Source organism: Aegilops tauschii, chromosome 3 (genome assembly GCF_002575655.3).
Source record: "Aegilops tauschii subsp. strangulata cultivar AL8/78 chromosome 3, Aet v6.0, whole genome shotgun sequence".
NCBI classification, from domain to species: domain Eukaryota; kingdom Viridiplantae; phylum Streptophyta; class Magnoliopsida; order Poales; family Poaceae; genus Aegilops; species Aegilops tauschii.
In genome coordinates, this window is record NC_053037.3 from 258759540 (window position 1) to 258831628 (window position 72089).

The 72089-nt window shown below is 45.9% G+C and overlaps 1 protein-coding gene and 1 pseudogene across 1 annotated transcript; one reads left to right on the forward strand and one right to left on the reverse strand.

The window, feature by feature from the left end:
- The first annotated feature begins 19467 nt into the window (after positions 1 to 19467).
- LOC109786899 (protein MICRORCHIDIA 6) lies at positions 19468 to 36200 on the forward strand. The gene is made up of 19 exons (XM_020345462.4): positions 19468 to 19898; positions 20006 to 20080; positions 20820 to 20854; positions 20959 to 21037; positions 21128 to 21217; positions 21309 to 21384; positions 21998 to 22076; positions 22190 to 22324; positions 22884 to 22982; positions 29683 to 29784; positions 29883 to 30029; positions 30785 to 30877; positions 31791 to 31842; positions 32429 to 32540; positions 34275 to 34435; positions 34509 to 34576; positions 34772 to 34848; positions 35245 to 35287; positions 35813 to 36200. Exons 1-19 carry the CDS (start codon positions 19568 to 19570, stop codon positions 35906 to 35908), a joined length of 1950 nt encoding a protein of 649 aa, XP_020201051.1. The 5' UTR covers positions 19468 to 19567; the 3' UTR covers positions 35909 to 36200.
- On the reverse strand, positions 26673 to 28477 carry LOC141042365 (uncharacterized; annotated as a pseudogene).
- Positions 36201 to 72089: the final 35889 nt, after the last annotated feature.

Consider the following 72089-nt stretch of genomic DNA (forward strand, 5'->3'; position numbering starts at 1 on the left):
CTTCCAACTAGCAAAATTAGTACCATCAAAGTAAGGACCTCTACGGTGGTAATTTCCCTGGCTAGACGCCATACTCTCCTAGGTTGTGAAACCAAGGCTATGATCACCAAAAGTTATGGATCAAGGCAAATGGAGACCAAAGCTCTGATACCACTTGTAGGATCAAAAGTATGTCTAGAGGGGGGGTGATTAGACTACTTGACCAAATAAAAATCTAGCCTTTTCCCAATTTTAAGTCTTGGAAGATTTTAGCAACTTAGCTCAAGTCAAGCAATCAACCTACACATGCAAGTCTAAGAGTATAGCAGCAGAATGTAAAACATTGCACATGAAGGTAAAGGGAGGAGTTTGGAGGGAGCAAACACAATGTAGACACGGAGATTTTTGGCGTGGTTCCAATAGGTGGTGCTATTGTACATCCACGTTGATGGAGACTTCAACCCACGAAGGGTAACGGTTGCGCGAGTCCACGGAGGGCTCCACCCATGAAGGGTCCACGAAGAAGCAACCTTGTCTATCCCACCATGGCCATCGCCAACGAAGGACTTGCCTCACTAGGGTAGATCTTCACAAAGTAGGCGATCTCCTTGCCCATACAAACTCCTTGGTTCAACTCCACAATCTTGACGGAGGCTCCCAAGTGACACCTAACCAATCTAGGAGACACCAGTCTCCAAAAGGTAATAGATGGTGTGTTGACGATGAACTCCTTGCTCTTGTGCTTCAAATGATAGTCTCCCCAACACTCAACTCTCTCTCACAGATTTGGATTTGGTGGAAAGATGATTTGAGTGGAAAGCAACTTGGAGAAGGCTAGAGATCAAGATTTATGTGGTGGAATGGAATATCTTGACCTCAACACATGAGTAGGTGGTTCTCTCTCAGAAAATGTATGATGGAAGTGTAGGCATGTTCCGATGGCTCTCCTCACGAATGAAGAGTGGGTGGAGGGGTATATATAGCCTCCACACAAAATCTAACCGTTACACACAATTCACCAAACTCGGTGGGACCGAATTAGAAAACTCGATCAGACCGATTCAGTTCAAAATGTGAACGTTAGGCTTTTCGGTGGGACCGACATGTCAACTCGGTGGGACCGATTTGATTAGGTTTAGGGCATAATGTAATCTCGGTGAGACTGATTACACAAACTCGGTGGGACCGATTTTGGTAATAAGCTAACCAGAGAGTTGGTCAGGCAAACTCGGTGGGACCGATTCGCTCATCTCGGTAAGACCGAAATGTTACGAAGGGTAAACAGAGAGTTTGCATTGCAAACTCGGTGGGACCGATCGCTCATCTCGGTTGGACCGAAACGTTACGAAGGGAAACAGAGAGTTTGCAATCCCATCTCGGTGAGACCGAGATCCCTATCGGTGAGACCGAAGTGACTAGGGTTTGTGGCAGTGGCTATGTCAAGTGAACTCGGTGGCACCGGAAAGAATGTTTCGGTGGGGCCGAGTTTGACTTTTGGTTTGGGACATATGTGGATATGAGAAAGTGGTTGACGGTTTTTGGAGCATATCACTAAGCATTTTGAGCAAGTAAGCCATTAAGCAACACCTCATCCCCTTTAAATAGTATTGGCTTTTCCTATGGACTCAATGTGATTTTGGATCACTAAAAGTAAAATGTAGAGTCTTGAGCTTGAGCCAATATGTGTCCTTAGCATTTTGAGGGGTCCACATTCCTAATCAATGCCATGCTATCGAGCTTTCCTGAAATATTTATCTTGAAATAGCATTAGCTCAATGAGCTATATGTTGTTAGGAATTACCAAAACCACCCAGGGATAGTTGCACTTTCACTTGACTTGGCGACATTGGTCGTAGAATTTACTCCTTGCCATTCATCTTGAAACTATAGTGATTACTTTGTCCATTGTGGATGATGTCGCACTTGAATTTCCAAGGTCTTGCTAAGAGGAGATGACACACAGACATAGGAACCACATCACACTCTAAGGTGTCTTCATATGCACTGATCTTGAAAACTTGAACGGTGTGCTCCACCTGAATGGTGTCGGAGTCGCTTATCCATTGGACCTTGCACGGGCGAGGGTGCTTCTTCTTGACCAGTTATAGCTTGGAGTATAATTCTCCGCTTGCCAAATTATGGCAACTTTCATCGTCGATGATGACCTTGACGGAACGTCCTTGTATGCCTGCTTTGGTGTGGAAGATGTGGTAACGTTGGTCTTCGTCTTGTTGTCATTGAAGTGTCAAGACCTTGGAGACAACGAGAGTGGGGCTCAGATCATTGTCACAAATACTTGAGTCTTCATTCACTTGGCGGTGCATGGCCACGTGTTCAAGCGCTTCCATTCCTTCTTTGCTCATAGAGTTGTAGGTGTCGTCATCATTGGCAATCATGGTGCGCCTTGTGGGACATTGGTACGTCTTGTGGCCATGTCTTGGCAAGTGAAACATTAAATCGAACTTGTCTTGGCAGTCGCGTCTATTAGAGTAGTTGACGATGAAGTTTTGGACTTGTAGGTGCTTGCCAGAAGACGACTCGAAGATGTCGTGGCTTGCTTGGAACTTGATTTGTCGCTGGTACTTGGTGAAGCTCGAGTCGTGGTAGAAGGTGTCGAAGTTGTGGAAGCTTGATTGTATGAGTCGTAGGTCTTAGAAGAGCACTTGGAGTACTTGAAGTCATCTTGTACTTGTTGCTCCGCCTTGGTTGCTTGGTGCACTAGCTCGAGGAGGTTGGAGTAGGGTTGGCATTGGAAATCCGCAATTTTCTTGATTGGACGATTTAGGCCATTCAAGAAGCGTGCCATAGTTTGCTCGTTATCCTCCTTGACCTTGGCTCGTATCATAGCAATCTCCATCTCTTGGTAATATTCGTTCACCGTCTTCGTGTCTTGCTTGAGAAGTTGCAACTTCTTGAAGAGATCACGACTATAGTGTGTAGGCATGAAGTGAGCTCCCATGGCATCCTTCATTTGTGTCCAAGTAGTGATGGGTGGCTCGCCTTTATCCCTTCGCCGTTCGATCACATGTTCCCACCAAATGAGGAGATAGTCTTGAAACTCGAGGGAGGCCATGGCGATTTTCTTCTCTCTCCATAATTGTGAAGATGGAATATCTTGTCGACCTTCAATGCCCATGAGAGATATTCTTCAGGATTGATGCTGCCGGAGAACTTGGGCATGGTGAACTTGAGATTGCCATAGCATTGTTCTTCATCATAGTGACGATTGTGACATCTCTCTTGTCATGGAGGAGGGTCCTCAATTTATCGCTCCGCTTGATGTGCTTGACGTTGAGGCTGAGGGATTCGTGCCTGGTTCCTCCTTTCATGTTGTTCCTCAAGGTGAGTGGGTTCGTCTTGTTGCTCTTAACGAAGCGCTTCTTCTTGTTCACGCACTCGGCAGTTGCGCTCTTCGACGACACGAGTGGCTTCTCGGAGTGCATGTTGTTCTTCAAGCGCTTGTTCCTCATGGTGTTATTGCTCTTGCCATAGTGTGTCGCCGTCTTGAGTTTCTTGACGTTGTGGTTGTCGAGGTTGCTCTTGGTCCATGGCATCTTGTTCTTGGCGATGATGTCGTTCGTGCTCTCGAAGTCGGTCCTTCAACCCATTGCCATGGAATGGATTGTGATGGTCGTTGCGACAAAGTGAACGAGATCAAGGAAGACTTGCGTCGGAAGAAGAGTTCGAAGAGTGTCGACTTGAGTGGCGCCGTCTTGATGATGAAGTGGACATCGTGCGGTTGAAAATCATGTGACGAAATTCTTCCATTTGAGTGGATAGCTTGGCGTCAAGATAGTCCCGGTTTCTTGCTTCTGATTTATGTAGGTCGGTGGCAAGTTGCTTGATGCGGTCGCCCAAAGCTTCACTTTCTTGATGTAGAGCTCGTTGAGTGCCGAAGATATGAGTTTTGGTGACGTAGTCGTGCGCTTCATCTTGATCCTTGAAGAGTGGGTTTGCCGAAGTGCTTCGCCTATCCATCATAGTCAAGTGGCGATGAGTAGGACAACGAGAGAACAATACCAAAGTTACCTTTTTCGAAGATTGAGGATCACTGCTGCGCGTCGGTCCTAAACAAACGTTTTTTTATCCCTTTCCGCGACAACATTTGGAACCGTCGCCAAGTGAGTGTGGGCGATAGGGGGGTCCTTCCCACACGACCCAGAAACCATTGGAGATATGCCCTCCTGGCACACATGCTCGGCAAAATGAGGTCGTGTGCGACCGGCGAGCACTAAAATACAGAAATACGTACAGTAGTGCTAAAAAATACAATTATATAGGCAAAATCATTTCCGGTCGTAAGTACATCCCACACAGTCAGTCACCACTAAACATTTCCGTTCGTATATAAATCCCACACAGTCACTACAAGGAAAATGTTTGCGCAAGGTGGCGTAACGCAAACAGTTTTGAAGAGAATGTCGTGTGTGATTGTTCATTGATCCAACACGGTTTATTCCTAGAAACTGTGTGCGTTGCCTTAGGCCATCGCCCACGGTGTTTTCTCATTAACCGTTTTGTAATAAGAAAACCCAATTAGCAAGCTAATTGTCCAATTAGCGGGCTAATTGGCCTATTATTAATAATCCATTTACTAATCTAATTGACATTCATATTAAGCACATAATATATTCCATTTCCATATTAAGGAAGCAGGATTTCATAATTAAAATACATCGGAGTACAACATGATATAGCTTCAGCACTCAGCTACCCCATTACACAACTGCACCAGCAACAAGTTTCACATGCAACATCTAGAACCTTTCGAAATTAGCATCATAGACGGTACATAGAGAGATGCATCTCATCTGGAAAACCGCTGAAGCGGAAGGCGAATATTGAGCCTTCATTCATGTTGAAGGTCGTTGCAACTTTAGGCCAGTGCCTGTGGATGATTGACCGTCCATCCTTTGACCTCTTCAGGAACACTTCAATATTGAACCGTGGGTGTTGTATGAAAACTTTCCTCGCCTCCTGACCACAGAGGTGGTTTGAGAGTACCATCTTGTAAACCTTAGTGCTTCCCATTGTTTCCTTGCAACACATATAAGGTAGTTAGTCATCAGGTTAAGTAAGGGTTCGCATGCTATCAGTAAAATATGTTGATGAAAAATAAGCACATTGCAGATTCATCAGATTAATTCAAGCCACATGGAAAACCCATTTATCCAAACCAAGCATGATTAAGAACTAGGAAATATAGCACTTGTATATGTTTCTCATGTATTAAGTGCAGCCAAATTTGATTTATTCCTCACATAGTATACAATAAGTGAATGCAACCACAAAAATTGAAAATCGCATTGCATAATTGAACCAAGCAGTTAACTAAACACCACAACAAATGAACCAAACGTTAACTGAGCACCACATTGCACAATATAACATACTCCTAATAGAAGATCAGACAGTTAACCAAACCAAGCATGCTTAACAACTTGGAAATATAGCAATTGTATTTGTTTCTCATGTATTTAGTACAGCCAAATTCGATTTATTCCTCACATGGTATACAATAAGAGAATGCAGCCACAGCAATTGAACATCGCATTGCATAATTGAACCAAGCAGTTAACTAAACACCACAACAAGCGAACCAAGCCACAACAAATGAACCAAGCAGTTAACTAAACACTAATTGAACAATATAACACACTCCTAATAGAAGATCAGACAGTTAACCAAACCAAGCATGCTTAACAACTTGAAATATAACAATTGTATTTGTTTCTCATGTATTTAGTACATCCAAATTCGATTTATTCCTCGCATGGTATACAATAACAGAATGCAGCCACAACAATTGAACATCGCATTGCAGAATTGAACCGAGCAGATAACTAAACACCACAACAAGTGAACCAAGCCACAACAAATGAACCAAGCAGTTAAGTAAACACCAATTGAACAATATAACATACTCCTAATAGAAGATCAAACAGTTAACCAAACCAAGCATGCTTAACAACTTGGAAATATTGCACCCCGAAGAATTGAACATCACATTTGCAGAATTGAACCAAGCAGTTAATTGAACACCACATCGCACGACATATAGAACATATACACTAAAGCAGAAGATTGCATGGTAAAAGTAGATAGCACAATTCACTAGAATTTGTTAAGGAAAGGCAGTAGCTAGCAAACTGAACATGGGTCCTTATAGTGAGCTAATAATACAAGCTACTCCTCATTGTCGGAGATATCGATGACGATTGGCTCCTTGGACATGGAAGAGGGCGAGGCCTCCGCATCATGGGTGCCCTCGTTGTAGTGGTGAGTTGCCTGAGCCGCTCCGGGAACCAACCTGCTGGCTCACGAGATGAGGTAAGCACGTGCACGCTGAGAAAACACCTCGTAGTCTTTGTCGAAGGCACCGACGGTGGCCTCGAGAAAACGCCATGAACTGTCGTTTAAAGCAGCCAACCGCGTCGCGACATCGGCGCGTGAGGCGTCAACGGTGGCCTCGATGGCGAGGTGCTCCTCCAAGATCTGGGGGTCGGCACGAATGGCAGCCATCGCGACCTCATCCACGCGTGCGGCCGCGATTTGCTTCTCCGTTGCCAAAAGCTCCTTGAGGTCCTGGCTATACTGCGTGGACCATGGCTTAGGTCGGCGCTTATTTGGTGGAGGGTCGGTGATTTGGGTGGAAGGTGTCGCGCTCGCGCCGGCGGTCGGGGCATGTGGGATGTGGAAGGAGGAGGAGGATGGGGGTCGGGTGTGGATTACCTGCCTAGATAGGCGAGGTCGAGCAGCGTGAAGGAGGGTCGCCGGCGAGGAGGCGGCGGTGCTGCAAGCAAGGAGTGACGGTTTCAACTTGAAAAGGAAGGCGAAAAGGGGGGAAATGTGGCTTTTGGTAAGGGGAGGGGGCGGGGAGGTAGATATTTTTGCGGAAGCTGAAAATTTGGAGTCGCTTCAACCAAAAAACTAGCGCGCAAAGTGTCATCAGACACGGTCCCTTATTCAGACACGGCCCGAAGATATTTTGTGCCGCATCTCACACGGTTGGTTATAATATACTGTGTGGGATCTACTTGATTTTTTGTCTTGATTTGAATTACATAATGGGGTCACAACGGCCATGGACGGTGTTTGAATTGCTAGACCTTTTATCTGCAGTGATCATAAAAGAATTGGAATTATTCAGGGTTCATTTGGACATTTTCATGCATTAAGTGAGTTTTCAATGCATTTATGTGCATAATTCAAATTTGAACTACATGCACATGCTCTAGTGCATATAAATTGGTTGAAAAATCAAATATTTGTCCTTGGGTGCATGCTTAGGTCCCATGCAAGAAATGGGAATGAATGTCAAGCACCCTGCCACCGTCACTCGGCCGCAAACATTGAGATACCTGGTTTTTAAATTCTAGTAAATCCAAAACTCGTCTGAAATTCATGAAACTTGGCATGCTATCATGGAGCGGCATCAACATGGCGTGGTAAAGTTTTTGTCCCATTTGGGGCAGGTTTGGGTATATGCTTCTCACAAACTAGAGCTTCTCACAACAAGCATGATGGTTTCGGTAGGGAACGCCCCAACTTTGGGGACCAAACGATATCCATTGCCTCTAACTGCTTTCAAATTTTTTCTCGTGTCAACATAGAACAACCGGGGTGTTGTGTTATTTTTTGTGATTTTTCTGGGTTCGTTTGACATTTTTACGCATTAAGTGAGTTTTCAATGCATTTATGTGCATAATTCAAATTTGAACTACATGCACATGCTCCCGTGCATATAAATTGGTTGAAAAATCAAATCTTTGTCCTTGGGTGCATGCTTAAGTCCCATGCAAGAAATGGGAATGAATGTCAAACACCCTGCCACCGTCACTCGACCGCAAACATTGAGATACCTGGTTCTTAAATTCTAGTAAATCCAAAACTCGTCTGAAATTCATGAAACTTGGCATGCTATCATGGAGCGGCATCAACATGGCGTGGTAAAGTTTTTGTCCCATTTGGGGCAGGTTTGGGTATATGCTTCTCACAAACCAGAGCTTCTCACAACAAGCATGATGGTTTCGGTAGGGAACGCCCCAACTTTGGGGACGAAATGACATCCATTGCCTCTAATTGCTTTCAAAAAATTTCTCGTGTCAACATAGAACAACAGGAGTGTTGTGTTATTTTTTGTGATTTTTCTGGGTTCGTTTGGACATTTTTATGCATTAAGTGAGTTTTCAATGCATTTATGTGCATAATTCAAATTTGAACTACATGCACATGCTCCCGTGCATATAAATTGGTTGAAAAATCAAATCTTTGTCCTTGGGTGCATGCTTAGGTCCCATGCAAGAAATGGGAATGAATGTCAAGCACCCTGCCACCATCACTCGGCCGCAAACATTGAGATACCTGGTTTTTAAATTCTAGTAAATCCAAAACTCGTCTGAAATTCATGAAACTTGGCATGCTATCATGGAGCGGCATCAACATGGCGTGGTAAAGTTTTTGTCCCATTTGGGGCAGGTTTGGGTATATGCTTCTCACAAACTAGAGCTTCTCACAACAAGCATGATGGTTTCGGTAGGGAACGCCCCAACTTTGGGGACCAAACGATATCCATTGCCTCTAACTGCTTTCAAATTTGTTCTCGTGTCAACATAGAACAACCGGGGTGTTGTGTTATTTTTTGTGATTTTTCTGGGTTCGTTTGACATTTTTACGCATTAAGTGAGTTTTCAATGCATTTATGTGCATAATTCAAATTTGAACTACATGCACATGCTCCCGTGCATATAAATTGGTTGAAAAATCAAATCTTTGTCCTTGGGTGCATGCTTAAGTCCCATGCAAGAAATGGGAATGAATGTCAAACACCCTGCCACCGTCACTCGACCGCAAACATTGAGATACCTGGTTCTTAAATTCTAGTAAATCCAAAACTCGTCTGAAATTCATGAAACTTGGCATGCTATCATGGAGCGGCATCAACATGGCGTGGTAAAGTTTTTGTCCCATTTGGGGCAGGTTTGGGTATATGCTTCTCACAAACCAGAGCTTCTCACAACAAGCATGATGGTTTCGGTAGGGAACGCCCCAACTTTGGGGACGAAATGACATCCATTGCCTCTAATTGCTTTCAAAAAATTTCTCGTGTCAACATAGAACAACAGGAGTGTTGTGTTATTTTTTGTGATTTTTCTGGGTTCGTTTGGACATTTTTATGCATTAAGTGAGTTTTCAATGCATTTATGTGCATAATTCAAATTTGAACTACATGCACATGCTCCCGTGCATATAAATTGGTTGAAAAATCAAATCTTTGTCCTTGGGTGCATGCTTAGGTCCCATGCAAGAAATGGGAATGAATGTCAAGCACCCTGCCACCATCACTCGGCCGCAAACATTGAGATACCTGGTTTTTAAATTCTAGTAAATCCAAAACTCGTCTGAAATTCATGAAACTTGGCATGCTATCATGGAGCGACATCAACATGGCGTGGTAAAGTTTTTGTCCCATTTGGGGCAGGTTTGGGTATATGCTTCTCACAAACTAGAGCTTCTCACAACAAGCATGATGGTTTCGGTAGGGAACGCCCCAACTTTGGGGACCAAACGATATCCATTGCCTCTAACTGCTTTCAAATTTTTTCTCATGTCAACATAGAACAATAGGAGTGTTGTGTTTTTTTGGTGATTTTTCGGGGTTCGTTTGGACATTTTTACGCATTAAGTGAGTTTTCAATGCATTTATGTGCATAATTCAAATTTGAACTACATGCACATGCTCCGGTGCATATAAATTGGTTGAAAAATCAAATCTTTGTCCTTGGGTGCATGCTTAGGTCCCATGCAAGAAATGAGAATGAATGTCAAGCACCCTGCCACCGTCACTCGGCCGCAAACATTGAGATACCTTGTTTTTAAATTCTAGTTAATCCAAAACTCGTCTGAAATTCATGAAACTTGGCATGCTATCATGGAGCGGCATCAACATGGCGTGGTAAAGTTTTTGTCCCATTTGGGGCAGGTTTGGGTATATGCTTCTCACAAACCAGAGCTTCTCACAACAAGCATGATGGTTTCGGTAGGGAACGCCCCAACTTTGGGGACGAAACGATATCCATTGCCTCTAATTGCTTTCAATTTTTTTTTCTCGTGTCAACATAGAACAACAGGAGTGTTGTGTTATTTTTTGTGATTTTTCTGGGTTCGTTTGGACATTTTTTATGCATTAAGTGAGTTTTCAATGCATTTATGTGCATAATTCAAATTTGAACTACATGCACATGCTCCCGTGCATATAAATTGGTTGAAAATCAAATCTTTATCCTTGGGTGCATGCTTAGGTCCCATGCAAGAAATGGGAATGAATGTCAAGCACCCTGCCACCGTCACTCGTCCGCAAACATTGAGATACCTGGTTTTTAAATTCTAGTTAATCCAAAACTCGTCTGAAATTAATGAAACTTGGCATGCTATCATGGAGCGGCATCAACATGGCGTGGTAAAGTTTTTGTTCCATTTGGGGCAGGTTTGGGTATATGCTTCTCACAAACCAGAGCTTCTCACAACAAGCATGATGGTTTCGGTAGGGAACGCCCCAACTTTGGGGACCAAACGATATCCATTGCCTCTAATTGCTTTCTAATTTTTTCTCATGTCAACATAGAACAATAGGAGTGTTGTGTTTTTTTGTGATTTTTCAGGGTTCGTTTGGACATTTGTATGCATTAAGTGAGTTTTCAATGTATTTATGTGCATAATTCAAATTTGAACTACATGCACATGCTCCGGTGCATATAAATTGGTTGAAAAATCAAATCTTTGTCCTTGGGTGCATGCTTAGGTCCCATGCAAGAAATGAGAATGAATGTCAAGCACCCTGCCACCGTCACTCGGCCGCAAACATTGAGATACCTGGTTTTTAAATTCTAGGTAATCCAAAACTCGTCTGAAATTCATGAAACTTGGCATGCTATCATGGAGCGGCATCAACATGGCGTGGTAAAGTTTTTGTCCCATTTGGGGCAGGTTTGGGTATATGCTTCTCATAAACCAGAGCTTCTCACAACAAGCATGATGGTTTCGGTAGGGAACGCCCCAACTTTGGGGACCAAACGATATCCATTGCCTTTAATTGCTTTCAAATTTTTTTCTCGTGTCAACATAGAACAATAGGAGTGTTGTGTTTTTTTTGTGATTTTTCGGGGTTTGTTTGGACATTTTTATGCATTAAGTGAGTTTTCAATGCATTTATGTGCATAATTCAAATTTGAACTACATGCACATGCTCCAGTGCATATAAATTGGTTGAAAAATCAAATCTTTGTCCTTGGGTGCATGCTTAGGTCCCATGCAAGAAATGGGAATGAATGTCAAGCACCCTGTCACCGTCACTCGGCCGCAAACATTGAGATACCTGGTTTTTAAATTCTAGTAAATCCAAAACTCATCTGAAGTTAATGAAACTTGGCATGCTATCATGGAGCGGCATCAACATGGCGTGGTAAAGTTTTTGTCCCATTTGGGGCAGGTTTGGGTATATGCTTCTCATAAACCAGAGCTTCTCACAACAAGCATGATGGTTTCGGTAGGGAACGCCCCAACTTTGGGGACCAAACGATATCCATTGCCTCTAATTGCTTTCAAATTTTTTTCTCGTGTCAACATAGAACAGGAGTGTTGTGTTATTTTTTGTGATTTTTCGGGGTTTGTTTGGACATTTTTATGCATTAAGTGAGTTTTCAATGCATTTATGTGCATAATTCAAATTTGAACTACATGCACATGCTCCGGTGCATATAAATTGGTTGAAAAATCAAATCTCTGGTCCTTGGGTGCATGCTTATGTACCGAAAGTGAGAGCAGGATTTGTGCATCTCTTGAACACAAACGGTTCTTTTGGATGACCCGTGTGAATCACTAGCGGGGCGGTGTAGTGCTATTCAATTTGACAGTGGGCGTCGCAGTTCCCGATACGGCTTTAATGCAGACGAGGGAGAGGGTAGCGGTTCCCGAAATGTTGAATGGGCAATGATGCATCCTCCTTCAATTAGCATCGTGTGAATGCATGAGGGAAGTAATGGGAGGACCGGGAAAAGAGGCAGCACGATGTGAATGCAACGCAGTTTGCACTCATATAAAGGCGCCCCTCTGTTCCAATGCATCTACCACATCGTACGTACCTAAGCATTTGCCTAAGCACCTACACTAATAAGCGCAAAAGTGCCCACTCCAGACCCATGGCGGCGATGCGCGCGAGCAGCCAGCGGCTGTGCCAGATGGTCCACGACGCCGGCCTGCGGCATGGCACCGTGGATCGTCTCCATACACTGTTGGCGACCGACTGGTGGATGACCGCCGTCGACGCCAGCTATGACTCTCAGTTGGACCAGATGATCGTTCGGAGCACCAACAGGTTCACCATCGTCAAGAAGCTCGCGGACGACATCGCCGTACTCCTCCAGCCCGCGCGCCCGGTCTCCTCATTGCCTGCCACCCTAATCAACCTCCATGGTCGGAACCTCTTTGAAGCACTGGTGGCCTTGCGACTGCCCACCGACGCCACGAAGAATGTCCACCTGGAGGTCGCGCTCGCCGCGAGGCACCTCGCCCTGCAAGAAAACGTCGACCTACACATCCATGTGTACGAACGAATCGTGTACATGGGTATCTACAAGGCCAGTGAGGACGCTACGACGTTGGCCTTCTTCAACCGGCTGGAAGCCTTGGATGCCTTAGTTGAGAAGCACCTTGACCTCGCCACACAAGCCGCCGCTCCTTAGCCGCCGGTCGGTGGCCCGGCCGACGCACTGAGTTGAGGAGGAGGAGGTCGTATGTTGATGGATGCATCTTTCTGCTTGCCTCCTGTAACCACCACTGCGATCGCATCATCGTGGCCTTAGTTCTTATTTTGCTATTGCATTCTTGTTCCAGTCAATACAGACATGTGCGACCCTTTGCTCAATACAGACATGTCCGTTCCAGTCTTATTTTGATTGGCTTGAATGAAGGTCTATCCCGCCGTTAGGCGCCGCAGCGCGCTGTGCTCGCCGTTAGGCGCCGCGGCGCGCTCTGCTCGCGTCCGTCAGCGCGCTCGGCTTGTGGACAGCTTTTCCTTGTGTGTTCAACTGCTATATGCATATATATATATGGTTGCTTGCCGTTGAGGCGACCGCGGAGCGCTCTACTCGCGTCCCTCCGCGCACGCTCTGCCAACGGTTGGGCGTGCGCACGATCACGTCGGGGCCCCCGTATGCATGTGGTTGCGCCGCGCGCGTTGCCACGCGATGCAGTTACGTGCGGCACGCTAGAGTTACGCGCTGCAAATTAGAACTGCCATCAGGGCCTGCCGATATTCCTGGCCGTCCGGCTTCCCCTTTAATTCCCGCGGCCATTATAACCTTAGTCTCTTCAACCTTTCGATCGCGCCCCACAACACAACAAGCACACCCACGACGACACATAGAGAGGGGATGTTCGGTGGCGCTCCAATGGAGTTCGGCGAGCATAGAGTGGAGACCCATGCGAGGGAGACGGATCTCTCGGTAGTGTACACCATCGACCCGGCCGTGGTGGACGACTACATCAATAACGTTGAGCAGTTGCTTGCTGGGGACAAGTACAAGGTGGTCGGCATCGACCTCCAGTACAGCGCCGGTCGTCCCGACATAGATCAGAAGGTTGCCGTCGCCCAGTTGTGCGTGCGCCATCATGTCCTCATCTACCACTACTGCATGGCCACAGAGCCTTGCGACCGTTTCAACAGGTTTGTCAACAGCACCGACTACAAGTTCGCCACGATGGATACCAAAGACGATGTAAAAGCGCTCAGTGTTACGGGCTTGGCTTGCAAGAACCTTGTCGAAGTCCGTGACCACTACAGGGTCTGGGACAGCACGAAGCAAGACTCCCTGGTCGAACTCGCCTCGGCCATCATCGACCCCTACTACAAAAAGATGAAGTAGGATGCCCAGAGAACAAGTCCCATATCCTGGCACGGGGCCTGGATGCGACAATTGGATGAACCTCACCTCAGGTTTGCGGCCAAGAGCGTGTACACATGCTACGAGATGCACATGCGGATCGTTGACATGAGGAAGTGCCTCGTTACCCAAATCGACGAGCCCGGATCGAGCCACAAGCAGAGCAAGTGTCACAAGAAGTAGATGATGATCAGATGATCGTTTGTGCTAGTTAATCATGCATGTAATATATAATTTACTTTATTGGTGTGTGTGGAAATGTCATGTGTGTAGTAGCCACCTATGTAATTATGCATGTAATAGTTTACTTTGGTGTGCAAATGCCATGGTTGTAGTAGCCACCTATGTAAGTGGATGTTTAATTTGGTTATGCAAGCATGTCCTTATAAGTGTGTGTGTGTGTGTGTGTGTGTGTATGTTGTTGTTCTGTATGCAATCCCATCGCACAACACACACGTCTTGTTAAGTTGAACCGTTTCTGTTCTCTTGTGTCAATGCAAACAGTTCGCCCGAGTGAACCGCATGCCGTATATCGCACACACCTTCATCTGGCTGACCGTTTCTTTTGTATTCCCTAATCACAAACAGTTCATCCGAGTGAACCGTATGCTGTACATCGCACACACCTTCATCTGGCTGCCCGTTTCTTTTGTTCCTCCTCATCGAAAACGGTTAATTTAACTGAACCGTATGCCCTGAATCACACACGCAACTAAAATCTGAACCATGTTTGATGCGTCCTCCATCGCAAACGTTTTGCACCTTTTTTGACGGTTTTTTACACCACCGTTTGCGATTATGGCATCGCACACAGTTTCGTCGAAGGGTCTCTAATCGTAGTGTCGCGTTAGCAGCATCCTGCAGTAGTGGATGTATCAAGTATCACTCAATGCAATGCTACGATAGTAGAAGTGGTAACGGGTTTGTTTCCCACACCTACAAAAGTAAAGGCTTATCGAGGAGCTCGGTTAAGATGAGTGCACAAAATTCAAGCAAGTGTTAGGCAAGATATTGATAATGTTGAAGAGATTCACAAATGCAAGTAAGACAAATAGATCAAAACCCTAGGATATCACTTGGAAACACACACACGAAAGATAAAATGGGATCCTCACAACCAAGGAATGAGCTCAAAGTGCAACCACGGAAAATGCTCTTGTTGCATGGATACTAGAAAGACAATAGCTCGATTGCTCAAATGTGCTAGATATGCTTGTGCACCAACCTATGAGAGTAATGTGTCGTCTTCCATCCCAAATGATGAACTATGCAAAATGGCTCAATGCTATTGCTTACAAGCTCTGTGTTTCTCTTCTTTTGCTTAAAAGCCTTTTCTTCCTCTTTTTTTGACTATGCCAAAATGCTTGATGCGTGAGCCAATATGTGAGACAAGTATATAAGATATGCACAGGAGAGACTTATGGCATAATGGTGATAACAATATGATTGCACGCTAAACATAACTATGCGGAGTAATCGTATCACTAAGGTGCACAAAGAGCGTGGCCCGACAATTCTCAACTCGCTAGTCTCGATAGGTAATTGACGCAAAATGGCTCGAGGCTATCAATGCAATGGCAAGGGATATATACAAGTTGTCGTCGAGGTTACCGTCCTTGCTCACGATTGGTATGAAGGTGAGGTGGTCGTTGTCGATGTCGAGTCCGTGGCGATGATGAATAGCGGTGATGTTGACGTCAAACCGTCCCTAATTAGCTGAAACACCTTAGGAAACGGAAACCGCAACTCAAAATCTCAAACCAAATGTGTGGTGGCAGAAGTGTATGTATGTGGGCAAAGTGTGGTAATGCGGAAGACAAATGGGGGTGCAAGTAGTGGAAAACTGGACCAAATGGGCGAGGAAAACCTCTCCAGTGAGGTCGTGCACATGGGGTAAGTGATGCTCGTGTGCACGGAGTATCGGGGTCCCGTGGGCACGGGGTATCGGGGTCCCGTGCGCATGGGGTGTTCTGCCTACACAAGAACACACCCAAATCCCTGGCTAAAACAAAGATTTCGGGAAAATTCATCAGTGGGGAAGGTTGGGGATAGTGGGGAGGGGTAGATCCATTTGTCAAATAAGAAATTCATGGATCAAATCAATAAAATCTCACAAGAACCAGCAATCTGAAAAAAAATGGGACGACTATTTTTGCGGGGATATTCGAATTGGGACAAAAAGCAACAAAATTAGGCTAGAATATGGGGGGTATAGGGACTCTAAGATGTGAATCAACCTTGCTCATGAATAATCTTTTCACACTTGGAGGGGGAAAAGGGAACAACAACAAGAGAATTCACTCAAACAAAAACCCAATTGCACATCCACTAGAATAACATAGTCGAGATCGACAAGCATACAAGATCAATCAAAGGAAAACAAGCACTAAGGTAGTTCTTACGAAATCCAAGAGGAGATGAGGTCTTGATGATCTAGAAAGATCCTTCCCTAGAAGGGGTCTTGATATCCACTAGGGATCTTCTCCTAGGAGTTCTTGATCTCCTATAGGAGTGGTAGATGAGCAAAGCTCCCTCTAGATAGTCTCATATACTTTGCTAGCCTAACAAATGTCCTAGACACAGAATATATAGATAGCTTGGGGCGAGGGACGAGTTGGATGGCAAAACAGGAAACTCCATGGCCGAATCCTGAGAGGGTCGTTCGCACGGGCTAAGTTGGCCCCGTGAGCACGGGGGTCCCGTGGGCACGTTACACGCCCGTGCGCAAGGGGTAGCTACATCGGCGAAGCCCATGGACATGGGGTCTGAAGGCCCTTGCACACAGGGTGTGCATCTTCACTTCTAGTAGCTCTCTGGGTATCCCATGGACACGGGGTCTAGGAGGCCCATGCGCACGGGGGCACCTAGGAGGTGTTGCCTTCTTCTTGATGGGCCCTCCTTCTTTCCTGTGGCCTTGGCGTCCTTCTCCTAGGCTTTGGGGATGTTCCTTAGCTACTTGATGGGTGTCATCCTCGTACCGAATGACACATAGCATTCTTTAGTGAGGTAGCATCCAAGTTTCATCCATATCCATATCAATCTCATAAAGGAGTGAGTTCACCTCGTTTCCGATGGCATGTGTGCGACCTCTTGTCATATGTTCTCGTGGTGCTTGATAGTCGGTGTAGTGTCCATGGGGATGATCGAAGGATGCTCCGCATCAGGTTACACATAGGTCGGTTACATCTAATGGTAAACATGTTGAGGATTGCCTCTAAGTCTTGGAGTATGCACCAAGTCTTCGGAAAATTCCATTTTGATTCTCCTAGGAGGCCGACGAATGTGGCCACTGACTAATTATTTGGTGGTCCTTGACTCGACCCATGTGCCCGGGATCCGACGTGGCTACCACTCCCTTATCCAGAACACCATCACGAGGTGGTCGACATCGTCGTCAAAAAGCATCTCCTCTATGTTAGAATCATCCGACTCTAACAATGACGAAGAACTCGATCATCCATCTAAAAAATTAATCAGTGATTTAATATAACATATCTCTCGTCACCTAAAACTAAAATGAGAGAAACCTCTAGAAAGATTACCTTTGGCAGGTAGCAAATCCGCGCAGCCGAGATCTCTTTCGCACCGTCGACCGGAAGCAAATTCGCCGTCCCTACTTCCCCACAGCCCCAAACCTACGGCAGGTGCGAAGACAATTCCGTGGCTCAGTCACTGCCGGAGCAGCCGGATCTGCCCACAACGAGGCCCCACGTAAAGCTCTGGGACATATCCATGGCGGCGGCCACGCTCCTGCGGTAAAGATCGGCAACCCCCAAGCTCCAAAATTGGTGGAGAAGATGCGGCGGAGGGCGGTGGAACTATTCGACGGTGTGGTGTGGCCCGGGGCAGCAAGAATCCGCGACAAGATGCGGTGGCTGTGAAATGCTGGGCGCGAGCTAGAACGTCCGTAAGATAGAGAAAACGGTAAAATGAAGAGAGAAAATGGACATATGCGGTGGGAGGGCCGAAATATACAGCTTCCCTCCTTTTCTTTCTCAGAACATGCCGTTTTACGGAATCAAGACGATTTTTCTCTGAAAAAAGATGCTGAATGACCCTCCGAATGAAGAGCAATTTGAGAGAATGCCACACCTTTTCTGGGACTTTGCTCCTATAACACATCTTTCCTTTTATTTGAGTAAATAGCACATCTTTGTTTGATAATTGGACAAAATACCACATAATGATTTTTTCCCTTCTTTTCCACGTCCAGACCCACAACACATTTTTGCTAGGATGGATTTACCCTCCGGTCGTTTCCATGATCAACACATGACAAATATAACAAACAAAAGCAAGAAACGATCAACGCAACACACCAGAACGAAGCACCGCGCCGTAGCCTCGCCGTGCTTCCTCCTGGCGCCGCCACCTCGCCGTGCCTCCTTCCCATACCATCACATCGTCGTTCCTTCCTTCCCGGCAGGCCGCCGCCTTGCTGTGATTCATCCCGCCGCCGCCTTGTCCTGTTTATTCTGCTCCTGTGACGCTCCGTACGTACGTTCTGTCACCGCACTCCTCTCTCTGATTTTGATTATATCCATATCAACTAAACTTTATACATCAAAACATGTTACATCCATTCAATCTGAAGTTTGATTTACATCCTCTTGTAACAGTTCCTACATCTAAACAATCAAACACGTGGCAAAATTGTTAGTCTGGAGTTGAGCCATATGCTATGCCAACATGTACATCGACGAACAGTCAGCCGGTACAGCGACTAACAGTCAGCATGTACAGCAACCAACAGCCAGCGAGCTTGTACAACTACACTTGGACAGGGGACGCGCTGCAGGGGTACTTCAAGAGCCGGCGCCTCTCTTCTCTGGCAAGACGGAGGGACTGGAGCGCGGCGGATGGCGCCGCTCCCAGAACGGCCGGCTCGCCGGCGAGGAGGCACGACGAGGCAGCGGTTCACCGAGAAGTCATGACGAGGCGCACTGCTTTGTCTATCTATCTCATGTGGACTCATCGTTTCATAATACCAGAAAAGGTTGGATCGAATAGAAAATGATTAACGACCGCAGGGCAAATCCGTCCTAAAAAAATGAAGTGTGAGTCTGGACGTGGAAAGGAAGGAGAAAACACAAATTGTGGTGTTTTATCAGTTATCAATGAAAAATGCGGTATTTAATCCAATAAAACAAAAGGTGTGCTATAGGAGCAAAGTGCCATGAAAAGTGTGGCATTTCCTCAAATTGCCCCCGAATGAAAATCCGGGACACACAGGCAACGAATTTGTCCGCTTGCGAACCAACCTGTGGTTGGATGGTTAGAAAGAGTGTGGTATCCTTAGCCCACGAGGGTTCAAATCCTGATGCTCGCATTTATTTCTGGATTTATTTTAGGATTTCCGGCGATGCGCATTCAGTGGGAGGAGACGTTCCCGTCGACGACGAGGTGCCTACGGTGACTTCGTAAATTTCAAAATGATATGCCGGCCCAGTCTTTCGGAGGTGCTCATAGGGGTATGGTGTGCGTGTGTGCGTTCATAGGGGTGAGTGTATGCGCGTCATATGAGCGCTTGTGTATGTTAAAAAAAAACGAGTTTGTCCGCTCAACGACCCGCCCAGAAGCTCAAAGGGGACCGACTGACCGAGAAGGTAGAGTAAAAAAGAAGCCCTAGCTCCGACGCCGGCGAGAGGATGAGGTCCGGAGGCGTCGCCGAGGTGATAGATCTCTCCAGCGACGACGACGAGGAGTCCCTCCCCTTTCCCAGCACCAGCTCCGTCACCGTCGCTCCCTCCTCCGCCCGCGATGTCAAGCCGTACGAGCTCGCCGATGTGAAGCCCCTGCTTTACCCGATCCAGCCCCCAGGCTGCTATGCGCTCGTGCCCGTCAAGGACGAGGACCCCGTGCCCTTGCCACTCGCCGCCGAAGCCCCCAGGGTCCTCCCCCCGCCGCGCCTCTGCCGCCAATTCTGGAAGTCCGGCGAGTATGTTGTAGCCCGCCGCAACCCTGACGCCGATGCCCCTGGTATGCTGACTGCAGAAATCTCGGCGACACGTCCCTTGTTTCTACTTTTTTTTTTACTATGACCCATTTCCTTTTGATTTCGGTGTTTGTGATTTGGTGGTGTGCAGGTGGGCGGAATCGGCTGAGGATCAATCCAAAGTTCCTGCACTCAAATGCTACTTCTCACAAGTGGGCATTTGGCGGTATGAGAATTAACTAATCTTAGAAAATAACTCCATCTTGAGAAATTGACTCATTTGGTTCACAAATTCTTTCATACACTTAATGGCCTCCCAGTCTTTGTTAAATGCAGTTTTTTTAGTAAGATAAGAGTTCATTCGCATAATGGCGTCCCAGTTTCTGTTGAATGCAGTTTTGTAGTAACAACTTGTCTTGTCAGTTGTCAGCTTATCATTTATGTATTTAACTATCATGGGTTAATTCTCTTCCTCACTGCCACTTTATTTCTGGTTGTAAACATGTAATGGGAAGTTTAAAAAATTGCATATTAGCAGTAAATATAGTAAAACAGTGGCTTCTAAATGGCTTACTCACTTAATTAAAACAAAAAGGACCTGAGACGTGTATTGAGAATTGTCATCTGAATTTTTGTCTGCCGCATACAAGGTGGCCTAGCCCATTTGTCCTTACAATCTGGGCATAAGTGTTCCTCTCGATCTCAGAATCTTGTATTATAACAATTGATCCACTGTTACATAACTTTTGTAAGTACAGGCTTGAATCATTGTGTAAATACTAGCACTTCGAAAACCAATCTAGGACATTATTGCGGTTTCTACTGTTTTTGGGGTTAAATTCAAGCATATCTAACCTGATCCTAACCCACTTTCTTGTGTGTATAATGGACACACTTTGCTTTGCATCATATGGTACTTTCTCTTCATTATTTGTATCCAGTGTTGACTTCGTTAATTTTTGCAGCCATTGCTGAGCTTCTTGATAACGCTATTGATGAGGTATTTTCCGTATTTGACGATGCTCAATTAAATCCATCCTAAAAGGAAAAATAGATCAACATGAATGCTATGTATGATTTATTTGGTTGCGTATTTTCTGTCAGGTGAATAATGGGGCAACATTTGTTCGTGTTAATAAATTCACAAACCCACGGGATGGTAGTCCCTCATTGTTGGTTCAAGGTTTGCAGCTTCAATATGACAAATAAATGTGTAACTATTCAGTTGGTAGAAACATTCAATAATGACCTTGGGGTGTTCTGTATGGCCAAGATGATGGAGGGGGGATGGATCCAGATGCACTGCGATGTTGCATGAGCTTTGGATTTTCAGATAAGCAGTCTGATGCTTTCATCGGGCAATGTATGTTCTTTGTGCCTTTTTTCCTATTTCCATGCGAGATCATCAATATCTTAAAGTCTTGCTATTGGATTCATTGTTGCCTGTTTGTCAGATGGCAATGGTTTCAAAACAAGCACAATGAGGCTTGGAGCGGATGTGATTGTTTTTACTCAGAACCAAAAAAACTGGTATTTCTCCTTTGCACTCATTTAATCTAGGAGTCCAGTTCTTCACAATTACACCCTCTGTTCATAAATATAAGACGTTTTGGCAGTTCATTTTAAACTGCCAAAGCGTCTTACATTTAGAAACAGAGGTGGTATATCAGAACAAACATTTTGTGGTGTCACTTGCCACCTTGGTCGTTGGTTTCAAAAGTAACTCTTAGGGAAAGTACACTAAAATTTTCAAGAGTATTGTGCAGGAATGGATCTGAAAAATGGTGAAATATTTATTGAAAGTATTTCTAAGTGTTAATACGGCCTTTTGCAATGCTTTTGAATAAAATGTCCGTATGGGGGTAATGTTCACCTTTTGTGTTACATGGAAACAATCAAACATGTATCACTCTAATGTCTAATCTAATCTCATATGGCGACTGTTCATTTGTTATATTATTTGTTGCATGTTCCTTGTCAGACACACACTCATGCTTCACTGTGACGCTGCCACCACATGAGTTATCATTCGGTTATGTTGCTTAAAATATAATCATACCTGTCAATTCCTCTGTTGCCTCAGTAAAATGTCTGGCCACCCAGTTCATGTATCAATTCAAGCAATTTGTTGCTTTTTTTTAAGGACACCGACAAGAAGTATTGGTCTTCTTTCTTACACATTTCTGATGGAAACAGGCTGCGATGATGTATTGGTGCCAACAGTAAGTTTGATGCTTTCTTTGTAAGCTGATGTCAAGTTCTGGAAATTTTAGCTAGCTGGGCTCTGAGCTATGTTGTAGTTTTACTTGTTCCCTTGCCCCATTGTCTCTTGCAGGTAGACTACCAATACGATCTTACAACTGCTTCATATACTCAGCTGTTACGTCATAATCAGAAACTCTTCTCTTCTAATTTGGCGATCCTTTCGAAATGGTCCCCTTTTGCTAGTGAAGCTGAGTTGCTTAAACAAGTATGTAAACTAGCATTTTATTGTTTTGGCATATTTCTGGCAACCTGTTGAATGGTGCTAACAATCATATAAAGATGAGTATACTATGTAAAGAAAGAGTTCACAGATGCTTTTGGAAATTAAGAGGTTTGACAGATTAACCAATAGCCTGTATAGATGAAATGGTTTAGAAAGATGGTCCGTCTTCTTTTGTAGGAAAGAGACCTGAATGTGAAGGTGCCTATGGAACTGTTGAACAGTCTTGCCCCCCCATAATAGACTTGCATAGTGATTTTCTAATTCCTAAAAATCAATTATATGTTCTCTAGCATGCTATGTAATATTATATGTGTATTATATTCTTTATTTATCGCAAAAGATTAATTGATGCATGTATAGTTTATCTGTAAATTAAGCCAAATGGTTTTCCTAGTTCCCATCAATTCTATATGTGACAGTTCCCTTGTAGAAAAAGTCTCAGTTATCATAGATCTCTGTTAGTTAGGGCGAGCTGCCCAGCTTATCATTCTGGCTGATCTTTTCTCTGGTTTATCTCAATACTTTCTTACTTACGATACAGTTTGATGATATCGGAGAGCATGGGACGAAGATAATTGTATTCAACCTCTGGTTCAATGATGATGGGGACATGGAGCTTGATTTCAACTCCGATAAGAAGGTTTGTAATGTTGGCCTCCTGGAGCTATATTTGTTGCTGGCAGATGATTTTGATGTCCCAAAACTTGATGTGTTATTGCATGAATTAACTTAGCTCGTTTATATTGGGACGTTGATGTCCCAATCCAGTTTGACTTAATTGTTTAGGATTAGCTTGAGGATTTCAGTAAACATGGTTTGACAGACACGGACTTGCCAGTATGCCACATTCCCTGCCCTGTTAGCACATCATTTTCTAAAATAACTAGTTGGGGCCCACATGTTATTTTGTTGTACTATAGAAACCAGTTTCAACGATAGAAGATTTGATGATAAGATGAATTTTTAGCTTGATCAGTAATTTGCTTGGCAAGCTCTAATTCTCCCTGCTTTTCTTGTTAGTTCTGTAGGAGGTGGAAAGAGCGAGATATGTAATTAATGACAGCAAGCTCTTCAACAGGGCCTCCCCCTAGTTTTCTTTCTTAGTAGTTCTTCAATTGGGCTTTTCCCCTCTAAAATGCTTTTGAAATGGTAGACAACTAGCCAAACCTACATGATCGTGGACCACACATATACTCCCTCCGTTTTTATTTACTCTGCATATTAGAGTTGACTGAAGTCAAATTTCATAAAGTTTGACCAAGTTTATAAAAAATAATATAAACATTTATCATAACAAATCTATATGATGTGAAAGTACATTCAATAATTGTTGAATCGGGAGATGGGTACCTTCAGACAGCGCCTCCCTTCCTGTCTTGTTGCCTGCGTGTGTGTGTCTCAGATCTTGCGGCACTCTCGGGACAGGGCTCCTCTTCTAGGTCAGCACCTCTCATGGGCTTGGGCCCAAGAGACAGATCTTGATGGGCTAGGGCCCATACCGGTTCAACACTCCCCCTCAAGATGGGTGGTAGATATCTATCATCCCCATCTTGTCACACGCCAAGTTACAGTCCTTTGTTCCCAGTCCTTTTGTCAAGCAATCTGCAAACTGCTGCCCAGAGCTGACATGAGTAAGGCTGATGATCCCAGCATCAAGTTTCTCTTTAATGAAGAAGCGATCAATTTCCACATGCTTCGTCCTATCATGTTGAACTGGGTTATTAGCAATGGCTATAGCTGACTGATTGTCACACCACACCCTTAAGGGTCCCTTCCTCAAAAGTTTCAACTCGCATAGTAGGTGCTTCACCCAGAGCATATCACACAACCCTTGAGATAATGCTCTATATTCAGCTTCTGCTGTTGATCTAGACACAACAGTCTGTTTCTTGCTTCTCCATGACACCAAATTTCCTCCCACAAACACACAGTAGCCTGAAGTTGATCGTCTATCATCTTGACAGCTAGCCCAATCAGAGTCACTATAGCCATCCACCTCAAGATGTCCACTCTTCGCAAACCACAACCCTTTACCCGGAGTCCCCTTCAAGTATCTCAGGATTCTGTGAACAATATCAAGATGTCCACTCCTTGGTTCATGCATGTATCTGCTCACCACCCCCACGGCATACGTAATGTCAGGCCTGGTATGACATAAGTACAATAACCTCCCAACCAGCTTCTGATAATCTTCCTTATTCACTAGCTCACCTGATTGTGCTGTTACTTGATGATTTTGTTCAATCGGAGTAGGGGCTGCACGACATCCCATCATGCCCATGTCACTCAAAAGATCCAAGGTGTATTTTCGTTGGCACAAAGATATTCCCTTCTCTGTCCGACCCGCTTCTATGCCAAGGAAGTACTTTAGATTTCCCAAGTCTTTTACCTCAAACTCCTTGCTCAGACACCCCTCCACTCTCTTTATTTCCTCCTCCTCATCTCCGGTGATGATGATATCATCAACATACACTGCAACAATGGTGATCTTCTTATCAGTGTGTCTATAGAACACCGTGTGATCACCATTACATTGGCCATACCCCATATTCCAAACAGCTCGTCTGAACCTATCAAACCATGCCCTCGGCGATTGCTTCAGACCATACAAGGATTTCTTCAGCCTGCATACCTTCCCCGTAGTCTGTTATGTGCCAAAACCTGGCGGTATCTCCATGTATACCTCTTCTTTCAAGTCACCATGTAAGAAGGCATTCTTGACATCTAACTGGTGCAATTTCCACCCAAAGTTTGCAGCACACGAGACCAATACCCGTACCGTGTTCATCTTTGCAACTGGAGCAAATGTCTCATCATAGTCAATTCCATAAGTTTGACTATATCCTCTGGCGACCAATCTAGCCTTATACGTTCCACCTTGCCCTCAGGATTCTGCTTCACAGTAAAAATCCACTTACAACTCACTGCTTTCTTTCCTGCCGGCAATGTGGTTAGCACCCATGTCTTGTTTTTTTTCAATGCTTCTAGCTCATCTATCATCGATTCACGCCACTTCGGATCTTGCTTTGCAGCCTTCCAATCCTTAGGGATAGACACAGTTTGCAGAGAGGCAACAAACGCCTTATATGAAGGTGACAAAGCCTTGTAAGACACAAAATTGCCAATATCAAGGTCATCACAAGCATCATCCTTTGGCAGAGCCTTCCTTGCTACCTCACCCTTCCTTGTCGCTTCACGTGTCGGTTTTCGCAACGCAATGGGCAGCTCCACTGTGTTAGATGAGCTTGCCTCACTGCCTTGCTGCCCCCCCTGCACTCTTGCCTCCCTGCCTTGCTGCTCCCCCTGCACTTGTGGTTGCCGTCGAGAGTACACCAGGGTATTCGTCTGCCATCGATCCCGAACAGGAACCTGGAGAGCACCAATCTTAAGTGTATCGACAGTTGGCTCAACATGAGCCTGCACATCATCATCAGTGATGGTACTAACCGGAATTGTACCCACTATTGGTTGAACCTGAGCCTGCACATCATTATCGGTGTTAATGTCCACAGAATCACCGTGAGTATGAGACACATCCTTCTCCCCCTCTTGACCATCATGCACATGGTGTAGGTGGTCAAGCTCTGCAAACAGCAGACTGAGATCAGTCGGCTCACCATAGAATGGCTCAGACTCCCTGAACGTAACGTCCATACTTACAAACCTGCGTTTTTCAGAGGGACACCAACATTTATACCCCTGCTGACTAGACGAGTATCCCAGAAAGACACACTTCACTGCCTGAGGATCAAGCTTGCCAAACAAAGCAGGTACTGCCAAACAACTTTGGGGGAACAACAAACTTATTATCTCCAACGAGCAACTCAGACGGAGATTTCATGCCAAGTATCCTGGAAGGTGTCCGGTTGATCAAGTATGTGGCTGTCATAACTGCATCATCCCACAAGAACTTAGGCACATTCATGGTAAACATCAACGACCGAGCAACCTCAAGAACATGACGATTCTTCTGTTCGGCCACTCCATTCTGAGGGGGGGTGTCCGGACATGAAGTTTGATGAAGAATCCCATGGTCAGCCATGAAAGCCCCAAAAATGCTGTTCACATACTCCGTTCCATTGTCCGTCCTGAGCACCTTGACCTGTACCTGAAACTGGTTCTTTACAAGAGCATGGAAGTTCTGAAAACAGCTAAACACCTCATCCTTGTGACGCATCAAGTAAATCCAAGTCATGCGAGAATAGCAGTCAATAAAGGTAGCAAAATACTTATTCCCATTCATTCACACCACTGGGCTAGTCCATACATCCGAATGAATAAGCATAAAAGGAGATATGCTCCTGAGCCCCTTACTCACATATGAGGCCCGTGTGTGTTTTGCATATTCACAAGCATCACATGTCAGCTTGCCTTTGCCTATTCCACACATAACATCCGGAAATATTCTACTCATCTTATCAAAAGATACATGCCCCATCCTACAGTGATGGATCATCGCCTGCTTCTCCTTATCCTCCATGGTCGCAGCACACACCAAGTCCGGCTGCACCTCCTGGTCCATCTACCAGAGCCCCCTACGCCTGGTGCCAGTCCCAACCGTCTGGCTCGTCTGTCGCACCTGAATCAAGCAACCGAACTTGTCAAGGATCACACGACAGTCCATTTGATCAATGAGTGCACTGAAAGAGACCAAATTGACAGGAAAGGCTGGCACATGTAAAACAGACGATAGGGAAATGGTCGGAGTACACTTTACTGTACCAACCCCTATGACTGGTTGTTTTGTGCCATCAGCCGTTTGTATAGTGCCCGTGTGAGAGGGAGGATGCTTAGTGTAAGATTCGAACACACAGGAGTTACTAGCAACATGCTTAGATGCTCCAAAGTCAAGAACCCACTCTGGAGCACTCTCATTAGTAGCAAGAGATGCTCTTTCCGGATTACCTTCATCAGTGGAGGCCCAGTGAGCAAAGTCTCCATAGACAACATCATCTACATCTTTGCCTTTGGACGTCCCAGTGTCTCCTGCAACGGCCATGTGAGCCCTCTGACCCCCTGAGTGTCCTGAGTAGCCACCTCTACCTCTAGAAGCCTGGCCCCATGAGGTCTCTGAGTATCCACCTCTGCCTCTAGCACTTCTACCTCTGCCTGTTCCCCCTCTGTTATATCCCATGCCTCTGCCACGAGTTGGGCATTCTCTCTTCCAGTGACCTACCTCCCCACAGATATGACATTTGGTGGGATCTCCCCACTCCATGCGCTCAGTGACTGCAAATGTCGAAGCTGGCACAACCTTCATGTCTGCATGCTCAAGGGATAGGCGCACCTCCTCTTGAGTCATCGCTGCAATAGCCTCGGGAATGGTAGGCAGACTAGGTTGGTGCAACAGGGAAGCCTTCCTGCCATCAAAGCAACCTTTGAGGCCAGCCAAAAATTTCAGTACACGCCTGTGTGCCATCCACTTATGCCCTGACTCGATTGAAGCCGCGTCATAGAGTTCCAGGGGATCACAGTTATCCTGGTCAAGCCCACAGAGCCTGCAGTTCTGCCACGTATGTCATCACTGACATGCCATCATCTTGGCGCAGCAACCTAATCTTGTCCTCAATCTGAGCAATGAGCATGACATTGCCCTTGCCAGAGTATTGAGTGGACAGAATCTTCCATATCTCAGCAGGTGAGGATAGCCCCTCCACAGAGCGTCCAGTGGAGGGTACTACGGAGTTCAACAACCACACCATAAGTACAGAGTGGATGACCTTCCACCTCTTGTCCTCTGCACTACTCTTGTCCCCTGGTTCTACAACGGTGCCCAACAAATATCCATCAAGCTCCTTCTGCTCCACAGCCCACAAAGCCCTCCTGGACCAGCTCAAATAATTTGTTGCCCCCTCTAGCTTCATGTCCAGGGGCGACATTTCAAGCTTTTGAGCCACTTCCTGTCGAGGAACGATGGCCCCAGAGTTGGACTCAGCGAGGATCTTAGTGAGCTTCTCCAAAGCCTCGGCAAGACCAGTTGGTTCAGCCATCGTCTGGCGGGATAAGCAGCAACAACAAAACTCAGCCTCAGAGAGTCTTCTTTCCCAAGCACCACCACCACCACCACCACAACACCAAGCTCACAACAGCAAGTCCACAGAGAAAAAAAAAATCTCTGTAAAGCACACAAGCGGTCCAGCCCAGGCTCTTCCTGTTCCAGAACGAGCAGTCCAGCAGGCAACCCCTCTTTCTTCCTCTGCCGCAGCACCAAGAAGCAGCCGCACAAGCACCAGCAGCTCAGCAAGCTTCCAGGAACAGCACAAGGCAGCAGCAGCAGCTGCAGTTCCTCCTATGTTCAGCAGCACCAACAGCAGCAGCTCCCCGCCGCAGCCTGACTCGCACGCAGCCCAAATCCGCCGCCGCCTTCTTCCTCCTCCTCTTCTTCCCGCCGCAGCCGCCTGCACAGCCCGCAGCAGCCCTCCTCGGCCGCCCCCTTCGCAGCTAGCCACCCCAGGGACGCGAAGCAGGGCAAGAGGAAGCAGCTCCCTCCCGGCCGCGTCGCAGCTCCTCGAGCCCAGCCGCGCCGCCACCGCACGCATCACAGCAGACCCGCCGCCTCGCGCACGCACGCAGCCTCCTTTCTCGCCTGACCCCGCTCGGCCCCACCGCCGCCTCTCCGGCGAGGGACTACACCGCCACCGTCGTCGCCTGGCTCGATACCATGTTGAATCGGGAGATGGGTACCTTCAGACAGCGCCTCCCTTCCTGTCTTGTTGCCTGCGTGAGTGTGTGTCTCAGATCTTGCGGCACTCTCGGGACAGGGCTCCTCTTCTAGGTCAGCACCTCTCATGGGCTTGGGCCCAAGAGACAGATCTTGATGGGCTAGGGCCCATACCGGTTCAACAATAATAAATCTAATTTTATTGATTTGTTATTGCTTATGTTAATATTTTTTTTTATAAACTTGGTCAAAGTTTATAAAGCTTGACTTTTACCGAAGCTAATACGCGGACTAAATAAAAACGGAGGGAGTATAAAATAAGTAGAACAGAGATAAGTTTTTTATTTGCTTCGTTTTACAAGTAAGCCAGTTCTTGTGTAACACAATAGGAATAAAATCAAAGTTCCCAATCCAGTATTTGGAAGCATAACATTACAATCATGACATGACAACTCTATAGAACTGACACGGAATTGATTTGAGATTTGATACATGCTGAATAAGTATTGTAGGAGTTTCTAGTTTTGATGAAGTGATATGTTTCAATACATATGCCATGCTATATAGTAGAAGTGTTTATTTATCTTACAAGCTACATGTTCTATCTGTGCATCTCCTTTGGGGTTATTATTTGAACAGTTCTACCATTGGCTAAACAGTTCGATATACAATAATTTAGGATATCCTCATTACTGGGGCACAGAAGAAGGTCAAAACCAACAAACATGAGAAGCTTGTGACTCAGGACTACATTGCAAATCGACTTCGTTATTCACTTAGAGTTAAGTACTGATCCCCATTATCTGATTTATTAAACTTGTTTTGTTTATTTTGCTAGACAAACATGTCTCATTTGCATTTCTGCCTGAATTCAAGCAGGCATACGCCTCCATCTTGTATCTTCGTGTACCTGATAGTTTCAGGATAATCCTGCGTGGAAAGGATGTGGAACCACATAATGTAGTTAATGATTTGTTGTATCGTGAATGCGTGTTGTATAAACCACAAATTGCTGGACTTCCAGAGGTATGTGTAACTTAGAATTTCTGAAGCATATTTTCCATTTCACCAATTTGGTCGATGTGAAAACCATATTGAAGCTTCTTGTAAGATAGTTAGAATGATTGTATATGTTCACTTGTATGGTTGTATCCTGGATGTCTCTATTCTAATGGTTGGTTGGTCTGTTTTGTGAGAAACCTATCTTATAGCCATCTGCTAACTGCTTTCGCCTATGGATTTCTCATGATAAATTCCCCATACTGAATCTTACTCATAGAAGTGTTTTACTTCCATGGATAATCTGTTCTGTTTTTTGAGAAAAAATCAAGGTTAAATTGTACATTGCTTATCTAGTTATTTTCTGTTAGTCATATCCATGTTGTACAAAGTAAATCATTTTAGTTAAGTATGGATGACGAGGAGGTCCAGAATAGGTTTGCCCTTTGTGTTGTTGTACCATCCTTGTTAGAAATGTCTACATTTGCTATGTTATGCAACTTTTTCCAGAACCACTAGTTGCTAGGTAAAACAAGATCTTACTATATTAATAATACTTGAAACACTCCTTTGTAAGTCTTTTTAGCCTGGAAATGAATGTCCTACTGGATGGATCATCTAGTCCCTTGGTAGTGGGTTTTACTCCATGAAATGGTTACCCCCTCACCTCCACTAAAGTCTGCTTAGATTTTGCAAAATGTTCTGTATTTGTAGTATAGTAGGCAAAACTTGTTTATATAAAGCATGCCTTCTCAGTGTACCTCCATGTTGTTTTTATTTAGCTATCTATAGTCACAACCATCGGATTTGTCAAAGGTGCCCCAGACACTGATGTACAAGGATTCAACGTTTATCACAAGAATCGTTTAATAACGGTGAGAGCTTTCTTCTTTTCCACGACACTTGACAACGTAGAATATTGTGCTTCTCAAGAAATAGTTTATTCATAGTCTTTATCTTCTGCGAAGGGGAGCCTTGGCTCAGCGGTAAAGCTGTTGCCTTGTGACCATGAGGTCACGGATTTGAGTCCTGGAAACAGCCTCTTGTAGAAATGCAGGGAAAGGCTGAGTACTATAGACCCAAAGTGGTCGGACCCTTCCCCGGACCCTGCGCAAGTGGGAGCTACGTGCACCGGGCTGCCTTTTTTTTAGTCTTTATCTTCTGTCAGCAATAAGTTGCTTTTGACGTACTTTTATCATCTGAAAGCTCTTCCTTCAAGCAATGTCTTTATCTAACAAATGAATGACTGACTCTAGACTATGGGAATGTAGTTCTAGTGAAATGCATTGGTAATTTATTTGAGTTATGGACAAGTCCATATCCTGTTGATGGGGATATGCTGTTCAGACTAGGGACTCCTTGGCAAATTGTGCATAAGACCTCCACTATAATCTGGTATATATCAACAATCTAAAATAGTTGGGTGAGAATATGCTGTTGGGACTAGGGAGTCTTTAGTATTTTATGCACAACACACCCAATTTAATCCAGTATGGATTAATTAACATTCTAAATAGTTGCCCATGACTAGGTGCTTAGCGAGCCTTTTTTTTGCGTGTCATGCTTAGCGAGCATTCACCCAAGCTTGTAGTGCCATTGTGCTATGTAGTCTTCCAAGTAGCTAAATATTTTAAAAAACGTAAATATCATCCCTGCAACTTGAATAATAAAGAAATTGAGTTCACTATGTAGCACAATTGAGAAAATATGTGATGTATGATATTTACTAGATATGTTTCTTCAACCCTGTTGTTTGCTTGGCAAGTCACACTTCCAAATTTTTTGCAGCCTTTTTGGAAAGTTGCCAGCAACTCATATGGCAAAGGGCGGGGAGTTGTGGGTAAGAGATGTTTTACTTAGTATAAAATAGATTTCCTTCGCCCACTTGTATAAGCTCCTTATATTCTCTCTCTTTTCCCACTATATAGAAGTTACGAAAATATTTGAGACTTTTTAATGATTTTTTAAAACGGATTTCATGGATGTTTACAATGCTATAAGATGTACGCGTACAAATTGTGGTGCTAAAATATGACCACATGTGCCTACACAAAACAATCAAATTGGTACAGCTAAGATGTACACGTTCAAATTGTGGTGCTAAAATATGACCACATGTGCCTACACAAAACAATCAAATTGGTACAGCCTAAACAGTGAATTGTATGCCATTCAAACATGTACAGTTTGTTCTTTTTGTGTGGGACACATACGCTCCTGATTTTCTAGGCGTATATCAAGTTGGCACATATGCATGTAAACCCATGCATTCTTGTAATAACTTTTTGTAGTGGTAAAAGAGTAGAGATAATATAGGGAGCAGATCTAAGTGGGTGGAGATGATGAGCATTTGCCTTTTACGTAGTGTCCTATGCAAAATATAGAAGAAACATTATGCGTATGTTTTATTCTGTTGGTATTTTCAGGTATTCTTGATGCGAGTTTCATCAAACCTACCCACGACAAGCAGGACTTTGAGAAGTCAGTCCTTCATCAAAGGCTCGAGAATCGTTTGAAAGAAATGACTTATGAATACTGGTAAAGCTTTTTCTTTCAGAAAAATTCTAAAGATTTGCAACAGTAATGAACAAACGATAACTTGGTCACGTTTCTAATCTACAATAGACCCACACAAATATTATCTCATCGCGCTAGCAGGTGTGCCCTGTTGTGGATCATTTTGCCAAATCATTTAATCAAAAAATTTGTCACTCGTTAGTCAGCACATGCTGTCTGGATTAAGAACCATAAGGCTGACCATATTGTGGGACCTTTGTGTAGTTCTGATAGTCCTTTTTTTCTGGCATTTACTGGATAGTTCATACCTTTTTTCTTTGATGTCGCCTGCTGGCAGCATACTTGCGGGGGGTGTTTGGTTAGCTGCGTTGCATGTGGCTCACATCCACCATGCAAATTTTGGTTGTTTGGTACCCTGTATGGCTCTTCAGCCTGGCCCGATGGATGCAAAAAGGGGCCTCTCAGCCAGGCTGAGGGAAACGCAGGGATCGAGCGTAGCTCGTGTACAGGCTCGTTCCTTTGGTTTTCTTCTCCCCCCTTCGGTCTCTTCGGACCAAGCACCGCCGTGCCCTTGTCAACGCCGCCGCCGCCGTGCCCTCGTCAAGCTCCGCCGCCCTCCTTCGCCCACGTCCAAGCGTCGCTGCCGGCCTCGTCAAGCGCTGCCACCGGTCTCGTTCGCCCTCGTCCAAGCGCTGCACGCCGGATCCTGCCGCCTCGTACCGTCACAAGCGAGGATCCACCGTCAGGCCATCTGGAGTCATCGAGCCCCAGATCCCGTCGCCATGATCCACGTTCCTTCCTGATTTCAGCTACATTCTGAAAAACCTGCATGTACAGCCAGCCATATCATACAAATTTCACCAAACACTCATCTTGGCTCAGCGTTGCATCGGCTGAACCAGGCCGCACTCACCCAGCATCCCCCATGCCATGCAGCCTAAAGCTACCCGGGGAACCAAACATGTCCTGTGATGTTAATTTAGGTGCGCTCCCTAGGTCCTGAGTTTGCCATTCAAAATGTTAAAAAAAACATCCGATATAATTTGAGAATGCTTACACGACATGCATATAAGACTTCAATTTTGATCCAGTTTTTTGAGCAAAAAACTTGCGTTTTATTGCAGTATGAAATCGGAACTGTACTCCTGTTACAATTGCAGAAGTATGTCTTGAAAAGAGCCATCACATGCATTGCAAAATAGTGAAGATTGGATTGTCAAGTCCAGTCATGACTGTGTTGTACTTATGAGTAGCCTTTTCCTCACGAAATTCCTCTCTTTAATCTGTGGCCTACTACTCTGCATTCTAGTACTTTAACCCTGAATCGTGCATCTATTGACTCCCTCCTTGTTTTATCTAAGATCTGAGTTTACTTGACATATGAAATATTTGCGATGCTGTACCTACTGTGAATGTGTGCTGGGCATGAGAACCCTGTGAACCACTGTAGTGCATGAACTGTAGCATTGCTGCACTGGCAACAGCAAGAGGTTTAGTTTGTTGATCACTGTAGGAAGTTGCTGATTTTGAGTTAATTGGATGGCCTGAGATCATGACTTGTAAAAGCTGAATATTATCTCATTTGAGATATATTAACTAGTTAACTGCTAGTTGTTAACCTCACCTTAAACTTTTACGCGTTTGTTGTGATAAATGGCTATGATTGATGTGTGGGTGTTTGTTGTGTCCTTGTCACGCTTTTTTGGGTGACTTAATGTCATCAGAATTTCATGCTTGACCTAATCATTTTTTTAGGGGCCTGCATTGCCATCGCCTTGGTTATGATAACAAGTCATTACCTAAAGCATCCCGTGCACTTTATCGTGCTAAGCAGACGGGCGCTGGTAGTTCGCCAGCAAGTGTTCCGCATCAGTTACTGACTGCTGATGTTCCAACAAGCAGCTGTGTACAGAGTAGTGAGTAATCCATCTTTCTAGGGTCACCTGTCAAATTTCACTATTTGGTTAATGTTTTTCTGTTTTTTAACAGGCATGAGACAGAAGAGAAATTTCGATGCCCTCGGAGTCATCAGCGACATAAATAATCACCAGACGAAGGCAAGGGAGACTAGTAGCATGGGCATCTATCTTTTCTGTCTGGTTACCCCCACCCACACACTGCGCGCACGCACACGCTATACACCGCAAAACTAATTCTTTTGGTCCTCTTAGAAGCGCATATTGGTATGGAACATCTTCAAAATACCATGAGTGTCCTTACATGGCTGATTTGTTGTTGGTTTTCTTTGACAGCATCGGGATGTTATTCAACGAAAACGATTTCATGAATACAAGACCTTGACACTTGAAAATGACAAATTGCGTGATGAGTAAGTACAATACATAGTTTGATAAGGAACATCTACAGAGTTTGACACGTCAATATATGCACTTTGTACATCTTTTTGTTTTAGCCATTGTAGTTTCTTTGTTTGTTAAGGAGCATCTACAGAGTTCAAAGCAGTTTAGGAAAGCATTTTCCCACATGCAATTTATCTGTTACTGCTGATGTAGTTAACACAGAATATGAATAGTATATGTTGATAAAGAGGATTATCAGTTGCTCGTATGTCTGGGTACCATGTTTCCATTAGCAATATCAGGGTAGTATGAAAACAAATATACATTTAACATTAGAACCAAGAGGTTACAGCTTCTTCAAAGTAAATATGCCATGCGTGCTTCGACAATTTTAGTGTTAACGCCTATCTTTTTTGAATTACCAGATGCTTACAATACGAGGAATCAGAGAAGCAACTTGTCGAAAAGGTATTATTATCTTCTGTGCAAGTAAAGTAGTACCTCTTACTGTTGTTTCATGAGTGCAAATGATGAGGTACTGTCTCTAATGTCTGTGAATGCTTGGTTTTCAATGGAACCAAACTTCCCGCAATATGTACTTTGTCCAAACTTAAAGAAGTCAACCATTCTTGTAAAGTTCAGCCACATCATTTTTAATCTATTAATTTAAATCATGGTTTACTTCACCATCGTTAAGGTACAGCCTACATAGTATGAAGGCCCTCCTTGTATTGAAAATGAATTCATTTAGTGGCCTAGTGCCATTGCCGTCATAATTTGGTAATCATGAGTTACATTTAATCTTTGGTTGGTGCCCTTGTACATTCCTTTGTGTTATCTTCAGAGCTTGACACTTTAGAGAAATTTGGCAATCTTGAGTTACATTTTACTCTTTGGTTGGTGCCCTTGTACATTCCTATGTGTTATCTTTAGAGCTGAACATTTTAGAGAACTGATTGATATAACAAAAGAATATTGTGATCATGCTTTTAGGAACAAAAGCTCCGGTATCAAATTGCTAAGGAAACAAAGAAGTATGAGGAATTATTAGAAGAGCTCAAATTATTAGATGTGAAGTTAGAGACATAGTGAACAGTTTTTCTTTGCACTTCTCCACCATGATAACTCAGCTTGGTTCTTGGCTGACTGTATTTGAAGGATACACATGCTGATTGTCGTGCTATGTACTAGCTATGATTATGGGAAGAAATGGTCTCATTGACCAGCAATATCTTCTGGCTACCCTTCACTGGGTAGAGATGTACAATTTTGACACAGTAATCTTTGTAGGGAACCTTGTGTTGAAATACATGCATGTATATATGTTGTAGAAGTATGCCTACCATGTAATTTGATTGTCTAATAGAGGTTACACGAAAAATTGCTTCTATTTGTCATGATTCTGAAGTCTCTGAATATTACTGAAGAATGTATGGTTCGTTTATGAAGACCAGGCTCTAGTTCAATGACATCAACAAACAACTCTTTCAGCAGTTCTTTTGCTTTATCAGCTCTACCTCATTTTCATTTACTTTTTGTGTTGCTATACTTGTGATATAAAGCCAACTGGGTGTAATAGAGTTCCATTCACCATTTTTAATCTAATAGTCGACGTCGGTGCAAAGGGTTCTTTGTTTTCTACCTGCTTCTCTACTTGCTCACCAATTGCTATGCTTTAACCTGGATTCCGAAATTAGCCGTATATTGTTAGTGCATCTCCAATGATTATCTGTTCGTGGGCGTGGATACAGGAGCTGGCCATCCAAGAAACAAAAGTTTTCCCTACGTCTGGAGCAGTCAAAATAATATAGCAATAGCACAATTCGTTCTAACTAACATGCAAATATCCTAATATAACAATAGTTAAAATATAATAACATTACATCCGAAATATAATCAGATGTTCAGTAAGTTTCTGAAATTCGTCAATACAAATTCAATGTTACTTGAGTAACAATGCACCAGTATCTGCAAAAGTTGGTCATCCAGATGTTGCCTTCTGAGCTTCATCCAACAATGTATGAACATGAATGACATGCCCTTTGTTGTTTGCCACAGCAAGGGAGCGTGTGGTGGCTATACAGCATGATGATTATCAAGTTGCAACATTGAGTGAATGGAAAAATTGATCAATATGTAGAGTAACAAGAAGCAAAATCATAAGCAAAATCTTATGATCTCTGCTTTTGACACACCCAGTGGCAACATTCTCTTCACTTGTGCAATCGCACTGCAATACTCCATGACAGAGTTTGAGATGGCGTAACCATCGATGGGCTAGCGACTTCACATAGCAATCATGGATCACCTGCAAGTTGAAGGCGCGAAGTGCTTTTGCTCATGAAACCAAGAGTGCACATTTAGCCAAAACACCCTACCACCTTGCTTCATGCCTAGAAAGTCCTCACTTATGGAGAATCACGCATCACACAACAACTCATTCTCCTCAACGAGTACCCTGAAATCGTGCTTGCTCCAAAGAAACAATGAAAACATCAAAAAAGGCTCTATGGCTTTTGGCCAAACACTTGTCGGGCGTTGTCGTGGAATTGTTACGGCAGATGTCCTTGAGCTAGGACTTAGTCGTGGAGCCATCACAACTAGGAAGCTTGAAGGGGTTATGCGGGACAAGGAACACGAGGGTTTATACTGGTTCGGCCCCTTACGGTGAAGGTAAAAGCCTACGTCCAGTTCGTGGTGTTATTGATTAGGGTTACGATCGCCAGGGAGCTAAATAGCTATGCCCGGTTCTCGATGAGGTTGTTCTCGTCCTTCAACCGTTGACGGGTCCTCCCTTTATATAGGGAGGCTGACGCCCAGCAGCCCTTAGAGTCCTGGCCGGCTCATAACAGTCTCCGGCTCGGACTCTGAACAAGACTTGCCTTATACTACAAGTCTACTATAACAATGATTGTAACTACGGGCTTTAAGCCATATCCGGGTCTCGGCCCATCTCTGGCCCAATATCTTGACACTTAGCTCCGGGCTTCTGGCAATGACCCTTAGAATAACCCGGCCCTCCTTGCGGGTGACTCCAAGGTCTATATCCTCAACATTAGGCCCCAGATTGACTTGAGTCGGCTCGTGTCAATCTTCAACTCTGCAGCCAGAAAAAATCTCCGGCTTACCATTCATGTGAAGGCCATAACCCGGAGTGACGTCATCCTCTGGACTCCGGATAATCCACCGTGACGTCATCCTCCATTAAGTCCGTTTTTTACTCCGCCAGATCCGCAACGGATCTCTGCCTTTACTGTCATTCCGAAAATCGAGGCGCCGTGAGGGGGAGATAACCACGCCGTGGCCTTCTTGAATCTCGCGCCCACTTATGACCCTGCCTTATAAATAGGCCGGCCCAACGCTCTCTTCTCACACTCTCCTTCTTCCTCCTCGCGCTGTCGCTTCTCTGCCCGAGCTCCGCCACTGCCGCCGCCGTCGCGCCCCTGATCTTCATCAACCCGGCCGCTGCATCACCCTGACTGGGACCAGATAACGGCGGCGACCTCCGCTCTTCCTCAACTCCGGTGAGTCTTCTCTGCTTTGCTAGAACAGATCTGTGGTAGGGTTCCTTCCGTTCTTCGTGTTCATCACCATTGCCCGCAAACTTGGCAGTCCTTGTCACCACTGTAGTTGGTTGATCTTTAACCTTGCGTAGAACCACTGCGGTAGATGTTTGAAACCCATTTCATCTGCAAGAAATCCCCTTTTTACTGCATAAGAACTGTGTTCAACCTCAAGAACTTCTCCTGCCTCTGTTTTTTAGGTCTAGAAAATTTTCTCTGCTCCGACCATTTTGATCCAAAAAAGTTACGGTAGTATGTGAAACCTGTTTTACCACACTTAGTAAAAATTGCAACCATTGAATCTCGGCGGCTTACATGTCCGGCTCTAAGAAAACACGCGCCGTAGAACCCTCCGGTTTAAGGAGAACCATGCTCTGTAGATTCTTCCGGCTTAACCGTAGTAATCCGTAGATGACCAACTTATTCTGAACGCTCCTACGGTTTAGACAACCCACCATATCTGAATACATATCATTAGTCCCCTTCATAAGCCGTCACCTTAGTTTGAACAATAGATCCCCGGCTTATAATTGACCCGGAAACTTTTCTCTTTATTATAGACCATCAACCTTCACCATGCCTCCCAAGGCTCCTATCACTTGCAACTGGATGAGATCCAACGTCACTGACGAAACCTTGGCCAACTTCGTTAAGTCCGGATATCTGCCCAAGAAGGAAGTGATGTCCTACCGTGCCCCTAACCCGTCAGAAGAAAGACCACAGCCGAGGGACGGGGAGGTAGTGATCTTTGCGGACCATATGAGCCGGGGTTTCGCACCGCCCGGCTCAAAATTCTTCCGGGATGTGCTCAACTTCTTTGACCTTCGACCTCAGGATATAGGACCCAATTCCATATCCAACATCTGCAACTTCCAAGTCTTTTGTGAAGTATATCTTGGAGAAGAGCCGAGTCTGCTACTCTTCAGAGAGCTGTTTTATTTGAACCGCCAAAATGAGTGCGCAAATGGTCCAAGTATGGAATTAGGCGGCATCTCCATCCAACGGCGCAGGGACTGTCTGTTCCCTTACGCAGAGCCACCGAGCCACCCTAAGGACTGGAACATGACTTGGTTCTACTGCCAAGATACATCCCCGGCTAGCGAGAATCCACTGCCCGGCTTTCGCCCAACGCGCCTGGAGCCGACTCATCCATTATCCGACAAACTGACTGCCGCGGAACGCCAGCCCCTGCTTCCAACGATCAACAAGATCAAGGCCCTGCTAGGCAACGGTCTGAACGGAATTGATCTAGTCCGGGTCTGGATCTCATGGCGGGTGATCCCATTGAGCCGCCGCCCCGGCTTAATGTGTGAGTACACCGGGCGAAAGGATGACCCGCAGAGGCACAGTCGCAATGATCTTCCAGAAGACGTTGCGGAAGAAGAGACCAAGGCTCTGTTAAACGAGAGCCTGGCCGACTGTGGAAGAACCGGGCTGGCCCCGTTCTGCAAGACCAATCCAGCCCCATCGGTAAGCCGCGGACTTTAACCTTTCCACTTCCTTTACATGTCACCTTGCTCTGAACCATTTTAAGAGTTCATTACTGTATTTATCAGGCTGATGATAAATTCTGGCGGGTCAAGTATGACCATGAGGCGGCCAAGAAGGCGAGGAAAGCGAAGAAAGCCACCAAGAAAGCCGCCCCTCGCAAAAAGGGAAGCAGACCCACTGCTTCGGAGCTGCTGCAATTAAGCGACAGCTCCGAGTCAGAGGTAACCCTTAAACCTTTAAACTCTTACCATATTTATCGTTTTGCTGCTGTCCGCCTTATCAACATCTTGCTTATTGACAGGATGACACCGGCGCCAGTAACCCGGTGATTGAAGAGGTAACATCACTTTCCTCCGACTCGGAGCCTTTGCCACAGCTGAAAGTCCGAAGAGTAACCCGGAAAGTAAGCTTTTCTCATCCATTAGCTCATCAAGACCCTCAATTTCTTTTGAAGCAGCAGGTTCACGAAAGCCGACGTCACACCCGGGCCCGCAAGGATGCCGACCTCTCCGCCGGGTTACCCGACGCAACAAGGAAGCGTCGGACTGAGGTTTTTTCTCACCTATACCCTTTCCATCTGTTGGCGGGTGTCATCCGTCAGCCACTCAACTCTTCTGACTCCAATTACCAGGAGACCTCCCCCTCTTCGGGTGACTCCATGCAGTCAAGTCTACCGGCCTTCAAAACTGCACCCGGGTAATAATAATCTCCTTACATTATCTGTCTGTACTTACTCTTTGTATACCTAACACCTCTGTCTTTTCAGTGCCCAGGCAAAGCTCACCAAAAGAGCAAAGAAGACCAGATCAGCCGGAGTGCCAGACTTGCCTGAGCCGGAGACGACAGCTCAAGAGCCGCCAGCCGCCTCCGCTGTCGAAGCCACCATTCCCATGGACACGGCGCCTGAAGCCCCTGCTCCGACCACCAAGACAACGACCGAAGCATCAGCTAACCCGGAGGCCTCCGGCTCAGCCCCACCAGCTAACGACCCGGACGTGGTAATTACCCGGATGGAGTATGTTGAGCCGGGGAGGCCGACCGTGCTGGCCAAATGCTCCGCCAAGGGGGAGTTGCTGCAACCTCACCGGGTGAATCTGGATCTCTCCAGCTACACCGACTTAAGCATTGGAGAGCTCGTCTCAGGCTACATCAGCCAAGTTCACAAGAGCCGGGACGCCGAGATCGCCATGGTCAACCAGATCCAACAAAAATCTGAGGTAACCTTCTGCTGTCTTCTTACTTTCTGCATAATGATCCTTGTCATTCTAGCCCCCAAGTCTATGACTTATACTTGAATATGTCGTAGACTTAGGTTCCGGTTTACTTAACTGAACCGGCAGTACGTAGATAGATACGTTCAATATGCATTAGCCCCCAAGTGCCAAGTGTCTTTGCTTGGAAAGCGCTTGGGACTTATAGAATGACTGTTAATGACCCGGAAACATATGCAGGCTGTTGGCAAGAAATTTGAGTCGGACCTTGCGGATCTCAAGAGCCGGCTAAAGACACAAGAGATGGAGACCCGGAAGGCAAACGCCAAGTTTGTCTCCAGCATCACCGCTCAAGAGAAGCTGAAGACCGAATTCGATGCTGAGCGGAAGGCCTGGGCTAAGGAGAGAGCTGCCCTGGTGACCCGGGCCGAACAGGCGGAGAAGGCCCTCACTGAGAAAACCGCTGAGCTCTCCGGCCTAAAGCGCCAGGTTTCCCAAATGGTGGCTGCTATCTTCGGTAAGTCGCCTCGCCGGCTTTCGTCAAATCTGTATATGTTATGACTCATCCTTGTCACCGGCTTGTCTGACCTTTATTAAACAGGTCCCAGGAGTGCCAACCTCAACCAGAGCGTGGTCACCAAGTTAAAGGCCGTGTACACCCTGGTGGAACAACTCTACACCGGGTCACAGCGCGCCTTAGCTGTGGTGGCCCTATCCAATGAGGTGCCAACCCATCTGGCTGAAGTCCTGCGCCGGCTCGCTGTTCTGCCACAGCGGATCCAGGAGCTACGCCGAGCCTCCGCGAGATCCGGAGCAATTGCCGCGCTGAGCCGGGCCAAAGCATTCCTGCCGGAGCTAGACCCGGCAGACATCGCCCTGGGTTACCCAAGCCTGAAGGAAGACGGCTCCGCCTTCGACCAGAAGGACTTCGCGGCATGTGTGAAAGCTGTACGCCCGGTGGCCACCATCATTGGGAACGACACCGACTTATCCAAGTATCAGCCGGGGTACAACGCGGAGAATCAGAGGATTCCAACCCCTCGCTATGAAGCTCTCAGTCTGATTCCTCCGGCTCGCCAGCACACCTTCGCCCCCGAGATTGACCCGGCCGGGTTAATTGACGAAGAGGCCCAGTTCGAAGCTCTCAGCGGCATCGACTGGAAGTCGTCAACCTTCGAGGTCTTGGGATCAGCCGGAGCAGAAGACGAGCCGGGGACTTCAACTCAGCAGGCGTCATAAAGCGGCTGGCGGTTCACCGAACAACGCTCCACCCTTGAGTCTTTGAAGGATTTTTGTAATAGAATAAGTGCAACAATCTATCTCTGCCGTGCCATCGTGCACGTAATGAATGCTGAAACTCCTTAAAGTTATTCTTTTGGTGCTCCTCCGGGTCATAATTACGCCTTTGTCCTTCTTAACCTTAAAAAATACCTTCAAGTGTCTGCACAGAAAAGCAAATCACAAGTCTCAAGGCGGCTTACCGCCCTGAAATTCAGGTGTTTGAAATGGATAACCCGGAATACGAACCAAAAAAGACTGGTCGTTAACTATACCCTGAACATAGCCGTGATAACGCACTTAACGGCCTGTAAACATACTTCCGGTTGAAATAACCTGGGTAGCTTGGTTGATACCTGAACTCGAATTTACCTGTCTTGATGACATCCATGATGTTCAACTAACAAGATAAACCAAAATTAAGCCGGCAAGTGAGACCCGGCAGTACACACTTTGACATGAGCAGAGTAGACTTGTGATAAAATATAAAAACTTGGGGCTTCCGATTCGAATACGACCAGAAACCCGGTCCAAAGGGGTTAAGCTAAGATTCGGATGCGATCATATAGCCCCCAGTGGGTGCGGCGATGCCAATCAAAAGGGTATCGATAGCTATGTTCTCTTTGGTTCGAATGCGACCCATGTTTGAACAGGAAGCCCCCAAGTGACTTTGAAAATTGTTTAACGACGCTGATTCGAATACGATCCGCGTCGGTTCTCAGAGGGGTTACACGATGATTCAAATATGACCAAAGGCAACCTCCCAATGAGCTCGGCACTTTGCCAATCAAATGAGTATCGACAGCTATGTTCTCTTTGGTTCGAATACGACCCATGTTTGAACAGGAAGCCCCCAAGTGACTTTGAAAATTGTTTAACGACGCTGATTCGAATACGATCCGCGTCGGTTCTCAGAGGGGTTACACGATGATTCAAATATGACCAAAGGCAACCTCCCAATGAGCTCGGCACTTTTCCAATCAAATGAGTATCGACAGCTATGTTCTCTTTGGTTCGAATACGACCCATGTTTGAACAGGAAGCCCCCAAGTGACCTTACTGCTTACGGCTAAAATCGAATACGGTCATAAGCCGGATCCTCCTTTCAAATTAGAATGTAACAAATGACACACACATAATTGGAGGAGAAAAAAGGACAGAGGTCCTGCTTTATTGCTTATCATAGTATATACATGTCTGAGATAAATATGTACACCACGAGAGCCGGCAGCTCAAGTGTAGTAAGGCCGAAGCTGAGCTATATTCCATGGCCGACGGGTCTCCTCCTCAGATTTACGCGAATCCTTATGTTCCCGAATATCAATGAGATAATATGACCCGTTGTGCAAGTTCTTACTGACCACAAAGGGCCCTTCCCAAGGTGGGGATAACTTGTGTGCATTAGTCTGATCCTGGATGAGCCGGAGCACAAGGTCGCCTTCCTGGAAGACCCGAGATTTGACCCGGCGGCTATGATAACGGCGCAGGTCTTGTTGGTAAATCGCTGAACGGGCTGCCGCCACATCACGTTGTTCGTCCAACAAGTCCAGAGCGTCTTGGCGCGCCTGTTCATTATCCGTCTCAACATAAGCCGCCACACGAGGCGAATCGTGACGGATGTCGCTGGGGAGGACTGCTTCTGCTCCATAAACCATGAAGAAAGGCGTGAAGCCAGTAGACCTGTTAGGAGTAGTGTTGATGCTCCATAAGACGGAGGGCAGCTCCTCCACCCAACAACTCGGCGTCCGTTGCAAAGGGACCAAAAGCCGGGGTTTGATGCCCTTCAGAATCTCCTGGTTAGCTCTCTCAGCTTGACCATTGGATTGGGGGTGAGCCACTGAGGAAACATCAAGTCGGATATGCTCCCGTTGACAAAATTCTTCCATAGCGCCCTTGGATAAATTGGTGCCATTGTCAGTTATGATGCTGTGCGGAAAGCCGAAGCGGAAAATCACCCTTTTCATAAATTGAACCGCCGTGGCTGCATCGCACTTGCTAACTGGCTCAGCCTCCACCCACTTCGTGAATTTGTCCACGGCCACCAAGAGGTGGGTCTTCTTATCCTTGGATCGTTTAAAAGGCCCAACCATATCAAGCCCCCAGACCGCAAAGGGCCAAGTGATTGGGATCATCCTCAATTCCTGAGCCGGAGAAGGCACCGGGTTTCCTGCTCCCGCAGCAGGGTTCTGAACAGGCTGCGCACCAGTCATAAAAACTCCAACCTGACTTGGCGGCTCGAAAGGGTCCAGAATACTGTCACCGTCGGAACAACCTATGAGCCTGCCATCTTGAAGTTGGTACAATGAATTTGACTCATCAGTGGCCGACTCGCCGTCAGAGCCCGCGGCCGCCTCATCACCGGACCCGGATGGATCAGAGGGCCCTTCATGGATGCATCCCACAAAGGCACGCCTTAAGGCAGGCCGGGCCCGGGCGGGTCGTGCGCGCTGAGCCGTTTCGATGAGATCGGCGCAGAGATCCGGCTCCGGGCCCGGCTCACCGATCTTGCCAATGAAGACATGAATTCTGCCAAAGGGGACCCGGTACCCGTACTCAATTGAGCTGGCATCGGGGCCCCAGTCCTCGTCGTCGATGTAGAGCTTGCCGCGACGACTCTTGGTCATCCGGCCTACGGCGTATCCCTTGAGCCCTTCGAAGCTGCCCTTCAAGAACTCAAATCCACCGTGCGCCGGCCCCACGGTGGGCGCCAACTGTCGTGGAATTGTTACGGCAGATGTCCTTGAGCTAGGACTTAGTCGTGGAGCCATCGCAACTAGGAAGCTTGAAGGGGTTATGCGGGACAAGGAACACGAGGGTTTATACTGGTTCGGCCCCTTACGGTGAAGGTAAAAGCCTACGTCCAGTTCGTGGTGTTATTGATTAGGGTTACGATCGCCAGGGAGCTAAATAGCTATGCCCGGTTCTCGATGAGGTTGTTCTCGTCCTTCAACCGCTGCCGGGTCCTCCCTTTATATAGGGAGGCTGACGCCCAGCAGCCCTTAGAGTCCCGGCCGGCTCATAACAGCCTCCGGCTCGGACTCTGAACAAGACTTGCCTTATACTACAAGTCTACTATAACAATGATTGTAACTACGGGCTTTAAGCCATATCCGGGTCTCGGCCCATCTCTGGCCCAATATCTTGACACTTAGCTCCGGGCTTCTGGCAATGACCCTTAGAATAACCCGGCCCTCCTGGCGGGTGACTCCAAGGTCTATATCCTCAACAGGCGTGGTGTACGACATGAATGGTGCTGGAAGGGGCAAAGGATATCTGGATGCAGATGGATCCAAGGTGGACGACGGTGTAGTCGAAGGCGGGCGGGCAGGCGAGCGCGTGGGGCCGGGGGGTGGGGGTGCGGATATAGAGCAAGGAGGAAGGGATGGAGTGGGAGAAAAGTAGTTCGGGATAGGGGATTTGAGTGGGCCGGGATTGTCGGAGTCCTATGTGAGGTTCGGACTCCCACAAACCTCCCACCCCCAGTTTGTGGGAATTCAGATGCACGGACCGTCCGCGGACGTTTGTGGCACCATGTTGGATTGCAAAAAGCACTCGGACGCGTCTGTCCAGATGTTTATGGGTGTTTTGAGGGACAGTGTTGGAAATGCCCTTATAGGTTTGGTTGGTGTGATAAATTGGTATCAGAGAAGTGATCTTGGACTCGATTTTGTAGTTCTTGCCAGATTAATGAGATTTTTAGGGTTCTCCCCTTTGCAAAATTCCGGGATCATCTATTTACATATGAATATTCAGGGTACCATGGGAGGTGCTGGGGGTCTCAAAGTTGAAGCCTTGGTTGGGGGGGGGCATCTTACCTCTCGTAAAATCCCAAAGTTATAGCTTGAACCATGGAGCATAGGTGTTTTAGGGCGTAGTGGGTGTCGTACTCAGTTTTCATGTGCTCTTTTTCTGTAGCATAGCGGCGCGTTCTTGAGTGATTCGGGTGTTGTATGAGAGTTACACCATCACCTTCTATCGTTCAGCTGTGTACTTTGTTCTGTGGTTGCTTTATATATAAAGCGGGGTGAAAGCATGGTTTCTGATAAGAACAAGTCGTTGGAATTAAAGGAGAGGGAGAGGGTGACCCTGAGTACCAGGGATGAGCTCAAACAACTTAATGTTGGTATTTTGAAGATGTACGATTTTACAGGGGTAGATGGAGCTGTCCATGTAGCAGAGTGAGGCCATAGAGGAGTTTAAGAAGGGCATCGACTAGATCACTAAACTTCTCACTACCACACTACAATTTGATTGCCAAATAAGTGTTCAAGGACAAGTAATTGCCTCACCACCAATGAGTGCTATCACCACTCCTGTCACTCAAGTTAGACAACAAGTTATTCATAGCCCCTTCACCACTAGGAATGGACTCGGGCGAAAACCATGGGAATATGCCTCAAGGAGGTGATTTTGCACATGCATACACTGGTCTAATAGAGTTATCTTAGTTAGGTTGGAAAATGACAAGCCACCAGTATTACCAATGCTCCTATACAACAAATCAGAGATGACAAAGAGAACTGGGGAGACCTAGGAAGGAACCACAGAGGGGGTGCGAATGGTCCAGGATAGAAAGGAAGGGGGAATGAATTACAAGAGCAGTTTAATGACCACCCAGACAATATCATATAGGGCCTAAGTATGAGGTCCCTGTGTATGATGGGACTCACCTCAGTGGTTGGATTAAGAATGCAGAGAAATATTTCAAGCTGATACGTGCAAGATGATCAAAAGGTGGAGATAACTACTTTGCATATTACATAAAGGGCTGGCACCTGGCTTGACAATATTGATGTGGATAGATGGCATTCTTGAACTGCTTTTTTTAATAGAAAATAGAAGAAAAGGTTTGTTGAATAGTTCACCAATGATGTGATCAAGGGTTTTCATGCTTTAAAGCAAAAAAGGTCAATGGATGACTACATTAAAAAATTTGAAGAGGTAGTGGGACCGGTGAGAAGGTTAAGTTGATACTCATGTTGATGAAAGTGTTGAAGTTGATTTGTAAGTAGACTAGTGACTTCGGTTTAGGCCGGGACGCGCAACGAGTTTACCCGCCAAACTACACAGTCAGGTACTTGATTACATGGCTCTATCACTAGTGCATGTGAATGCTATACAAACAGTTTTTACCCCCTTTCTGTGACAAAGTTTTAAACTGTCGCCTTGCATGTGTGTGCGATAGGGGGGGGGTTCATTCCAGATGACCCAGAAACCATCGGTGATAGGTCCTCCAGTCACACACACGGGAAAAAAGAGCTCGTGTGCGATCGGGCGGGCCATCGTAGACAATTATATAGGCCCAATCATTTTCGTTCATATGTACACACAGTTAATTCTAGACAAACATTTCCATTTGCATGTACATTACACACAATTTTCCGCATCACACTGTCTGTGATAGCGTTGCCATTGCAGACGATATTTATAATTTTATCGTTTATGTTATTGAATGCATCACGCACAGTGCCTAGAAGAAATTGTGTGGCATAGGCTGTCCATCACCCACTTTTTATGTGGAAAATGTTTGTGTAAGGTGGCCTACCGCAAATAGTTCTCCGGAGGAAGTCGTGTGTTATTGTTCATTGATCCAACATGTTTACTTCCTAGAAATTGTGTGGGTTGTGTGAGGTCATCGCCCACGGTGTTGTCTCAATAACCGTCTGCAATGGAAAAACCCAATAAGCAGGCTAATTGGCCTATTATTTTTAATCCATTTAGTAATCAAATTGACACTTCATATTAAACACACAATATATTTCATTTTCCTATTACGACAACCAGGATTTCATAATTGAAATACATCAAAGTACAACATCATATAGCTTCAGCACTTAGTTATAGCTAGCTACCCCATTACACAACAGCACCAAGTTTCACATGCGAGATCTAAAACATTTGGAAAATTAGCATCATAGAAGGTAGATAGATAGATGAATCTCATCTGGAAAACTGCTGAAGCAAAAGACGGACATTGAGCCTTCAATGATGTTGAAGGTCCTTGCAACTTTAGGCCAGTGCCTGTGGATGTTGACCGCCTGACGGTGTCCTGGACTAGGGGGTACCAATCTAGTTGGCCCACAGTCCATGGGCCGAGGTTATGGCCCACCGATCTCTTAAGGAAGGACTCCGGAAGCTTCCAACTCCGGCGTGATCAAGGTGGAATCTGCAGAAGACTTGGCGTGTACTTCAAGGACTGCTCCGGCTGTTGGCGTGTGTACCCCTGATTGGCAACCGACCATGTGTAACCCTAGGTACACCTGGCATCTTAAGCTGTGGGGTTTAGCCCATAGGGGGAGGTTCATAACCACAATCACCTACCTTAGGGTTTAGAACATACGATATAGAGGTAGATCAGGCTTGTACTGGATACATCATCATCAATACAATCAAAGCAGGACGTAGGCTTTTACCTCTTTGAGAGGGCCCAAACCTGGGTAAAGACTTCCTCCGTCGTCCCCTGTTACCAATTGATTCGAGATCCACAGCTCGGGACCCCCTACCCGAGATCTGCCGGTTTTAGTACCGACATTGGTGCTTTCATTGAGAGTTCCGCTGTGTGGTAAAAAAGGATCAATGGCTCATCTGCAGATCAATGGTGACACCGGCTGCGGTGACATGTTCATTCCCGACCAGCTTTTCGTGTTCGCCTGTATTGTTCTGCATGCCAACTCAAGCAGTCATCTTGACCGGATCGAGAACTTCTCCCCGAACCAGGTCATCACGTCCGGAAGCTTAGAATACACCGCTGACTCACACGGTGATCTTGCCCTCTCTGGTTGGAACTAGATCGACTCAAGAACACTTTGGCACTGCGGCCTTGATCCAGGAAGCCACCCCTGATTCGAGCCTCGGATCGGACCTTGCATCAGAACCAACCTCAAACTTGGACCTGATCATCATGGCATCGGATCCAACTCTAAACATGGATCCAATCATTGTCTCGTCAAACATCGAGCTCGGGCCAGGTTCAAGCTCGAAGCCAACGTCAAGCTCGGATCTGATCTCTTTCTTCATTGAGCCAAGGGTCAACCCTGGCCGGCCCAAACTACGAAGTTGCGTCAAGCAACCCGCAGAGCAGGCTTCAAATCAACCCGGCTTACAGTCGGGGCATGGACACCGAGGATCTTTCACACCTAAATGAGATGCTGGATCTTGTTCAAAAACTCTCAATCTCGGATGATCAAATCTTGGTTTATGACAAGATCGGATGTAGAGCTGGTGATAGGGAAATTTACATCCCACCCACCACCCACCTAGTCACTACAGTCGATGATTTAGCTGACGTATTGGACTATGCTCTGAAGACACTACTGACATGTATAAATATGCCAGCGGCACACTCGGAGCGGCCTTGCGTGCAACTTTATCTCACACCGTAATACGAGCAAGTGGGTGCTACGTCCATCTACGACGTCTATATGGTTGACACACCCAAGGACCCCCAGACGTCGGCGTCCTCGTAGATGGCCGAAAGGAACTGACGAGGGCCCAAGTGGAACAAACAACACGGGTGTCACTGATAACGGTGCCACTCCTGACAATGCTGGTGACCAGAGAGAGGACATTCAAGCCTCCCCAAGATAGCTGAAAGGCCCTGCAAGGACACCCGAGGCCGAAGACCCCCACGACCTCGAAGACAAGGAGGACAGTAACTACCTCCCCGAATCCGAGAAGGACGTAAGTCTCAGACTTCATCGTCCCCGAGGACCCCTATGATATACCTGGCCATCTGTCAGGCTGGGCTGGGCTTCGGGCCGGGCCTACCAAAGCCCGATGCAAAAACCCAGGCCCAAGCCCAGCCCGGTTGTCGGGCCTACAAATCGGGCTCGAGCCCGGCCCATCATGCTAAAAGGCCGCCAGGCCTCGGGTCACGGGCCGGGCCTCTTCCTTAAATGGAAAATACGGCGGGCCGGGCCGGGCCCGACCCGGCCATCGGGCTCAAAATCTAGGCCCAGGCCCGGCCCGTGGGCAAGGTCGGGTCGGGCTTTTTTCGGGCCGGGTCGGGTCGGGCCGTCCGGGCCGGGCCGTCCGGGCCGGGCTGCCCATGGCCAGGACTACCTACAAACAAGAAAGTGATATGTCCATTTTGCATCATGTTTTCTTACTGATATTTATGATGTTTTTATCCATAATAATGCCTTTTGGAGTAATTCTAATGCTTTTTGAAAGTGCAAGTGGCACTTATACTATATTTTGGTGTGATGACAATGTGGTTAGTTGAACTAATATCGATTACTAAAGTTTATCTCAGGATATTGGTTCCAAGTGCTCCGTGATAGAGATGTGCAACCCCCCAATTCAAAAAGGTCAAAGGCGTGGTCTTCCAGAACTTCGAAGGTTTAGTTTTTGGTTTGCTTCGAGTCGTAGGAAAGACCGCACTATTAAGAGGGGTTTGTGTGGATGAAAGTTGTGTGGGAATGCCATTGTCGAACCATATACACTTAGCCTACCCACTCCTACCACCTAAAATCCTAGTGTGTGTGCTTGTGGTACTCAGAAAGTTTGTGACAAAAAGTTACTGGGTACCCCGTGCGCACGGGGTGGTGTGAAACTCTCTGAGTACCCCGTGCGCACGGGGCTGACTTAGCCCGTGCGCACGGGGTCCAACGGGCAGATTCCCCACCCGGCCAAGAACACTATATAAAGCCCCTTCTTCCACCTCCAACCCTTAACACTAATGTCTTGTTGAGCTCCACCATTGCTACACCTCATTTTGCTCAATACTCTCAATCCCTCCACCCAAACTTGTTGAAACTTTGGGGATTGGGAGAGCAAGACCCGATCTACATCTTGACCAAACCAAATCGCGTTCCCCGCAACATTTCTTCCCCATTGACTTGTTAATCTTGGAGCTTGGGCTCCTAGGCGGTTAGAGGTTCCTCCGGAAGCTTCCTTGCTTGTGGTGTGCTCCGGAGAAGTTTGTAAAGGTGTGGTGGTCGCCTTCAAGACCAACCCCGAGTGATTCGAGGCTCATCCGTTGGGGGTGACTCGAAGGAGATTATGGTGAGCCTTCGGTGGCGTTCCGCAAGCTTTGGCTCCGGCACCGCTCCAAACGGAGAGTAGGTCTTCCCCAAGGAAGAGTGAACTTCGGGATAAAATCCGCGTCCTCGTCTCACTTGTGGTTAATCCTTTCCCGCACCTTACCTTGTTTTGTATGCTTGTTGGCTTGCTACTTAGTTTGTTGCCTAGCATATTTATCTTGGAGCTTTCTTGTCATATAGGTTGCATTCACCTAGTTGCATATCTAGTGAACCCTATTTATCCGCTAAGCCTTAAAATTGACAAGAAAGATTAAAATTTATAGTCTCCTATTCACCCCCCTCTAGTCGACCGCATCGATCCTTTCAATTGGTATCAGAGCCTCGTGCTCTAATATAAGGTTTTACAACCTTAGAGGATATGTTTGATCTAGGGAATGAGGGAGGTGGCGCACCCATTCCGGGGGATGGTCAAAACCTACCCCCTGCCGCGCCCGAGGCACTTGGTGCCCCGGTCGTTGCTCCACTGTTCCTACTAACCCGGGTGCCCCCTTGACCGCGGCCGATATTCTTTCAATGTTTGTGTACCTCAAAGCCTCTATGTTGAAAGAAGTTCGGTCCTAGGTCAAGGAGGAAATGGATGCTCGCTTGAAACCATCAACATCCGCATCAAACTCATTTGACCCAAATGCCGTTCATGATGCGGATGACTCGAGAGAACCTCTTGCATCTCCGGCTCGTACTTCAGTTCCCAAGTACAATGCCGTGGAACCCTTTTACTCACCTCAACCTTTGCAGCATCCTCACATTAATCCTGTGGGGCCTCCGCCCCCCTTTGAAAGCTAATGCGTTTGCTAAGTGGAAGCTAGATATGGAGTCTTACATGCGCAGTGCTTCAACTCAACTGTGGTGGATTGTGGTCAATGGATTCAACCCCAAGGACCCAATGAATTTCACTCCAAGGGAATCCGTTGATGACCAACTCAATGCAACCGCACACAACATGTTGTGCACCGCTGTGACCGAAGACTATAGTGACCCATTGCTCTTCTTAAAACCGCAAAGGAAATTTGGGATTGTCTTGAGGAGGCTCTCGAAGGAGATGAAGCAATTCAAAGATCTCGATTGGCTTTGCTCAAGCAAGAAGTCAATCTCTTTGTGAGGAATGAGGGTGAGTCCGCGGAAGAGGTTTACCGAAGGTTGAAGCCCTTGTGCTCAACTTGAGAACCTTTGGGTGCACTTGGGCAAATGATGACTTCATCAAGGACAAGTTCATAGATGCTATGGTTCTCACGAAACATACCATGGTCATGATGATACATCAACATCCGGATTATCACAAGTTAACCGCGGCTCAAGTTGTTTCCACGTTCTCAACTCATGTTCTTTTGGAAACCAAGTCCAAGAAGACCTTTGCAATAGCTCAAGCAACCAAGGACTCCAACCTTGCTTTGAAGGCCAAGAAAGTGATAAGCCAACCCTCAAGGGATGAAGGAGTGAGCGAAGAGATGGGTGAGGAGGATATTGATACCTCGTGACCGGCAAATGATTTTGCGGAAGACTTGGCCCTCTTAGTTAAGAAGTACTCTGGGACCATGGCAAACAAAGGGAAGAATCTTCAAGGAAGATCTTTTGGACGAAGGAAATGCTACAATTGTGATAGCCCAAGACACTTTGTACATGATTGTCCGTATGAGAGACGTGAAGACAAGTCCGAGAAGCTTGTGCTCAAGAAGAAGAAGTTCACCAAGTTTGCAAAGGGGAATGATGACAAGGCTCTTGTTCATGAAGAATACATGTCCGGAGATGAAGATGACGGTGATGATGATCAAGTGGGCACGACCACCATTGCCATGCATGCCACTACCTTCTCCTCCACCATAGGCCTCTTCCATTCTCCAAATGAGGACAAGCCTTTCACTCATAGGTGCCTCATGGCCAAAGAGGTAAAAACAAAGTCCAAATCTAAGAAACCCGGCATCTACACTCCCAATGTCTCATGTGAGATAGTGGAGGATGAGTGTGATGAGGGTGTGGATAATGATGAGGAATCCTTAATGGCTTTCATGAAAACTCTTCATGGTGAAGCTCGTGCTCGTTTTGGCGATCTCCTTAAGTCACTTGCTGAATGCGATGACTTTATTGAGAACGTTGAAAACCTCCTTATAGAGGAAAAAGAGAGACTTGATCTCCTCGAGCACGAACTTAATGAAGAGAGTGTCATGAGAGCATCACTTGAGGAAGCCTTGTTGACTCATCAAATTGACTTTCTTAAAACCAATGATGCTTTGCAACTTGCTCTTGAGAACAAAGATGCTCTTAACGTTAGAGTTGAAAAGCTTCTAGTTGATCACACGAGACTTGTTGAGGAACATGAGTTCCTTGTGACTAGTTCCAAGGTCGTCAAAGGTGACCTCATTGCCCTCACCGAGTCTTATGCTCAACTAAAAGCTACAACCATTAAGGCTCTCACTTCCGTACCTCATATAGATTTAAATGATGATGCTTGTACGGCTAAAATTTGTTCATGATTGCATCTCCCTGCAAGAGGAGAATAAGAAGTTGAAGGCCCAAATTAAGAAAGGGCTTGTATCATGCATCCAAGGGGAGAAAAACCTAAACGACCTCTTGAGCAACCAAAATGAGTGTGTTGCCAAGGAGGGAGTTGGGTCTGATCCCGCATCTAAGAATGGTAAGAAAAAGAAGAAGAACAACAACAAGAAGATCGGTCCGACTCCTTCCCCTCCCCAAAAGGTAGTGTTTGTGCAAGAAGGGCACAAGGAGAAGGAGAAGGAAAAGGAGGGTGTTGGGAGTGGCAAGGTCGTTAGGGACAAGTCCATTCCCAAGAATTTTGCCGGCAAGAACAATCCATCTTATGTCCTCATGAGAGGAGGTGATGGCTATACCTTTGCAAAATTTGTTGGCACTAACTATGATGATTATGCTTGGATTATTTGGATCCCCAAGACCCTTTTTGCTAACTCTCCAGGACCCATTGCAAAATGGGTACCTATAACCAAAGCTTGATTCTTGTAGGACTATGTCTCCGGTGGAAAACAATGGGTGATCGATAGTGGATGCACCAATCATATGACCGGAGAAAGGGAGATGCTGGTGGAGTTTGTTGATTCACTCAAGGCCTCTTCGAACATCTCTTTTGGTGACAATAGCAAGGGCAAGGTATTAGGTTTGGGCAAGGTGGTAATCTCTAATGATCATCACTTTCAAATTTCATGCTTGTCCAACCCCTTCACTACAATTTACTTTCAACTATTCAATTGCTCGTGCTGGTTATGATTCAAATTTTGGTGAATTCCATGTGACCGTCTTTAAGAGAAGCAATCTCAAAGTGGTCTTTGTTGGGCATGTTGAAGACAACCTTTATGTGGTTGATTTCTCAAAAGAGAAAACTCATCTTGCAACATGCCTAATGGCCAAGGCCGACATGGGGTGGCTATGGCACCGTAGGCTAGCCCATGTGGGTATGATAAATTTACAAGCTCTCTTAAAGGGGGAGCACATCCTTGGACTAACAAATGTGTCTTTTGCCAAAGATCGTCATTGTAGTGCTTGCATTGCCGGAAAACTTCATGAAAAAGCTCATAAAGTGAAGACTATCATCACCACCTTGAGGCCCCTTGAGCTTATCCATTTGGATCTTTTTGGGCCTCCAACATATGATAGTTTGGGAGGGAGGAGGTATTGCCTTGTCATTGTTGATGACTTCACAAGATATACTTGAGTGTTCTTTCTCAAGACCAAAGGTGAAACTCAAGAAACCTTCATCAACTTTGCCAAAGAAGCTCAACGTCAACATAATTGTGAGACCAAGGCAATTCGAAGTGACAATGGCACCGAGTTCAAGAACTATACAATGGATGAATTCTTGAGTGAAGAGGGGATAAAGCACCAATATGCCGCACCATATACTCCCAACAAAATGGTGTTGCAGAGAGGAAGAATCAGACTCTTATTGAGATGGCTAGGACCATGCTTGATGAGTACAAGTCTCCATACAAGCATTGGGCCGAAGCCATCAACACCGCATGCCATGCTTCAAACCAGCTTTATCTTCGCAAGCTCAAGAACAAGACCCCTTATGAGCTCCTAATCGGGAGAAAGCCTAACGTCAAATACTTTCGGGTATTTGGTTGTAAGTGTTCCATTTTAAACAAGAAATCCCGGTTAGCTAAATTTGAGTCTATAAATTATGAGGGCATATTTGTTGGATATTCATCAAACTCTCATGCTTACCGAGTTCTCAATAAATCCACCGGGTGCATTGAGGAAACGGTAAATGTGGAGTTTGATGAAGATAACGACTCCCGTGTGGAGCAAATTGTTCCTAGTGTTGTAGGTGATGAAGCTCCTTCACAAGCTATAAGGATAATGGGGATAGGCCACATTCTTCCACAAGAAACACCCCAAGTCCAAGTAGAAGAATAAGGAGTAAGAGCCCCTCTTGTGGAGTCTCCACAAGGGAAGTCATCACCGACACCGCTTGTACAAGATGTCGCGAGAGATCATGAACCTATCCAAGAACAAGATCAAGTCCCTCATATTCCCGAGCAAGATCAATAGCAAGCTCTTTTAAATGACGAAGAACCAATTATTGAGGCTCCAGATCAAGCTCAAGTTCGTGATCAAGATCAAGATCAACCCCAACCACAAGTGTCTTCATCTTCGTCACTTCCAAATGAGCAAGAACATGTGGTTGCGAAGAGAAGGGTGTCTCCAAGGCTAAAACAATCTCAAGGGCAAGCTTCTTCATCAAGTCCAAAGCCAAGTGAAGAAGAGCTTGACATCAAAGAGAAAAAAGTGACCGCCAAGCTAAAGCATCTTCAACATCTCACCGAGAACATCTATGGAAGCATAAAAAAGGGGGTAACTACTCGTAGACGTTTGGCAAACTTTTGTGAGCATCACTCATTTGTCTCTTGTGTTGGGCCCCTTAAGGTGGAAGATGCACTTGACGATCCGGATTGGATAGATGCCATGCATGAAGAACTCAACAACTTCACCCGCAACAAAGTGTGGACCCTTGTGGAAAGACCCAAGGAATATCATAATGTCATTGCAACAAAGTGGATTTTCAAGAAAAAACAAGATGAACATGGACAAGTAATAAGGAACAAGGCAAGGTTAGTGGCACAAGGTTTCACCCAAGTTGAAGGTTTGGACTTTGGTGAAACTTTTTCCCCCATTGCCTGTCTCGAGTCCATACGCATCTTGCTTGCTTATGCCTCTCATCATGATTTCAAATTAAATCAAATGGATGTGAAGAGTGCATTTCTTAATGGTCCTCTTAAGGAGTTGGTGTATGTCAAGCAACCTCCCGGTTTCAAAGAACCCGATCACCCCTCTCACGTTTATGAACTCCATAAGGCACTCCATGTGACGCCCCGAGACCGACGCTCCAGAAGCCTTCCATATTTTCGAGATCATCGTGTGTTTATTTTGTGCTTGCTCTTTTATTTTTCATTGCATCATGTCATCATGCCATCATGTCATTTAATTTTTAAAAACTCAACTAAATAAATTGCATAGATTTTGATCTATTTAAATCGAGGGAATTCACATGGTGATTTCTCTTTATAACATATCCTCCCAATACTTAGGGAGCTATACTAAACCATTCCATTGGCGTGGAATCATCCATAACACATTTGCTCTGTTCTTCAAATTTCCTTTTATCCAACTCAACTTCAATTCTTCCTTTGGGGCCTTTAAGTAAAATTGAGTTGCAATTTGACTTTATCCAGAAATGTTCCAAATCTGCCCATAAATCACATCTGGTGTGTAGGGTCACCTTCTATAGTTTTCAACCCGTTTGGAGTTCATTTGAATGGGTTTCGAAATTCAAACCTGCCAAGTTAAATCCAACGCGTGTGGATTTTATTCCTCTAAAAATCCTCAAGACATTTTGTCAAGTTCCTCGTATTTTTGTGAGTCCGGGAAAATAATCCCCATGCCCAAATTCTTTGCCACTCATTTCTTTTCTCTCCTCTTCTTTCTTTGCTTTTCTATTTTTGGAAGAGATTTAAAGGAGGGAGAAAGAGGGAGAGAAGCCCAGCCAAGAACTCAAGCCGGCCCATTTGCTCCTGGAGGCCCAGCCGCAGCCCCTATCTAACCCTAGCCCGACCCCCTGCTCGATCCCCCACTCTCCCTCGTCTCCTCCCTCACGCCGTCACCACGCATAGGAGAGGGATCCCGATCCCCATGGCCACGCATGCCACGCGCAGCAGTGCTGCTTCCCTCGAGGCCGCGCCTCAGCGAGCTTTGTCGCCGCCGGCAAGTCCTCTGCGACCTCCTTGGGCCCCTTCGTCGGCTCTCCTCCCGGACTCCTCTTCCTCCGCGCCATCTTCGTCGTGCGCCAGGAGCGCGACCTCCAGTCCTCTCACCTCGCGCCGACGAGCACAACGCCCCTCCGCGTGACCCCCTTCCTCTGCTCCTCCTCCCCACCCGCCACCTCGCCAACCCGCGCCGCTCCAAGGCCGGCCTCCTACAGCTCGTTGTTGCCGGAGCACCCCACCACCACCACCACCATGCGCCCCACGCCCTACCTTCCATGGCGCCCGAAGCCATGCCCCATTGCCCCTCCGGCCGGCGAGTTCAGGCCCGTGCTCGACCCCAGCCTCCTCTGCTTCGCCTTCTCGCCGGAGATCGCGTCCCTACCATCTTCTTCACCTCCTGCCCGAGACCCACGTTCGGCCTCGCCATGGTTCGCCTGCACCATCTCCGTCCGACAAGGACGTCGCCCCGCTGCCTTCTCTTGTCGCGACCAGGATCCCCCTCCTCGCGCCTCTGGTCACCTCGCCACCCCTTCACCCGTCTTGTGCCCACGTCCGCGCAACACCATCTCTGCCGCCTCTACGCACCTCCGGTGACCTCCCGAGGCAGGGCCTTGACAAGTCCCTCGATGCCCCTCCAGATGTGTCAATGCCTTTGTTTGACCCATGTACAACTACACGGTGATGCGCCAAGTACCCCCTCGGATCGTCAAGTTCGACTACACGGAACCGCCAAGTACCACTACGATTGTCGTGTACATCTACGGACGCCAAGACCGGAACAACAAGTACCCCGACAACGTGTGTAACTCTATCGTCGACCCCGTGGACGTCAAGTTCCTCGCCGTGACCCCGATCCTCTACGGAGTGTGTACGACTACGAAACGTGAACCACTACTTCAACTACCGTTGCTGTGTGCCACTACTTCCACGACGACCATCCCGAGAACGTCTACTTCCTCTACATCGCACCGACTCGACGACGCTTCCACGACGACCATCCCGAGAAGGTATAATCCCGAGGCGACGCTCGTGAACGAATGCATGTGTGTTGTATGAAATGCTTGTGTTTGCACCGTGTCCCAGTTGTCGCTTGCGCATTCCTTGTTTCCATGCCACCGACATGTGGGACACCCGGTAGTCGGGATCACCCCACCATCTTTTGCATGTTTCGCACATCCGCACACTTGCTCTTTTGCACCGGTATCTCAATGAGTTATCGGATCATCGGAATGTTGTCTTGGCACCATTTTCGTTGTCGTTGCCGTGGCACCCCTTTCGTTCCGCCATGGTGACCAAATGCTTCATAACATGCTCATGTTAACATTTTCATAAAATTGCTTAAAACTTGCATATGTCATCCACATCATGATAACAACATTTAAAATGTTTATATTTGTTGTTTCCATTAAATTGCTAAATTTGCATATGGGGATTTTCCGGAATTGTTGTTTCATGTTTCCGGCCTCACTTAAACTTGCCTATATAGTTAGTTCAATTATGTTTCACCTCTTGCCATGTTTAATAACATTTAATATTGTTGGGTACATAAACGAGAGAGAACTAAATAATTGATGTGGTGTTTCTTCAATATGCAACTTGTTGCATATTGAGCTTCACTTAATTTGTAGTATTGTTTGTGCACTTTGCCATGCCATGCCTCATTAAATCGGACATGCATCATACTTGATTGTGCATCATGTCATGTTTATGTGATGGTTGTTTACTATGTTGTTTGTTTCTTTCCGGGTTGCTTCTCTCGTTAGCTTCGGTTTCGTTCCGGAGTTGTGAGGATTCGTTCGACTCCGTCCGTTTGTCTTCTTCATGGATTCGATCTTCTTCCTAGCGGGATCTCAGGCAAGATGACCATACCCTCGAAATCACTTCTATTTTTGCTTGCTAGTTGTTCGCTCTATTGCTATGCTGCGCTACCTACCACTTGCTATATCATGCCTCCCAAATTGCCATGAAACCACCTCTAACCTTTGTCACCCTTCCTAGCAAACCATTGTTTGGCTATGTTACCGCTTTTGCTCAGCCCCTCTTATAGCGTTGCTAGTTGCAGGTGAAGATGAAGATTGCTCCATGTTGGATTATGTTTATGTTGGGATATCACAATATCTCTTATTTAATTAATGCATCTATATACTTGGTAAAGGGTGGAAGGCTCGGCCTTATGCCTGGTGTTTTGTTCCACTCTTGCCGCCCTAGTTTCCGTCATACCGGTGTTATGTTCCTTGATTTTGCGTTCCTTACGCGGTTGGGTGATTTATGGGACCCCCTTGACAGTTCGCTTTGAATAAAACTCCTCCAGCAAGGCACAACCTTGGTTTTAACATTTGCCACCTAAGCCTTTTTTCCCTTGGGTTCTGCAGACTCAAGGGTCATCTTTATTTTAGACCCCCCGGGCCAGTGCTCCTTCGAGTGTTGGTCCGAACCGAGCTGCCTGCGGGGCCACCTTGGGGAAACTTAAGGGATGGTTTTACTCGTAGCTAGACTCACCCGGTGTTGCCCTGAGAACGAGATATGTGCAGCTCCTATCGGGATTTGTCGGCACATCGGGCGGCTTTGCTGGTCTTGTTTTACCATTGTCGAAATGTCTTGTAAACCGGGATTCCGAGACTGATCGCGTCTTCCCGGGAGAAGGTTTATCCTTCGTTGACCATGAGAGCTTATAATGGGCTAAGTTGGGACACCCCTGCAGGGTATAAACTTTCGAGAGCCGTGCCCGCGGTTATGAGGCAGATGGGAATTTGTTAATATCCGGTTGTAGAGAACTTGACACTTGACTTAATTAAAATACATCAACCGCGTGTGTAGCCATGATGGTCTCTTCTCGGCGGAGTCCGGGAAGTGAACACGGCTTTTGGGTTATGCTTGACGTAAGTAGGAGTTCAGGATCACTTCTTGATCATTACTAGTTGACGATCGTTCCGTTGATCCTCTTCTCGCTCTTATTCGCGTATGTTAGCCACCATATATGCTTAGTGCTTACTGCAGCTCCACCTCACTACCTTCTCCTACCCATAAGCTTAAATAGTCTTGATCTCGCGGGTGTGAGATTGCTGAGTCCTCGTGACTCACAGATTCTACCAAAACAGTTGCAGGTGCCGATGATGCCAGTGCAGGTGATGCTACCGAGCTCAAGTGGGAGTTCGGCGAGGACCTTGGTCGTTACTATGTTTCGTTTCCTGTTGATCAGTAGTGGAGCCCAGTTGGGACGATCGGGGATCTAGCATTTGGGGTTGTCTTCTTTTATTTTGGTTCCGTAGTCGGACCTATGTGTGTACTCTGATTGATGTATGATTTATTTATGTATTGTGTGAAGTGGCGATTGTAAGCCAACTCTTTATCCCATTCTTGTTCATTACATGGGATTGTGTGAAGATGACCCTTCTTGCGACAAAACCACAATGCGTTTATGCCTCTAAGTCGTGCCTCGACACGTGGGAGATATAGCCGCATCGTGGGTGTTACAAGTTGGTAATCGGAGCCATCCCCGACTTAGGAGCCCCTGCTTGATCGAATCGCTGGCGTTGTTGAGTCTAGAAAAAACTGTTTTGAGTCTTAGGATTATATATATCGGAGAGTAGGATTCTTTTTACTCCTCAGTCCCTTCGTCGCTCTGGTGAGGCCTCCTGACGTAGAAGTTTTGACTCTCCTTTCCTCGAATTTCACTAATTTTTTTAGGATCACGCGGGTATCTTGGAATCATTCCGATGGTTTTGTGACGAGAACATTGTTCTTGGTGCCTCCTGACATTTAGGGGTTGTGGCAGTGTCCCGGGGAGTTGAGCTCCGAGGTGTTGTCGTCACAATTTTATCGTTGCAGTTCTGGAATACCTGAGTTTCGCCGACATCGAAAATCTCTTTTATGCAGTTGTTGGTGAGATCACCTCGACGCCACCCAGTATTGGGGCGGGAGTTCGGGAGTATTGCCATAACTTGTATAACGGATGCTTTTCGAAGGTTGAGGTACACGATTTCCGAAGGTCTCTTGGTTATGTGTTGAAGGATGGATACAGCTGGATCTAGGGATTGTTAGTTTGGGTGATATATTTTGTGTCCCCTGTATCCCCAACACCAAATTGCATAACCAGAAAGTTTCGGGAGTTTATAAGTGGGAATTCAAGTAGCTCCTAGGATATCTTTCCGACAGATGCATGATATGATATTGGGGTTCGACGTCTAGTGGTCCGCCTTTCCACGGTTGGTTTTACAGTGGTCTCGTAGTGTCTTAAAGAGTCCTTGGCTATGCCGACTCGGGGACGCTTCGTATGTCATGTGCACTGCCTTGTACATGATGGTGCTGTACGATCGAGCCCGTGTGGGCCCCACCACGAAAACTTCAGACGAAATCTCTATCATATGTTTGTTCCGGCTTACTCTGCGAGCCAATCCTTTGTTTTGTTTTATTTGTGGTATTCGAGTTGCTTCGAAGTCAAATGTTGATTCCATACTTTTTCTAAGTGGTGTTCTCATATTCCAATGTGGATACTAATCCTTCTTGATCATCGAGATTGCCATCTTAATTCTATTTCCAACCGGTGCGTTTCTCTTCGAGATGATCCCATCATTCTCCCCATCCGCAAGATCAATTATAAGTTTTCTCAACGGTGTTTATTCCATCTGCCCCAAGTTGTCTTTGTTTTTCCCGCCCTCCCACCCTTTTTCTCCAAGGACTCAGATTTCTTAATCAAGTATCCTTTTTGTTGATGCGAAGTCTCTTTGCTCTTTTCAATCAATGTTCTTATCCGGTGATTTCCCATGAAGATACTAACGAAGCTTCAAGTTTATTATTCTTCGTTCTTTTTCTTCTCCGGTGGACTCAAGTCAAGCTTTCAGTGTTGATCGTATTCTTTTCCTCGTTTCAAATGCTTTCTCATGTCGGTGCATCTCCTAATCATCCACCTCTTGCTATTCATGTTATCTGGAGTGCTGAAGATATCTCAGAAGATTCGCATTTCCATTCCCAATCCGTTCAAGCTATCTCGAGGTTGTTATCTCTTTTGAGCCATTTAATTCAACCGGCGCAATCTTTCTTTTAATCATTCAACGGTGTATCTTTTGAGTGGGCCCTAACCCACAGATCTTTTCCTAGGATCTTACCTGACTCTTCTAATTTTCCCGGAGCTTCTAAAATTCTTTTCAAAGTTTGACGTAAGAATGAATTTTCATCAGTCATATGTCTTTCTCCAAGATCTTTCAAATTCTTTCATCGTTGGTTCATCATTTCTATTATCCATTGTTCTGGAGTGTCTCAATAATTTATGGTGGTGTTTCTTGTCTTCATTCTCAACATTTGAAGACCGAAGAAGAGTTTCCCTTAAATCTGGTCCATTCTCTTAAGGATTCATGGTTCTAGCTTGATGCCATCCTCTCATAATTGTTTTCGATTGCGAGAATTCTTTTCACCCATCCGAAGCAATTCATGAGTCTTTTCAGTTTGATTCTCCGAAGGCCATCATTTCAGAAGATTTATTCGTTCTCAACATTTAGCTCTTGTTCTCCAAATCTTATCGGTGCATCATTCAAGTATTCTCTAATCAATTCATGATCTCTTCGTTTCACTTGTATCTAAATTCTGTCTAGTATCTTTATTCGTTTTCTAATTCTTCTCGGTGAATTGTGCCTTTGCTACTTTCATTTTCAATTCTTACGGTGGTTCGTTCAAGAGTTCTCTTTCTTGGTTATTATTTTAATTCATTCGTTGTTTCCAAATCCCACCGGTGGTTCCATCAATACCTTCTGAAGTTTGCGCTATATCTCTCTTAATCCTTTCTACGGGAATAAGTAGTATGCCAAATCCGTTGCTTGTCATCAATTTATATTGGTGAAGGATACGCATAACATAATTCTTGTTCTTGTTTCATCCAAGTGTTTAATTCTTTCAACCGGAGTTTGTTCGTGATATCAATATCTCAGTTATATGTTGTCCATCTTTTCTTTCCGGAGTTCCAAGTTTTCCGCATTATCTCGTCGCGAAGCTCCATCTAAATCATCGCAAGGCTTCACCTTGTGTTCTCAACTTCTCTTTCGTTTTATCATCCTTTTTACTGGAGTTCTTCATGGAGGCTGTACATGATGGTTCATCAAGGATGCCTTTCATTCTCGAATTGTTCTTCAAGATTTTTCTCGAAGTTAAGATCCGCCAAGCTATACTCAAAGATAAACATGGTGCTCAACACATGTTTTGTCTTGAGGAGTTCCAGCATTCTTCATCTTGCATTCCAAAGTGCAATTCTCTCTATCTTATCTTTTGAGATGGTGTTATATCATTCTTGACAATTCCCCTTCATGGTTCATGATTCACAAGTTGTCCGGAATGACATATTTTAAAACCATCATTTTCAATTCGTTCACGAGATCTTTTCAACCCATCAATCTTTTCATTGAAGTTATCTTGGGTTATTTTTCACCTAAAGCTTTCCCTAAGGATTGTTGCTATTAATGGTGCTTATAAATGACCCATGTTCTTCATTTATCCTCCCGGTGAAATAAGTTTCTTGTCTCCTTGTTCATACCAATCCAATCTAGTGTTTCCATTAGTGGCAGAATTTGACCTCATAATTTTGACAAGTTTTCCATAAGCCCACTACAAGCTTATTCTTTTCGTTGTTGGTTTTCCAACAACTCCATTCAATCCTACTTCGTAAGGATGCTCTTTAAAATTCATTTATGGTAGGAGATGTTGGTTTCATTCTTCGTTCTATTCACTCCAACTATCTAACTATCATGCATTGTTTTCGGAGGCTTTGTGATGTTGTTCTGTTCGACCAATCATCTTGTGTTGTCAAGATCATGTAATTTTTCCTTTCTTATCCGTTTAGCCGGAGTGTCGTGTTTTCATTCGAGTTCTCTCATCTTATCAAGTTTTGTCTCCTTCCTCAACCGGAGTGCTGTCTGAAATCTTTCTTACCCCTTGTGCCATTCTTACATTAGTTCCGGAGGCAATGTGTTGTTAATTTCATCGAGTATCCTCTCATCTTGTCAAGATCATGTTCAATTCCTTCCATTTACAGTCGGAGTGCTGTCCAAATTATATCACTCTTATCCCTTCTCTATCTTGTTTTAACCGGAGTGTTGTCGTAATTGATCTTTATCGTTCCTTATACATCTCGTTTCAACCGGAGTGCTTGCATGTACTTCTTGTCCATCGTAACCATTTTTGTTTGTCTTTCAACCTACAAGGTTCTTGTAATGTTCCTTGTTCCTCTTGCTGAACGGAGTGTTTTAAATTTTGTTCACCTCCGTCGTGTCATTTCTTCAAGCTTTGCGAGCTCTCAAGGTTCAATGGTTTCACTCGTTTGTCAAGAAGCAACTTTGTTTTACCTCTTCCTCTTCCGCTTTTCTCCGGTGCCATCCTAGATCTCGGGACGAGATCCTCTTGTAGTGGTGGAGTGTTGTGACGCCCCGAGACCGACGCTCCAGAAGCCTTCCATATTTTCGTGATCACCGTGTGTTTCTTTTGTGCTTGCTCTTTTATTTTTCATTGCATCATGTCATCATGCCATCATGTCATTTAATTTTTAAAAACTCAACTAAATAAATTGCATAGATTTTGATCTATTTAAATCGAGGGAATTCACATGGTGATTTCTCTTTATAACATATCCTCCCAATACTTAGGGAGCTATACTAAACCATTCCATTGGCGTGGAATCATCCATAACACATTTGCTCTGTTCTTCAAATTTCCTTTTATCCAACTCAACTTCAATTCTTCCTTTGGGGCCTTTTAGTAAAATTGAGTTGCAATTTTACTTTATCCAGAAATGTTCCAAATCTGCCCATAAATCACATTTGGTGTGTAGGGTCACCTTCTATAGTTTTCAACCCGTTTGGAGTTCATTTGAATGGGTTTCGAAATTCAAACCTGCCGAGTTAAATCCAACGCGTGTGGATTTTACTTCCTCTAAAAATCCTCAAGCCATTTTGTCAAGTTCCTCGTATTTTTGTGAGTCCGGGAAAATAATCCCCATGCCCAAATTCTTTGCCACTCATTTCTTTTCTCTCCTCTTCTTTCTTTGCTTTTCTGTTTTTGGAAGAGATTTAAAGGAGGGAGAAAGAGGGAGAGAAGCCCAGCCAAGAACTGAGGCCGGCCCATTTGCTCCTGGAGGCCCAGCCGCAGCCCCTATATAACCCTAGCCCGATCCCCTGCTCGATCCCCCACTCTCCCTCGTCTCCTCCCTCACGCTGTCACCATGCACAGGAGAGGGATCCCGATCCCCATGGCCACGCATGCCACGCGCAGCAGTGCTGCTTCCCTCGAGTCCGCGCCTCAGCGACCTTGGTCGCCGCCGGCAAGCCCTCTGCGACCTCCTTGGGCCCCTTCGTCGGCTCTCCTCCCGGACTCCTCTTCCTCCGCGCCATCTTCGTCGTGCGCCAGGAGCGCGACCTCCAGACCTCTCACCTCGCGCCGGCGAGCACAACGCCCCTCCGCGTGACCCCTTCCTCTGCTCCTCCTCCCCACCCGCCACCTCGCCAACCCGCGCCGCTCCAAGGCCGGCCTCGTACAGCTCGTTGTTGCCGGAGCACCCCACCACCACCACCACCATGCGCCCCACGCCCTGCCTTCCATGGCGCCCGAAGCCATGCCCCGTTGCCCCTCCGGCCGGCGAGTCCAGGCCCGTGCTCGACCCCAGCCTCCTCTGCTTCGCCTTCTCGCCGGAGATCGCGTCCCTGCCATCTTCTTCACCTCCTGCCCGAGACCCACGTTCGGCCTCGCCATGGTTCGCGTGCACCATCTCCTTCCGACAAGGATGTCGCCCCGCTGCCTTCTCTTGTCGCGACCAGGATCCCCCTCCTCGCGCCTCTGGTCACCTCGCCACCCCTTCACCCGTCTTGTGCCCGCGTCCGCGCAACACCATCTCTGCCGCCTCTACGCACCTCCGGTGACCTCCCGACGCAGGGCCTTGACAAGTCCCTCGATGCCCCTCCAGATGTGTCAATGCCTTTGTTTGACCCATGTACAACTACACGGTGATGCGCCAAGTACCCCCTCTGATCGTCAAGTTCGACTACACGGAACCGCGAAGTACCACGACGATTGCCGTGTACATCTACGGACGCCAAGACCGGAACAACAAGTACCCCGACAACGTGTGTAACTCTATCGTCGACCCTGTGGACGTCAAGTTCCTCGCCGTGACCCCGATCCTCTACGAAGTGTGTACGACTACGAAACGTGAACCACTACTTCCACTACCGTCGCCGTGTGCCACTACTTCCACGGCGACCATCCCGAGAACGTCTACTTCCTCTACATCGCACCGACTCGATCCGCCCCGAAAACGCACGCTTCGAAGGTATAACCCTGAGGCGACGCTCGTGAACGAATGCATGTGTGTTGTATGAAATGCTTGTGTTTGCACCGTGTCCCAGTTGTCGCTTGCGCGTTCCTTGTTTCCATGCCACCGACATGTGGGACACCCGGTAGTCGGGATCACCCCACCATCTTTTGCATGTTTCGCACATCCGGACACTTGCTCTTTTGCACCGATATCTCAATGAGTTATCGGATCATCGGAATGTTGTCGTGGCACCATTTTCGTCGTTGTTGCCGTGGCACCCCTTTCGTTCCGCCATGGTGACCAAATGCTTCATAACATGCTAATGTCCACATTTTCATAAAATTGCTTAAAACTTGCATATGTCATCCGCATCATGATAACAACATTTAAAATGTTTATATTTGTTGTTTCCATTAAATTGCTAAATTTGCATATGGGGATTTTCCGGAATTGTTGTTTCTTGTTTCCGGCCTCACTTAAACTTGCCTATATAGTTAGTTCAATTATGTTTCACCTCTTGCCATGTTTAATAACATTTAATATTGTTGGGTACATAAACGAGAGAGAACTAAATAATTGATGTGGTGTTTCTTCAATATGCAACTTGTTGCATATTGAGCTTCACTTAATTTGTAGTATTGTTTGTGCACTTTGCCATGCCATGCCTCATTAAATCGGACATGCATCATACTTGATTGTGCATCATGTCATGTTTATGTGATGGTTGTTTACTATGTTGTTTGTTTCTTTCCGGGTTGCTTCTCTCGTTAGCTTCGGTTTCGTTCCGGAGTTGTGAGGATTCGTTCGACTCCGTCCGTTTGTCTTCTTCATGGATTCGATCTTCTTCCTAGCGGGATCTCAGGCAAGATGACCATACCCTCGAAATCACTTCTATTTTTGCTTGCTAGTTGTTCGCTCTATTGCTATGCTGCGCTACCTACCACTTGCTATATCATGCCTCCCAAATTGCCATGAAACCACCTCTAACCTTTGTCACCCTTCCTAGCAAACCATTGTTTGGCTATGTTACCGCTTTTGCTCAGCCCCTCTTATAGCGTTGCTAGTTGCAGGTGAAGATGAAGATTGCTCCATGTTGGATTATGTTTATGTTGGGATATCACAATATCTCTTATTTAATTAATGCATCTATATACTTGGTAAAGGGTGGAAGGCTCGGCCTTATGCCTGGTGTTTTGTTCCACTCTTGCCGCCCTAGTTTCCGTCATACCGGTGTTATGTTCCTTGATTTTGCGTTCCTTACGCGGTTGGGTGATTTATGGGACCCCCTTGACAGTTCGCTTTGAATAAAACTCCTCCAGCAAGGCACAACCTTGGTTTTAACATTTGCCACCTAAGCCTTTTTTCCCTTGGGTTCTGCAGACTCAAGGGTCATCTTTATTTTAGACCCCCCGGGCCAGTGCTCCTTCGAGTGTTGGTCCGAACCGAGCTGCCTGCGGGGCCACCTTGGGGAAACTTAAGGGCTGGTTTTACTCGTAGCTAGACTCACCCGATGTTGCCCTGAGAACGAGATATGTGCAGCTCCTATCGGGATTTGTCGGCACATCGGGCGGCTTTGCTGGTCTTGTTTTACCATTGTCGAAATGTCTTGTAAACCGGGATTCCGAGACTGATCGCGTCTTCCCGGGAGAAGGTTTATCCTTCGTTGACCGTGAGAGCTTATAATGGGCTAAGTTGGGACACCCCTGCAGGGTATAAACTTTCGAGAGCCGTGCCCGCGGTTATGAGGCAGATGGGAATTTGTTAATATCCGGTTGTAGAGAACTTGACACTTGACTTAATTAAAATACATCAACCGCGTGTGTAGCCATGATGGTCTCTTCTCGGCGGAGTCCGGGAAGTGAACACGGCTTTTGGGTTATGCTTGACGTAAGTAGGAGTTCAGGATCACTTCTTGATCATTACTAGTTGACGATCGTTCCGTTGCTCCTCTTCTCGCTCTTATTCGCGTATGTTAGCCACCATATATGCTTAGTGCTTACTGCAGCTCCACCTCACTACCTTCTCCTACCCATAAGCTTAAATAGTCTTGATCTCGCGGGTGTGAGATTGCTGAGTCCTCGTGACTCACAGATTCTACCAAAACAGTTGCAGGTGCCGATGATGCCAGTGCAGGTGATGCTACCGAGCTCAAGTGGGAGTTCGGCGAGGACCTTGGTCGTTACTATGTTTCGTTTCCTGTTGATCAGTAGTGGAGCCCAGTTGGGACGATCGGGGATCTAGCATTTGGGGTTGTCTTCTTTTATTTTGGTTCCGTAGTCGGACCTATGTGTGTACTCTGATTGATGTATGATTTATTTATGTATTGTGTGAAGTGGCGATTGTAAGCCAACTCTTTATCCCATTCTTGTTCATTACATGGGATTGTGTGAAGATGACCCTTCTTGCGACAAAACCACAATGCGTTTATGCCTCTAAGTCGTGCCTCGACACGTGGGAGATATAGCCGCATCGTGGGTGTTACACTCTATGGACTCAAACAAGCACCTCGTGCTTGGTATGATCACCTTACAGCGTTCCTAAGCGAGAATGGGTTCCAGATTGGGGTAATAGATTCCACTCTCTTCACGAAGAGGGTAAAAGGGGAGTTGTTTGTCTGCCAAATATATGTTGATTATATTATCTTTAGGTCCACTAACCATGCTATTAATGTTGAGTTTGAGAATCTTATGACTAAGGAATTTTCTATGAGCATGATGGAAGAGTTGAAGTTCTTCCTCGATTTTCAAGTGAAGCAATTGAGAGGAGGAACATTCATCAATCAATCTCGTTATATTCAAGTGTAGGATCAAAAGTATGTCTAGAGGGGAGGGGGGTGATTAGACTACTTGACCAAATAAAAATCTAGCCTTTTCCCAATTTTAAGTCTTGGCAGATTTTAGCAACTTAGCACAAGTCAAGTAAACAACCTACACATGCAAGTCTAAGAGTATAGCAGCGGAATGTAAACATTGCACATGAAGGTAAAGGGAGGAGTTTGGAGGGAGCAAACACAATGTAGACACTGAGATTTTTGGTGTGGTTCTGATAGGTGGTGCTATCGTACATCCACGTTGATGGAGACTTCAACCCACGAAGGGTAACGGTTGCGCGAGTCCACGGAGGGCTCCACCCACGAAGGGTCCACGAATAAGCAACCTTGTCTATCCCACCATGGCCATCGCTCACGAAGGACTTGCCTCACTAGGGTAGATCTTCACGAAGTAGGCGATCTCCTTGCCCGTACAAACTCCTTGGTTCAACTCCACAATCTTGACGGAGGCTCCCAAGTGACACCTAACCAATCTAGGAGACACCACTCTCCAAAAGGTAATAGATGGTGTGTTGATCATGAACTCCTTGCTCTTGTGCTTCAAATGATAGTCTCCCCAACACTCAGCTCTCTCACACAGATTTGGATTTGGTGGAAAGATGGTTTGAGTGGAAAGCAACTTGGAGAAGGCTAGAGATCAAGATTCATATGGTTGGAATGGAATATCTTGATCTCAACACATGAGTAGGTGGTTCTCTCTCAGAAAATGTATGATGGAAGTGTAGGCATGTTCTGATGGCTCTCCTCACGAATGAAGAGTGGGTGGAGGGGTATATATAGCCTCCACACAAAATCTAACCGTTACACACAATTCACCAAACTCGGTGGGACCGAATAATGAAACTCGGTCAGACCGATTTAGTTCAAAATGTGAATGTTAGGCTTTTCGGTGGGACCGACATGTCAACTCGGTGAGACCAATTTCATTAGGGTTAGGACATAACGTAATCTCGGTGAGACCGATTACACAAACTCGGTGGGACCGATTTTGGTAATAAGCTAACCAGAGAGTTGGTCAGGCAAACTCGGTGGGACCGATTCGCTCATCTCGGTGAGACTGAAACGTTATGAAAGGAAAACACAGAGTTTGCATTGCGAACTCGGTGGGACCGATCGCTCATCTCGGTTGGACCGAAATGTTACGAAGGGAAACAGAGAGTTTGCAATCCCATCTCAGTGAGATCGAGATCCCTATCGGTAAGACCGAAGTGACTAGGGTTTCATGGTAGTGGCTATGTCAACTGAACTCGGTGGCGCCGGATAGAAAGTTTCGGTGGGGCCGAGTTTGACTTTTGGTTTGGGACATATGTGGATCTGAGAAAGTGGTTGAGGGTTTTGGAGCATATCACTAAGCATTTTGAGCAAGCAAGCCATTAAGCAACACCTCATCCCCTTTTAATAGTATTGGCTTTTCCTATGGACTCAATGTGATCTTGGATCACTAAAAGTAAAATGTAGAGTCTTGAGCTTTAGAGCTTGAGCCAATCTTTTGTCCTTAGCATTTTGAGGGGTCCACATTCCTAATCCATGCCATGCCAATCATTGAGCTTTCCTGAAATATTTATCTTGAAGTAGCATTAGCTCAATGAGCTATATGTTGTTAATAATCACCAAAACACCCAGGGATAGTTGCACTTTCAATCTTTCCCTTTTTGTTAATTGATGAGAACATATAGATCAAAGCTTCGACAAATGAGGATAAAATTGAAATACATCGTCGCTTTGAGAAGTATGTGATAAGCAAGAGCTCCCCCTAAATTTGTGCACTATTTAAGATTTGCTTTTGAATGCAAATGCATAATCGATTAGGATCATGGGTCACTCTTCCATGTCACATACATCTTGGTGGAGCGCTCAAAATGATAGAAAATTAAAAGCATGCACTCATCACCAAGCAAAGTGAATGATCATATAAGGGATATAAGAGATAATTTCATCCAAGCAAGCATTAAAGTAGCATATGATCAAACACATGATCAAATAAGTATCTCACGCAAATATAGAGTGTCAACCAAGCACACAAAAAGTTCAACCAAAAGCAAGAGAGATAAAAGGCAAAACACACACTCTCTCTCGAAGCCTATGATCTATACCTATTTCTCCCCTTTTGGCAACAAGTTACCAAAAAGTTCGAAAATGCATAGTGCTATGCGTCTCTCAGGCTTGGTCTTCGGGAGGTGGTGTAGAGAGAACTCCGAGAACGAAGGCATCTGTTGATGTAGTTGGAGCTGGTGGAGTGGCTGCTGGAGGTGGCACTGAAGCTGTAGCTGCTGGTGTTGACGCTGTAGCTCTAGAGTCAGGTATAGGCACTGCAGCAGACCTCTGTCCTCTAGG

Coding starts and splice junctions, on each gene's coding strand:
- LOC109786899 (XM_020345462.4), top strand. CDS start 19,568: ATGAGGTCCGGAGGCGTCGCCGAGGTGATAGATCTCTCCAGCGACGAC. Junction 20,081..20,819: donor TCACAAGTGGGCATTTGGCG/GTATGAGAATTA, acceptor TAATTTTTGCAG/CCATTGCTGAGCTTCTTGAT. Junction 20,855..20,958: donor TTGATAACGCTATTGATGAG/GTATTTTCCGTA, acceptor ATTTTCTGTCAG/GTGAATAATGGGGCAACATT.